The following is a 71,316-nucleotide window of genomic DNA, read 5'->3' on the forward strand; positions in this document are numbered from 1 at the left end:
TTGCACCAAAAATACTGAAGAATAAAAATCTAACAAAATATATATAGGATCTACATGTGGAAAAGTACAAAATACTGATGAACTAAGTCAAAGATGGTTTAAATAAATGGAGACCTATTTCCATCTCATGGATTAAAACAGTAACAAGCCAGGCACTGTGGCTTATGGCTGTAATCCCCGCTACTCAGGAGTCTGAAGTGGGAGGATTACTTGAGGCCAGGAGTTTGAGACCAGCCTGGGTAACATAGTGAGACCTCGTATCTAAGAAATTGAAAAATTAGCTGGGTGTGGTGGCTCATGCCTGGAGTCCCAACTACTCTAGAGGCTGAGGCAGGAGAATCTGTTGAGCCCAGGAGTTTGAGGCTGCAGTGAGCTATGATCATACCGCTGCACTCCAGCTAGGGCAACAGAACAAGACCCTGTCTCTGAAAAAAGAAAGAAGGCCTGGTGCAATGGCTTATGCCTGTAATCCCAACCCTTTGGGAGGCCAAAGTGGGAGGATTGTTTGAAGCCAGGAATTGGAGACCAGGCTGTGAAACAATGTGAGACTCCATCTCTAAAAAATTGAAAAATTAGCCAGTCGTAGTTCCAACTACTCAGGAGGCTGAGGTGGGAGGATCACTTGAAGCCGAGAATTTGAGGCTTCAGTAAACTTTGATCATATTACTGCACTCCAGCCTGGGCCTTGTATCAAAAAAAAAAAAAAAAAAAAAAAAAGGAACAAAGACAGACTCAATATTATTAAAATATTAATTATTCCCAACTTGAACTATAGATTCAATGCAATCCCAATCAGAATCCCAGAAAGCTATTTTGTAGATATCAACAAATAGATTCTATAGTTTATGTGAAAGGAAAAGACTTCAAATAACCAACACAACACTGAAGAAGAAAAAAGTTGAAGTAGTAATACCACCAATTTCTTTTTTTTTTCTTTTTTCTTTTTTTTTTTTTTTTGAGACGGAGTCTTGCTCTGTAGCCCAGGCTGGAGTGCAGTGGCATGATCTCGGCTCACTGCAAGCTCCACCTCCCGGGTTCACGCCATTCTCCTGCCTCAGCCTCGCATAATACCACCAAGTTCAAGGATTACATGAAGCTATAGTAATCAAGACAGTGTGGTATTGGTTAAATAGATATATAGGTCACAAAAATATGGTCAACTGATCTTTGACAAATGCACAAAGGCCGTTCACTGGAGAAAGGATGATCTTTTCTTTTCTTTTTTTTTTTGGAGATGGAGTCTTGCTCTGTCAGCCAGGCTGGAGTGCGGTGGCACGATCTCGGCTCACTGCAAGCTCCGCCTCCCGGGTTCAAGCCATTCTCCTGCCTCAGCCTCCTGAGTAGCTGGGACTACAGGTGCCCGCCACCACGCCCGGCTAATTTTTTGTATTTTTAGTAGAGACGGGGTTTCACCGTGTTAGCCAGGATAGGATGGTCTCGATCTCCTGACCTCGTGATCCGCCCGCCTCGGCCTCCCAAAGTGCTGGGATTACAGGAGTGAGCCACAATGCCCAGGCTGATCTTTTCAACAAATAGTGGTAAACAATTGGATGCACAGATGTAAAAAATGAACCTAAATACACACCTTGCACCTTTCACAAAAATTAACTCAAAATGAATATAGACCTAAAGGTGAAACAATGTGGCTTCTCCCTGTGGCCCTTTATTTTCGTCATAGTACTTACCACACTCTGGACTTATTTTCATATAGTACTTCAAATTTATTTGTTCTATTGCTTATTATCTCTCTTTCCAGCTACTCTGTAAGCTTCAGAGGGATGGCTGTGTCTGGTAAGTGCTCAATAAATAACCATTATTATTTTCAAGTTGCCCCTTGGTTTACTTAGACTATCTTAGCACAATTATTGAGAAATATGGCAGCCAAAGCGGGGTGATTTACACAAGATTAAGTACTAAGTAAACCCCCATAAAAAGAAACACAAAAAGGAAACATTTCTGCAGGTTATGGAAGATCTGATTGTCTAGGCTGACTCTTTGTATAAGCAGAAACATGGACCTGACCTCAGGATCCCTGCTGAAATTCCTGCTGCAATTAATAACCATCCATTTCAAATGGTAGTTACCAGGGGCTGGGATGGGAGTGGAGGTTGGGAAGATGTTGGTCAATGGATATAAAATTTCAGTTAGATTGGAGAATAAATTCAGAGATTTGTTGTACAACGTGGTGACTAAAGTTAAAAACAATGTGTTGCACACTTGAAAATGGTTAACATTTTAGTGTGCGTGCCACAAAAAATAAGTATGTTAGGTAATGCGCATGTTAAGCATGTTGTACATTATATATATATATATGTATATGTATAGTTTTTATTTGTCAATTTAAAAAACAAGCAAAAGGCCAGGTGTAGTGGCTCACACCTGTAATCCCAGCGCTTTGGGAGGCCGAGGTGGGTGGATCACCTGAGGTCAGGAGTTCGAGACCAGCCTGACTAGCAAGGTGAAACCCCTTCTCTACTAAAAATACAAAAATTTGCCGGGCGTGGTGGCGGGTGCCTGTAATCTCAGCTACTCAGGAGGCTGAGGCAGGAGAATCACTTGAATCCAGGAGGTGGAGGTTCCAGTGAGCCGAGATCACGCCATTGCACTCCAGTCTGGGCAACAGAGTGAGAATCTGCCTCAAAACAAAAAAATAAAAACAAACAAACAAACAAAAAAACCTACCTATTTCAGATGAAAATTTGTGAAGTGCTGGTGCCACCACATGGCTGTGGGAGGAAAACCAGCTGGGGCTTTTGTTAATGCAGAGAAAAAAACAGTAGAGGTGGCAGGAAATTGTCCCTTAGCAGCGACAACTACAACTTTAAAATTACACAGGTCTAGCACAGCAACAACAATCATGACAGCAGCAGCAGCCGATGCTGATGCCATCGGGAGTCCCTGTGGTCCAGGCACGCTAATTCTACGTGCTCTATGTGAATTATCTCATTTAAGTGTCACAGGGAGTAGTGGAAGTTGGGGATGGATGTTCATGGGTGGGAGAACCAGAGACTGACTTCTTGAGTTTGAGATGCATGAGGGTCTATGCCTGGAAGGAAAGTCAGAAGCATTTAGCTAATGACTGTTATATTAGTGATCATAATATACCCATGAGCAATGGTAATGGTAATTACAATAACAAACCCGAGGGCAATTTTATGACAGGAGAACAGCTTCAGTAGGTTATCCTTCCTGCATTTGAGTAGAGTAATAGTTTATTTAGAATTATATTCAGTTAGATAATCAGATAAACCGAAGAATGTGGTAGTGTCTCTCATTTCCCTCCAGGAGACTGACTTTCCCATCAAATTGTAGATAGAGAAGCTGCAAATGTGAGCCTCACAAATACCAGCAGGTTTAAGAGAGCAAGGAGAGAAAAAAAAAACACACACACAAAAGTGTTACATTTAATACATTTACTCTGCCCAGCATATGAATGCAACCCCAAGATTAGCAGTCACCTAACAATCTCAACAACCAGAGAGGTCAATTTTCCTCCTAGAGTGAGGACAGGTAGAGAAAATAACCAGAGAGTTCCCTCCATTACTCTTCCATCCTGGAGGCTGGCAAGGAAGAATCCTGTTGAAACACAAAAACTGTTAGATGGGACTCTCACACGCCATGTTAACAGTCATGATGAAAGCCAGAGTGACAAATGTACATTTCCTACTTTTGAAAATGAAGAAGTTGAGCTGCCCAGATTCATATTGGTAAGTTTTGCTTAAAAAAATTAATTTTTCCCAAATGAAAAAACATCTTTTTATTTTATATGGGATTCATGATCTTTATAAAAAATTTTATGATACAGAAAAGCATGACAAAATACAAATTCAATAGTAATCCTGTCACTCAAATGACCATGTTTCCAGATAGTTCTCTGTGGATAGACACACCAGTACACACAAACACACACCCTGATATTATAAATTTGTATCTTTCTACACTATCGCTTTTAATGGATACATAATGGCCATAGTGGAACATTTCCATGATGAATCCCAGTAATGTCTTTTGTTCTATCTACCTACCTATCCGATTTATATAAGAAATTAAGCGCAGACATACCTCATTGTATTGTGTTTTGCTTTGCTCTGTTTTGCAGACATTGCATTTTGTTTAAATATTAAAGGTCTGGCCAGGCACAGTGGCTCATGCCCGTAATCCTAGCAATTTGGGAGGCCGAGGCGGGCGGATTGTCTGAGCTCAGGAGTTCAAGACCAGCCTGGCCAACATGGTGAAACCCTGTCTCTACTAAAAATACAAAAAATTAGCCAGGCGTGATGGAGCATGCCTGTAATCCCAGCTACTCGGGAGGCTGAGGCACGAGAATTGCTTGAACCCAGAGGTGGAGGTTGCAGTGAGCCGAGATTGTGCCACTGTACTCCAGCCTGGGCGACACAGCAAGACTTTGTCCCAAAAAAAAAAAAACAAATTAGCAGGGTGTGGTAGCGCATGCCTGTAATCCCAGCTACTAGGGAGGCTGAGGCAACAGAATCGCTTGAACTTGGGAGGCAGAGGTTGCAGTAAGCTGAGATCGCACCACTACATTCCAGCCTGGGCGACAGAGTGAGACTCCACCTCAATAAAATAAATAAATAAATAAATAAATAAATAAATAAATATTAAAGTCTGTGGCAACCCTGTGTTGTGGGAATCTATGGGTGCCATTTTTTTCCAACAGCATGTGCCCACTTTGTGTCTCTGTGTCATATTTTGGTAATTCCCACAATATTTCAGAATCGTTCATTATTATTATATCTGTTATAGGAATCTACAATCGGTGATCTCTGATGTTACTTTGTAATTATCTACAATTACACCCATATAAGATGGTGAACTCAACCAATAAATACTGTGTGTGTGACGGTGAACTCAATCAGCAAATACTGTGTATGTTCTGACTGCTCCACCAACACACCATTCCTTCATCTCTCTCCCTCTCCTCATGCCTTCCTATTCCCCAAGACACAACAATATTGAAATTAGGCCAATTAATAACTGTACAATGGCCTCTAAATGTTCAAGTGAAAAGAAGAGTCACGTGTCTCTCACTTTAAGTCAAGAGCTAGTTATGGGCTGGGCATGGTGGCTCACACTTGTAATCCCAGCACTTTGGGAGGCCAAGGCAGGCAGATCACTTTAGGCCAGGAGTTCGAGACTAGCCTGACCAACATGGTGAAACCCTGTCGCTACTAAACATATAAAAATTAGCTGGACGTGGTGGTGCCTGTAGTCCCAGCTACTCAGGAGGCTGAGGCACAAGAATTGCTTGCTTGAATCTGGGAGGTGGAGGTTGCAGTGAGCTGAGATCGCCCCACTGCTCTCTAGCCTGGGCCACAGAGCCAGACCCTGTCTCAAAAAAAAAAAAAAAAAAAGTAGTAATGGTTAGGCTTAGTGAGGAAGGCATGTCGAAAGCCAAGACAGGCTGAAAGCTATGCCTCTTGTGCCAAACAGCCAAGTTGTGAATGCAAAGGAAATTTTATTGAAGGAAAGTAAAAGTGCTGCTCCAGTAAACACACAAATGATAAGAAAGCGAATATGCAGAAAGCTTTAGTGGTCTGGATGGAAGATCAAACCAACCACAATATTTCCTTAAGCCAAAGCCTAGTCCAGAGCAAGGCTCTACCTCTCTTCAATTCTGTAAAGGCTGAGAGAGATGAATAAGCTGCAGAAGAAAAGTTTGAAGCTAGCAGAGGCTGGTTTATGGAAAGAGGCCATCTCCGTAACAAAAAAGTGCAGGGTGAAGCAGCAAGTGCTGATGTAGAAGCTGCAGCAAGCTATCCAGAAAATAATTGAAAATAATTATCCTGGGATAATTGATGATGGTGGCTATACTAAACAACAGCTTTTCAATGTAGATGAAATAGCCTTCTATAAGAAGAAGATGCCATCCAAGACTTTCATGGCTTCAGAGGAGAAGTCAATGCCTGGCTTCAAAGCTTCAAAGGACAGGCTGACTCTCTTGTTAGGGTCTAATGCATCTGGTGACGTTAAGTTGAAGTCAACACTCATTTATCATTCTGAAAATCCTAGGGGCCTTAAGAATGATGCTAGATCTACTCTGCTTGTGTGTATCAGTGGAACAACAAAGCCTGGATGATAGCACATCTGTTTATAGCATGGTTTGCTGAACGTTTTAAGCCGACTCAATTAGACATACTGCTCAGATGAAAAGATTTCTTTCTTTTCTTTTTCTGAGATCGAGTTTCAATCTTGTTGCCCAGGCTGGAGTGCAATGGCACCATCTTGGCTCACTACAACCTCTGCCTCCCGGGTTCAAATGATTCTCCTGCCTCAGTCTCGTGAGGAGCTGGGATTATAGGCATGTGCCACCATGCCTAGCTAATATTTTTGTATTTTTACTAGAGACAGGGTTTCACCATGGTCTCGAACTCCTGGTCAGGCTGGTCTCGAACTCCTGACCTCAGGTGATCCACCCACTTTGGCCTCTCAAAGTGCTGGTATTACAGGTGTAAGCCACTGTGCCCGGCCAAAAAGATTTATTTCAAAATATTACTGCTCACTGACAATGCCTTTCATCACCTGAGAGCGCTGGTGAAAATGTATAAGGAGGTAAATGTTGTTTTCATGCCTGCTAACACAACATCCATTCTGTAGCCCATGGATCAAGGAGTAATTTTGACTTTCAAGTCTTATTATTTAGGAAATACATTTTGTAAGGCTATAGCTTCCATGGATAGTGATTCCTCTTATAGATCCAAGCAAAGTAAATTAAAAACCTCTGGAAAGTTTTCGCCATTCTACATGCAATCCAGAACATTTACGATTCATGAACATTGTGAGCACTGTTGAAATGACAACAAAGATTTACACTATTCCACAAACTTAGTTGATAAAGCAGTGGCAGTGTTTGAAAGGATTGACTCCAATTTTGAAAGAAGTTCTACTGTGGATGAAATGTGGCAAACTTCACTGTTGTCTTATTTTAAGAAATTGCCATAGCCACCCCAGCCTTCAGCAACTACCACCCTGATCAGTCAGCAACCATCAATGTTAAGGCAAGACCCACCACCAGCAAAAAGATTTACAATTCAGAGAAGGTTCACATGATTGTTAGCATTTTTTATCAAAAAAAGTATTTTAAAATTACATATGCATTTTTTTGAAGACATAATGCTATTGCATGCTTAATAGACTACAATATAGCATAAACATAATTTTTACATGCGCTGGGAAACCAAAAACTGTGCGTGACTGGCTTTATTGCCATATTTGCTTCATTGCAGTGAACTTGCAGTATCTCCGAGGTGTGACTGTACCAAATCAAAGTACTTTTTTTGTAATCAGCCCTCAAAATTGTCAGTCCATGTTTGTGTGATTTTGCTTTTGTTCTGGGAGGTTGTTTTAGGAAATGTTCAGATCTTTGTTTTAAGAAAAGGTCAGATGCTAAGCAGATTGGAAGCTGGGGTAGAAAACCACAAGATTCTGAAGTTCATTCTGCCAGTAATATAAAAGGAAACCCTTAGAGGCAATGTCAGCAGGCAAGGCTTAGTAAAGTTCACCGAACTTGGAGCTCCTCCCCTGCATATCTGTCCCTCATCTCTCTGATACTGCTCCCTGGTGGTGAGGGCGGATGGTTGAGGTTGGTCCCAGCAACCTCCTGGTATGTCAATGTTTTCCTTCTCCCTTAGGTACTTAAAGGACACTATTTAGGCAGGAGAAAAAGATATCTTTAAAAAGAGAAGCTTGCTTTCTAGTCATGTAGGTGCTGAGTCTAATAAAAGTTTCAATGTTTTACTTTTTATTTATTTATTTTTATTTTTTTTGAGACAGAGTCTCGCTCTGTCACTTAGGCTGGGCTGCAGTGCAGTGGCATGATCTTGGCTCACCGCAACCCCCACCTCCGGGATTCAAGCAATTCTCCTGCTTCAGCCTCCTGAGTAGCTGGAACTACAGGCGTGCGCCACCATGCCGAGCTATTTTTTGTATTTTTTGTAGAGACGGGGCTTCACCGTGTTGGCCAGGCTGGTTTCAAACTCCCGCCTCGGCCTCCCAAAGTGTTGGGATTACAGGCGTGAGCCACTGCACCTGGCCCATCAGTTTTTTATTCTTGTTTCATCTCCATTCTTCATTGAGCGAAGGGGCTATGCCCTCTCATTTATCCTTTAGATAGCTTTGTTGCCATCTGCTTTTTTGTCTGGAGTTTCTAAAGTTTGATGCATATTTAGACCTGATATTTTGTTATAGTTTTGAATGACAATATGTTGAAAAGTAGCTCCTTAGATAGTTTTGCCATCATTCTTCATGTCTAAAGAATATTATTAGTTGGATGTGGTGGTGTGCACCTGCAGTCCTCAGCTACTTGGAGGGTCTGAGGTGGGAAGATCACTTGAGCCCAGGAGGTTGAGGCTGCAGTAAGCCTTGATCACCTACTGCACTCCAGCCTGTCTCTAAAAAAATTAAGAATATCACTTCCCTATAGTGGAAAAATTATAGTTAAATATAGAATAACCACTTTCAGGAAGGAATTTGGTTTAATCCAGGCAGAGCAACTCAATTTTTACTAAAAGCCTCTAGGGAACTTGTCTCTTGTGATGAAACTTGTGAAGTGTGGCTAGATAATTTTATTCCTTCTCTGTGGTACCTGTTCACTCACTGGCTTCAACTCCAGAGAGGTCATTTCTGCTAGAGAGAAAACACAGCACACTTCTTCCTCATGGGCTGCAGGCGTATGGCTTTACGAACTCAGTGTCCACTCAGCCTTGCTCCAAAATGCTCCTGATTCCAAAGACATTTTGTCTTGGCTGTCTTTCTCTAAAGATTTTCTTCCTTTGGATAGCATCTGCCAGGGAACTTCACTGAGTTGCATCCTCTCCATAGATTTTCTGACAGCATTTGCTGGGGAGACTTGCCCTGGCTCAAAGTATTCATTACTTATTCCTCTCCTAAATAATTGCTTGGAAGATTTTTATCCTGATGAATCTTATACTTGAAACTTTTAATCTCCAGATGGCATTATTTGACTAGATATACATACTATTATTTTTGGTGACATGTGCTGGGAATTTTGTTCTTTATTTAGGAGCTTTACTCGTGGCAATGGGGATTCTTTTGACATTTTATTTTGAAGGGATCTGGCAATGGACACAACATGACTGAAGACATGTTCTTTGGAATATTATCCTATGGAATCACTCTGGTAGGCTTGGCTATTCCCGAAGAGTAATCCTAAGAAACTGCGCCCTGGGGCTTGCCCTTATACATTGGTTTAATTCCTCCTGATTTCAAGATTTGCTTAGTTTTGTCGTTTCTCATTGAGTCAACAGCCTTCAGAATTCGCTTCATTTGAGGTTTTGTTCTGAACATCTTGATCTATGGGTATTATTTTTCTGTATAAACATCTGCTCTGGCCAATCCATTTGGTGGAAGTTTCTCTTTCTAAGGCCATTTTCTCAGTAATTACGTTCTAAATGTGGTACTGGACATATCTCTTCCGGAACAGAGTTTTTGCGAATTTTCTCTCTGGATTTCTCTGTGAATTTGACTCAAATGCTCCTGAAGAGCCTAGTAGGGAACCATGTTTGTTCAACCCCTCCATTCTTCACAGTAACCCCCTGAAAGGGCTGCTTGGGAAATTGGGTCCCAGTCACATTTGCCTATTGATAGAAAATGCATTGATGTCACCTAGGGAAATGTGCCCCAATCATTTTTTTTTTTTTGAGACAGTCTCACTCTGTCGCCCAGGCTGGAGTGCAGTGGTGCAATCTCGGCTCACTGCAAGCTCCGCCTCCTGGGTTCACGCCATTCTCCTGCCTCAGCCTCCCGAGTAGCTGGGACTACAGGCGCCTGCCACCACACTCGGCTAATTTTTTGTATTTTTAGTAGAGATGGGGTTTCACATGTTAACCAGGATGGTCTCGATCTCCTGATCTCGTGATCTGCCCACTTCGGCCTCCCAAAGTACTGGGATTACAGGTGTGAGCCACTGCACCTGGCCGCCCAATCATCCTTTTAAAAATGAGCTTTAAGGCCTGGCACGGGGGCTCACGCCTGTAATCCCAGCACTTTAAGAAGCCTAGGTGGGCAGATCATTGGAGGTCAGGAGTTCGAGACCAGACTGACTAACATGGTGAAACCCTGTCTCTACTAAAAATACAAAAAAAAAATTAGCTGGGCATGGTTGTGGATGCCTGTAGTCCAAGCTTCTCAGGAGGCTGAGGCAGGAGAATCACTTGAACCCGGGAGGCGGAGGTTGCAGTGAGCTGAGATCACGCCACTGCACTCCAGCCTGGGTGACAGAGCGAGACTCCATCTCAAAATAAATAAATAAAATAAAATAAAATAAAAATGAGCTATATTTAAAAAAGCATTTCTTTTTGAAGAGCCTTGTCTTCAATATCTTTATCCAAGGATCTCAGACTTCCAAGAGACCCTCCTGGGCTAATTATTTTGTGGCCAATTTTATTCATGAAATCTCTTTCTTTAGCAATTTATTTGTTTATATTTGGAGACAGAGTCTGGCTCTGTTGGGTGTGATCTTGGCTCACTGCAACCTCCGCCTCCTGGATTCAAGAGATTCTTGTGCCTCAGCCTCCTGAGTAGCTGGGATTACAAGTGTGCGCTACCATGCCCAGCTAATTTTTTGTATTTTAGTAGAGACGAGGTTTCACCTTGTTGCCCAGGCTGGTTTCCTGAGCTCAGGCAATCTGCCCACCTTGGCTTCTCAAAGTGCAAGGATTACAGGCATGGGCCACCACGCCCAGCCAGCAATTTATTTTTGAGGGAATTTTATAAACACTGATTTTATGCACTGATGGTGACACTTACGAACATAGAGGAATTTTTCCCTAGCTAACATTTCTTATGAAATTGATTTCTATTCTCTAGTAAGAAGTAACTTGGCAAATTAAAAAGAAGCAAACAAAAAAACCCCTTAATTTCTTTTCTTTTTTTTTTTTTTTTTTTGAGACAGAGTCTCGCTCTGTCACCCAGGCTGGAGTGCAGTGGTGCAATCTCAGTTCACTGCAACCTCCACCTCACGGGTTCAAGCGATTCTCTGCCTCAGGCTCCCAAGTAGCTGGAACTACAGGGGCATGCTATCACGCCCAGCTAATTTTTGCATTTTTTTGTAGAGATAGGGTTTCACCACATTGGCCAGTCTGGTCTCTTGACCTCAAGTGATCCACCCGCCTCAGCCTCCCAAAGTGCTGGATTACAGGTGTGAGCCACCATGACCGGCCAAAGAACTTAATTTCTATTGGCCATTGCTATGGTCCCCTAAAAATTCATATGTTGAAACTAAATCCCCAATGCAATAGTATTAAGAGGTGGGGCCTTTGGGAGGGGATTAGGTTAGGAGGCCTCTGCCCTCATGAATGGGATTAGTGCCCCTATTAAAGAGGTTTGAGGGAGGCTGTTTGCCCCTTTCACCATGTGAGAACACACTGAAGGCACCATCTGTGAGGAAGGCCCTCATCAGACACTGAATCTGCTAGCACCTTGATCTTAGACCTCTCAGTCTCCAGAACTGTGAGACATCAATTTCTGTTTAAAGATTACCCAGTCTAAGGTATTCTGTTATAGTGCTCTGATTGGACTAAGATAGCACTCATTATAAGGTTTTTATCTTGGCCAGGCTCACCCATGGAATTTATGTCTCCTGGAGATAACTTTTGCAAAGTCTCTCTTCAGCTAGTTGCATCCATGTAGTTAGTTTCTTCAGACATATGATCTGAAAGTGTTTCATCCTGGCCCATTGAGGCCTTGGAATATGTCCCTAATGGTGACTTGTTGTTGTTGATTGCAGTCTGGCTGATAATAGCCATGGGTTGCATCACTGGTGGCAATGACTCCTCATCAATTTATCCCTTCCTGGCATTATAGGTGAACTCTTTCTTTTCTGGTGCCTCTTGTGGAACAATTTTTTTTTTTTTTTTTTTGCCTCAACAACCCTTGCCTGTGAACTATATTTCTGCTGATATTTTTGATTGTTTCATTTCACTTTGGATAAACTTATCTACAAGTGAGCCTTTTTTAGACAATGCTACCTCTGTATCCTGTCATTTTATTCCTGGAGATTCTTTTTTGACACTGGTAACTGAGAAATTTTTTCCTTTCTAATGATATTTTGGAATCAGTATCTTTTTACCGTGAGTCTAGAGGACAGCAGACCCAAGAAATCGATGCACTGCCAGCCCAACTTCTGACCACGGCTCCCAAAGTTCTGCTTTCTGGGAACCTTACTGGAACTCTCTTTCTTCTGTGACCTTTGGACTTGCCTTTTGTTGAAAGACATTGAGTTAGTTTCTTCTTGACAAACGGAACTCAAACATGAAAGCAGAAAAACCCAGAGAGCCTTCCCTTTGCCAATGTGACATGCAGTATGCCTCAGCAGTAAGCCACCCTTGAAAAACTGTCAGCTGAGCACACAGCTGTCTTCATACAAATCACAAATTTTAATCCTTCCAGGAAAATTCATCATCAGTTTTTCTTTGCTGACAAGCATCTTCTTATAGACACATTTTTAGTTGATTTAAGCTATTTCATTCTCTTATATTCTGAAAATATGTTTGTAATATCATAGCTTTTATATTTGTTCCCCTAAAGTTGTTCTTTTTAATTCCTTTACTAAAGGTAGAAAGGGGTATTTATTTTTCCCATAGGATATTATTCCATCATTTGAAAATAGATTTGTAATCTGCACAAAAATGTAAGAATGACATCACTCAGTACTAATTGGTCAAAAGGATGTTTTCACTGGGAGATAGTATTCCATCACTGGGAAGAACTTTATAAATTTTATCACTTATATTGTTATAACAGTGTGTCTAAAGTATCTAATGCGAATTTTTGAAATATCTTGTTTTGGGCCATAAATGCTTAGAGAATTGTTAATTCTGGCTGGTAATCGAGACAAATAAAATATGCATGAGTAAGCTTAAATGCTTCTGGATAACAATGGTTATTTGAAAGCTCTGTGAATATTTCATATCATCTAAGAGGCAAGAAAAAGACTGTAATCAACTTGCAGCAAAATGTCCCTGAACAGGGAAAAAAGACTTTCTTTGTTAGATTGTATTAATCAGGACAGCCCAGCAGCCAAGCGTGTGGGCCTTAACAGGCAGACATCAGTGCCACCTCCTGGTGTCTGCCTTGGCCCAGCCATTAATCTCTCTGAACCTTAAGTGTTTTCTCATCCATAACATGGGGATTGTGAAAGTGTCCAACTCATGGGGTGCTGTAAGAATTAAATGAGATAATGCAATTAAGCACTTAGCACAGTGCTTGGTACTTATTAAACAGCCAAATACGTCAGTTACCATTATTGAAAACTAACATAAACTTTTTCTTTTTTTCTTTTGAGAGACAGGGTCTTCCTCTGTTGCCCAGACTGGAGCAGTGGTGCAATCATGGCTCACTGTAGCCTCTACCTCCTGGGCTCAAGCCATCCTCCCACTTCAACCTCCTAAGTAGCTGGGACCACAGGTGGATGTCACCATGCCCAGCTAATTTTTAAATTTTTTGTAGAGACAGGGTTTCGCTATGTTGCCAAGGCTGGTCTTGAACTCCTGGCCTCAAGTGATCCTCTCGCCTTGGCCTCTTAAACTGTTGGGATTACAGGCGTGAGCCACCTCCTGGCTTAAAATAATCCTTTTTAATAATGTATTTCTTCCTTTTTTCTTTTTCTTTCTTTTTTTTGAGACAGAGTCTCACTCTGTTGCACCGTCTGGAGTGCAGTGGCTGATCTCAGCCCACTGCAACCTCCATTTCCCGGGTTCAAGCGATTCTCCTGCCTCAGCCTCCTGAGTAGCTGGGACTACAGGTGCGCGCCATCACGCCCAGCTAATTTTTGTATTTTTGGTAGAGACGGGGTTTCACCATGTTGGCCAGGCTGGTCTTGAACTCTTGACCTTAGGTGATCCGCCCACCTTGGCCTCCCAAAGTGCTGGGATTACAGGGATGAGCCACCATGCCCAGCTAATGTCTGTCTCTTTTCTAAAGCATATGTAGAGGAATCAACTTGAGTGGTAAGAAGGAGAATTTTCATAATCCCTTTAGAAATGTGTGGAACATCTGATGAACATGTGCCCTTTGGGGGAAGATGCTTTCCAACCAAGACCCTAGCTCTTTGAGGATGGCCTTGATATTAAACTCACTTCAAAAGCAGCCGTTATTTGGGGGCTAAATTTACTTGGTTCTTCAATTTGCCCCTAAACAAGTGAAAGCTGGGAGCCATTCTCCCTCCCCTCACTGTGGATTCTGCGTCTCTAGCACCTCTCAGATCCAGCCCTCCCCCTGCACCCAGCGCCTCCAGAGCAGTTTCTCCACACACATCCTGCTTACCCTGCAGTGGGACTCGCTCCTGCCTCTGTGCCTCTGCACATGCCCTCCTCTTCTGAAACGTTCTCTGTGGTGTGTCACCTGCCTTCTTTTAGGTCATCATCTCTCCCTGCACAGGGCTCATGTGTGGTCATTGAGCATCTCCCACATGCTCAGCATTGGGTCTCTTACTTCTGCCCATCATAGCTGCCCTGAAAGGTAGACAGGATTGGTGAAGAGAGTTGCCAACCACAGGAATTAGGAAGTGAGGAAAATAAGACAGTGTCCCTTCAGTTTACCTGGGAGAGCAGGGTAAGCTTGGCCAGAGCTGAGACTCATAATGGCACCTTACCAAGAGAGGGGAGAAAGGCTATACCCTGAGTGAAGGCACTCATCTCCCTTTAGAAAGAATGTGTCCTTCAGAAAGGGGCAGCACAAGCATTGCCAGTGACCTGTAAGCATTTCCCTGAGGGCATAGGGGAACTGGACCATTTTTCTTTGCAATTTTCAGTCCCCTGGGAACACTATCCCTCAGTAGAGCTCTGTTGTTACCATCTTGAAATTCTTTATAGGTTCTGTATTTCCACACTGCATTGGGCCCTACAAATTATGCAGCTGTCCTTCTCAGGACAAATGCTTAAAAAATGGTTGCTAACAAAAATGATAGCATATGTCCAATAGAACTAAAAGAAGGGCCAGGCGCAGTGGCTCATGTCTGTGATCTCAGCACTTTGGGAGGCTGAGGCAGGTGGATTATCTGAGGTCAGGAGTTCAAGACCAGCCTGGCCAACATGATGAAGCCCTGTCTCTACTAAAAATACAAAAATTAGCTGGGCGTGGTGGTGTACACCTGTAATCCCAGCTACTCAGAGGGCCGAGACAGGAGAATCACTTGAACCCAGGAGGTGAAGGTTGCAGTGAGCCAAGATTGTGCCACGGCACTCCAGCCTAGGTGACAGAGCGAGAATCCACCTCAAAAAAAAGAACTGAAGGAGATACTAACTAAGAAACTAAGGAATATAAATACTTGGCCTCTGGCCTTTAGTTGAAAGACACTGAGGCAGCCATAAGACTCAACCTTTTGATGTTTCTAAGTGGAAACATTCTAAAATCCAGTCTTTACTGAAGGTATGTCTTCCTTTTTTCTTACAGAAGTAATTCATACTCATTGGAAAGATTGAATTATCAGAAAAATATATAACTGAAAGTCATTGTCTCCCATAATTCCTGCTACTGAGACATCACTATTTTTTTTTTAACTTTTAAGCTCAGGGGTACATGTGCAGGATGTGCAGGTTTGTTACATAGGTAAACATGTGTCAGGATTTACCATATGGATTATTTCATCACTCATGTATTAAGCCTATTATCCATTATTTTCCTGATCCTCTCCCTCCTCCCACCCTCCACTCTCCAAAAGGCCCCCGTGTGTGTTGTTCCCCACTATGTGTCCATGTGTTCTCATCATTTAGCTCTCACTTATAAGTGACAACATGTGGTATTTGGTTTTCTGTTCCTGTGTTAGTCTGCTACGGATAATGGCCCGCAGTTCCATCCATGTCCCTGTAAAGGACATGATCTCATTATTTTTTTATGGCTGCATAGTACTCCATGGTGTATATGTACCACATTTTCTTTATCCAGTCTATCACTGATGGGTATTTAGGTTGATTCCATGACCTTGCTATTGTGAATAGTGCTGCATTGAACATATGCATGCATGTGTCTTTATGGTAGAAAAATTTATATTCCTTTTGATATATACCCAGTAATGGCATTGCTGGATCGAATAGTTTAATATTTCTGTCTTTAGGTCTCTGAGGAATTGCCATACTGTCTTCCACAATGGTTGAACTAATTTACACTCCCATCAACAGTGTATAAATGTTCCTTTTTCTCCATAACTTCGCCAGCATCTGTTATTTTTTGACTTTTTAATAATAGCCATTTTGACTAGTGTGAGATTGTAGCTCACTGTGGTTTATATTTGCATTTCTCTAATGGTCAGTGACAAGCTTTTTTCATATGATTGTTGGCTGCATGTATGTCTTCTTTTGAGAAGCGTCTGTTAATGTCCTTTGTCCACTTTCTAATGGGGTTGAGTTTTTTCTTGTAAATTTGTTTAAGTTCCTTATAGATACTGGAGATTAGACCTTTGTCAGATGCATAGTTTGCAAAAATGTTCTCCCATTCTGTAGGTTGTCCGTTTACTCTGTTGATAGTTACTTTTGTTGGAGACAACACTATTAACAGTCTGGTGTTTATTCCCCCAGGTACTTTCCATAGTTTATGCTAATACATTATAAATAGTATTTAGTATTAATATTTCTATTATTTTAGAAAATTGACTACTGCTATGTGTGTTCTGTAACTAGTATTGAGGACAGACTAGAGAAGGTCAAGGATGGGTCTAGTTAACAGGCTACTGCGATCACCTAGAGAAAGATGAGTGTGGTTTGGGCATTCAAGTTGTTGAATTCTGACTTTATTTAAATGGAAAGCCAACAAACCAGATGTAGGGTGACAAAAAAAAAGTGGAGTCAAAGGGGACTCCAAGAGTGTTGGCCTGAGCAAGTGGAATTATGGAGAGAAACTGCTTCAGAGAAACTATCAGGGAAAGTCCACTGAGACGAGTTAAGTTTGAGGTGTCCATTGGTCATCCAAGTAGAGACGTCAAGCAGTCAAGTTCAGGGAATTTTGATTAAAGATATAAATCTAAAGTCCTTAGCATATAGATGATATTTGAATGAATGTAGATATAAAGTAATTAAAAACATTTTTTTCAAACCTTTAAGGTTTACTGCCATTTAAGCTGTCATCATTATCAACACAGTGAAAAGGCAACATTTCATTTGTTCACAGCATGGGAGAAAATATTTGCAAATCATATATTTGATAAAGTGTTAACATCTAGAATATATGTAGAACTCCTAAAACTCGAAAAAAAGCCAAAAAAAAATGCAATTAAAAAATGGGCAAAGGACTTGAATAGATATTTTTCCATAAAAGATATACAAATGGCCAATAAGTACAGACTTAACATCACTCATTATAAGGGAAATGCAAATCAAAACTACAATGAGATACCACCTCACATCCATTAGGATGGTTACTATCAAAACAACAACAACAACAACGACAACAAAATAACAAGTATTGGTGAGGACGTGGAGAAGTTGGAACCCTGTGCACTGCTGGTGGGAATGTAAAATGGTACAGCTGCTGTGGAAAAAGAATGGCGGCTTCCCAAAAAATTAAAAACAGAATTACCATATGATCCAGCAATTCTACTTCTAGGCATATACTCAAAAGACCTGAAAGCAGGATCTTGAAGAGATATTTGTAGAGTCATGTTCACAGCAGCATTATTCACAATTGCTAAAATGTGAACGTATCCATTGATGGATGAATGCCCATTGATGGACAATGAAATAAATGGATATGCAAAACATGGTATAAACATACAACGGAATATTATTCCACCTTAAAAAGGAAGGAAATTCTGATACATGCTACAACATGAATGAACCTGGAGGACATTATGCTAAATGAAATAAACCAGTCACAAAAAAGACAAATATTGTATGAGTCTACTTATACAACATACTTACAGAGTAATCTAAATCACAGAGACAGAAAGAATGGTGGTTGCCAGGGGCTGGGGAGAGGGAGAAATTGCGAGTTATTTTTTAATGGGTGTAGAGTTTCAGTTTTGCAAGATGAAAGAGTTTTGCAGCTGGATGGTGGTGATGGTTGCACAAGAATGTGAATCTACTTAATACAACTGATCTGTACACTTAAAAATGGTTAAGATGGTACATCTTACATGTATTTCACCAGTTACAAAAATTGAAAAAAGTATTAAAACATTGATAATATATGTTGAATAAAAATATCCGCTATCAGTGACATAGGTAGACTCCAGGATATGTGTAAAAAATACTCAGAGGCCTGACTGTGAAGTGAAGCAAAAGTTAAGACATGAACACACAAGATGGATGTGTGTTGGGAGAAAAGCTGAGGCAAGGCTTGGAACATGTCCAGGGTCCAGGATAAAACCCCTTGCGGCCTTTGTTATGTGTCCAGACTTGCTGTCTCCTTGCTTCTAGCACTCCCGTTATCTCAAGTAGCCATGTGTTTCAAAGAAAATGCTAAACCCTCACAGCTGTAGTTCATTTGCTTGATACATTGCTTCCTTTCAACCCCCACATCCTCACCACCTGTTTCTTTGTTTGATCACCAATAAATAGCATGGGCTTCCAGAGCTCGGGGCCTTCACAGCCTCCATACTAGCATTGGCCCCCTGGTCCCACTTTCTCTCTTGTCTTTTCTCATTCCTTTCACTCAGCTGGACTTTGACTCGGTAGCCCCCATGGCCTGGTGTTGGGTCTGATCACCCCAACAGATGTGTTTTCACTGTGTAGTCTCCAAAACATTGATAAAACAAGAGGAAAAAGTCACAGCCATTTGGTTACTTATTTTAAATCCTTATTCTGAGTTTATTTTATCCTATAACTAGTTCAAATATTCACATGATTAAGGGTTTTTCAGAAGAGGAGTAGGCTGGAGAGTCCCTGAACTCTCCTTTTACAGCCCCTTAAATCTTGGTGCTAGCTGGCCATTTTCTTGGCTTCCAGCTTTGAGAGAAGTAAATCAGAAGCATCTACCTTCTGGTAACCTAAGAAGGAGATGTGGAGCCAGGAGGCATTTCATGAGCAACTTCATGCTGAAAAGCCTCCTTGTAATTTATTTCTTGTGGCATTTTGAAGTTCCAGTCAATCTGGCCAGCAGACTCTGAAGGAGGAACCTGTTGAGGCATTCCTGGAATCAGACTGGAAGTACCTGGCAGGAATTCCTGCTTCAAGGCCTCCTTCTCAAGGGGGTTTGTGTCCTCCTGCATGAATATGGTCTTCTTCGTGGAAACAGTTTCAGAAGTCAGTTCCTAAATAGAAAACAAAAAAGCCAAAAAGTTATTATTAGAGACTAAAGCACACAAGATGTATGGCAAAAACACAGTATTGCTATTTTCATGCCAGAGACTAAGAACCAAACTGAAATAGCCCTGCTTTAACAAAGCATAAAACCAAACCTATAGGATCAAGTTGATTCACCAATAATTTAATTGCCTGCCAGAACAAAACCCATCATCTTTTCATGGAAAACAACGCAATCTAGACTCCCTATAAAATGTCCTCTACAATGTCCAGAACACAAGTAATAATTACCAGAAGTAAAAAAGTAGGAAAATGTGAACCATAATCTAGAGGAAAAGTATCCAATAGAAAAAGGCCCCAGAATGGGCTGGGCGTGGTGGCTTACGCCTGTAATCCCAGCACTTTGGGAGGCCCAGGCGGGTGGATCACGAGGTCAGGAGTTTGAGACCAGCCTGGCCAACATGGTGAAACCCTGTCTCTACTAAAAATAAAAAAATTAGCTGGGTGTGGTGGCAGGCGCCTGTAATCCCAGTTACTTGGGAGGCTGAGGCAGGAGAATCACTTGAACCGGGCAGGCAGAGGTTGCAGTGAGCCAAGATCTTGCCACCGCACTCCAGCTTGGGTGACAAAGTGAGACTCCATCTCAAAAAAAAAAAAAAAGAAAAAAAAAGAAAGAAAAAGGTCCCAAAATGACATAGATGATGGACACAGCTATTATAAATATTTTCAAAAATCCAAGGTAGAATATGGACATAATGTAAGAGTTAAGATTTGTCAGCAGAGAAAATGGAAATTATATTTAAAAAACTAAATGGAAATTCTAGAACTGAAAAGTACAATATCTGAAGTGAAAAAATCCACAGAATCCCCAGATAGGATATAGGGCATTGCAGAAGAAATGGTCAGTAAACATAAAGGTATATCAGTAGAAATTATCCAAACTAAACCACACAGGAAAAAAACAAACAAGCTTCAGTGACCTATGAGACAATATTGAGCAGTCTAACATCCATGTCCCTGGCTGAGGTAGGAATCCTTGGAGCTTAGGCTCTACTGACCCCCTTCACTCCAATCTTTGCCTGGAAGTCGTACAGGTCCATTCTACAATGAGCCCTGTGGAGCTCATCCTTGTCCACATGGTCTCTGAGACCCTTCTACACTTCAAACTATTGAGTCTATGCAGCAAATATCTATTCATTCTATAAAAATGTATTTCTAAAACATTTGTATAGTTTAGATCTTTATAAACAATAGGAGTTTTCTTCTGACTCAGAAACAAAATTATGGTTTACTTAAAGCTGCATCTGCTTAATGAAGAGACATCAATACCAAGGATAACCTCTGCCTGACTCAAATTCTACTTCCTCTATGGATACTTTTTGATTCGGATAATTGGGTATGATCCCTACCATACATAGCATTCTGTTTCTATTTCTCTTTTGATACATCCACTAGATAAGTAGTATTCAATCTGGGGTACTCAAAGACTTGCTAACATGTATCCAAGTCATGATTTTTTTTGCATTTTTGTTTTTTTTTAAAGAGATTAAGGGAAAAACTGCAAAGCTTTGAGTATATGCATATCAGTTCATCAGGTAAACTAGCAGCCCTGCTGAAATTTTATGCAACCCATCCTGGGCCAGTTTGAAATTGGTTTTCCCAGCACTAGTCACACAAAATGCAAAGGTGACCAATAGCAAGGAACAGTTTGTAATCCACCTTGAATCAATCAGAAACCAGAACTTGGAATCTTGTCTTTTTGATACACCTCTGCCTCTTTGTCCTTTATTTAGCCTTGTCAAAGTTTGCTTGGAGAGTAACTCACATCTTAATGTTGTGGCTCTCTCTTGCCAGGTAAACTATAAATCTGCTTCATTTTAGATCACTCTTGGGTTCTCTTTATTTCCTTCTAACATAGGGAATCAATTTCCATAATCACAACCTACACATGAACTCTTTCCTAAAACTGAGAACTTGCACATAGTCTAGACATTGTGCTTGTTGTCATTTCCCATCTTCCCTTACAACTGCCTACATCACACACTTGGCAAAAGAATGACATACCATTTACTTATCTAAATCTTGTTAAAGAATATTGCTGTAGGATGCAAAACCTCAGTGAAACACAAAAAGACAATTCAAAATATTGATGTGAGCTGAGAAATTTTCCTTAATAAAGCTGCCATAAAACTAGCGTGGAGTTTTGGGAGTCTTCTTTACATATTTCTTATTGCCTTATATATTTCTATTTCTATTAACAGTAAAGCATGGTGTTAGAAATGGATTAGAGGTGGGCAGCAAGGTGATGACAAGTTTTGCTGAATGATCCTCACCTCTCCCATCTCCAAACAATTGCTTAAAGAAGGAATTCTTCCTGAGGGAGAGTTCCTTTAGACTATTGTCAAACAATAGAATGAAACTATCTTTTGATTTAATTTATTTACAAGACATTCAGGCTTAAAAAAGCAAATATATTCTTTATGAGGACGTTGAGTATATTAGTATAAATGTAAATAAGCTTAACATTTTCATGTCTTCAAATTGGCTTGGAAGCTAGCAAATGCTGGTGAATTGTAATGGACTGCATTAAAGACTTTAATGCACAGAGTATAGTGATAGTTAAAAAGATGTCTTATATCAAACCCAACATTGCAATTGAGATGACTCTCTATCCAGGTATCTACCACTTTGTAGAAAGCATAGAATGGCATAAGGTGTTTTTCAGGAGATTGTGAAAAAAACTGTGGGAGGTAAAAGATAGGCTTGTCAGACTGACAAATGCAGAGTTATTTTCAGCTATTTCAGCTTAATAACTTACATCTAATATTATAACATCACAGAGGAGGCATCTGAAATTTCACAGAAAAGTAAATAGAATGTAATAAACCAAATACTAAATACTAAGTTAAATATCTGAAGTATGCACTGATAACAACCATATTTGGTTTCTGAAAAATATTGAACACTACTTGAAAAGGGCTCAAAGGATCTTATATGAAAAAATATTTGTGAATAGATTTTTTAAAAATCAGATTTTTTGGCCGGGCGTGGTGGCTCATGCCTGTAATCCCAGCACTTTGGGAGGCCGAGGTGGGCAGATCACGAGGTCAGGAGATCAAGACCATCCTGGTTAACACGGTAAAACCCCGTCTCTACTAAAAAAAAAAAAAAAAAAAAATTAGCCGGTTGTGGTGGCATGTGCCTGTAGTCCCAGATACTCGGGAGGCTGAGGCAGGAGAATCACTTGAACCCGGGAGGCAGAGGCTGTAGTGAGCCGAGATCGCGCCACTGTGCTCCAGCCTGGGCAACAGAGTGAGACTCCATCTCAAAAAAAAAAAAAAAAAAAAATCAGATTTTTTTTTTTTTCTTTACAATAAAGTTCATTTATTCAACAATTATTATTATTTTTTTATTTTTATTTTTTGCTATCCCTCCCCCCTCCCCCCACCCCACAACAGTCCCCGAAGTGTGATGTTCCCCTTCCTGTGTCCATGTGTTCTCATTGGTCAATTCCCACCTATGAGTGAGAATATGCGGTGTTTGGTTTTTTGTTCTTGCGATAGTTTACTGAGAATGATGATTTCCAATTTCATCCGTGTCCCTACAAAGGACGTGAACTCATCATTTTTTATGGCTGCATAGTATTCCATGGTGTATATGTGCCACATTTTCTTAATCCAGTCTATCATTGTTGGACATTTGGGTTGGTTCCAAGTCTTTGCTATTGTGAATAATGCCGCAATAAACATACATGTGCATGTGTCTTTATAGCAGCATGATTTATAGTCCTTTGGGTATATACCCAGTAATGGGATGGCTGGGTCAAATGGAATTTCTAGTTCTAGATCCCTGAGGAATCGCCACACTGACTTCCACAATGGTTGAACTAGTTTACAGTCCCACCAACAGTGTAAAAGTGTTCCTATTTCTCCACATCCTCTCCAGCACCTGTTGTTTCCTGACTTTTTAATGATTGCCATTTTAACTGGTGTGAGATGGTATCTCATTGTGGTTTTGATTTGCATTTCTCTGATGGCCAGTGATGGTGAGCATTTTTTCATGTGTTTTTTGGCTGCATAAATGTCTTCTTTTGAGAAGTGTCTGTTCATGTCCTTCGCCCACTTTTTGATGGGGTTGTTTGTTTTTTTCTTGTAAATTTGTTGGAGTTCATTGTAGATTCTGGATATTAGCCCTTTGTCAGATGAGTAGGTTGCGAAAATTTTCTCCCATAAAAAAATCAGATTTTTTTTAAAACCAGTAACACCAGAGTATTTCCTAAAATCTAAGATAAATTTGTCTTTTAATATCTCCTTTTTTCATTAACAAAGATTGCCAGTAACATTGGTTTATATGCAAATATGTGAATACTTGCATATATATTGAAAATCAAGCTAAAGAGACCCTTAATGTGCCTTGGATTGGGACTGGGCTGACTTGTGGCTTTCCTGGAGTCCATCGTTGGGATGTGTGTGGCAACCCAAAGCTGAGTCCTTTTCCCTACCTTGTGACACTTTTCACAGTTCTGTTGAATCTGATACTCTTCCTGTTTCAGCATTTCTGTCATTTCCATTTCCTTGAGGCTACTGTCATATTCCTCCTGCAGCTGGATCTTCTTTTCCCTATTCTGGGGTGAGGTGACAGAGTCGAATCAGGTCAGCACCCAGGAAAGCCTTATAAACGGGGCCCCCTCACTGGAGACTGATTTGGGCTGTGGGCTCTTCGGGCCTGTTGAGTTTCCTCTTGTAACTAGCTTTAGCCTGCTAGTAGTTACAAACCCTTCAACTCCACAGCTCCTCTGAGTTGAAGCCCCACTCCTCTGAGTTAGCCCCCAGGATACCCATGCTTCAGCGATATCTGGCTCTAAGAGCAAGTCAAATAAACCAAGAAATTCCCCAGGCCAGCTCCAGAATCCTGCCTTGTATCTTGGCTTTCAAATTACTCTGGGAAAGCTGGGCCCTCCCTAAGTCCCAGTGCATATACACACCTCTTCTTTTGCTTTTGCTGTTTTCCCGTAATGATAAAGCCAGTGAGCCAGGTATTCTATTGGGTCACTGGGCCGAACCTTCGCCACCTCTGCCAGTGCCTGGGCCAGGCAATTTCCAAAGCACCTCTTCAGGTAGTTAGTTTCCATCCTGGCAGCCTGGAAAACATCAAAACAAAGTCACACTATTTTAAAAACTTAATCTGATATTAAAAATAGACACATTCTAACCAATTCACATTTATTTCAGGATAAATATGAGATGCTTCCGGATCACACCCTTCCCAAAAGAACCAACAAACACTTGCTCTTATAGTCAAATGGACTTTTTTTCTAAAGCTCTCCAGCTGCACTAGGTCAGTGTAGGTCCTAGGGTTTATCAGGCTTGGGAGGAGATTGGTACCTTGGTGATAAGAGTGGCTAAGGCCTCCCCTTACCCACAAATTTCTGCCCTTGAGTAGACAGAAAATAAAGGAGCAGGTAGGAGGTCCTGGGGAGGGGCTCTGAACACCCAGCAGGTTGTGCTATTGTGAGGTGGAGGCTACAGTCATCTATGACATAGATAAGATAGGCTCATTTATTTCACAAGGGACCATGGAAATGCACTGGGGAGAAGAGAGAGGGAAAATGTTGGTGCTGCAGCTATTGCTTGTCAGGAGCTCTGCTAGCACCTGATATAATATTCCATTCTCTATTACTTAAGGATTTACTATTCATCATATTTCAAGAGCTGGAGGCAATGTAGCCCAACTTAGGAGCGGCAGGGAATTGTGGCAGTAGGAATGCACATTCTGGAATAAGGCAGACCAAGTTCCAGTCCTGATTCTGCCACCTATTAGCTGTGTGATCTTCAGCAAGTGACTCAGTCTCTCTCAGCCTCAGTTTTCTTATCTGTAAAATAAAAGTAACAAAATTATGTAGCTTACAATAATTAGATTAGAGAAGATAATAAACACACACCAGGCACTTAGCCAGGCACAGAGTAAGTGCTTATTACACTATTCAGTGGAGGATTGTGCCATGAAATGACCTAGGACCTGGCCTCCTCCTGACGGATTCCATATTCCTGAAGTTGACACATTTTAATTCCAAAAGAGCCCAGCAAATAATAAAAGCTCAGATCTAGCCTTAACATTTTCTGGAGGCATTTTTCAATTTGTCCCCCTACTTCCCATATTTTAGCTTAAGGAAAGAAAAACAAGTAGACAGATATCCACATCTATCTTATACATATCTATCTTATGGATATAGAAAAAAATATTTCCTAGTTCTCTCTACTGCAAGGGCCTTGAAACCAAAACACTTCAGTAGCAATGAGCACACTGAGCATATAAACCTTGCTTGTAAATAGCCTTCGTCACTTAAGAGGAATCAGGGCTCCTTGGAGAAATGGCTGATTCCAAGGCTGGGGCAGGACAAGTCTAATGAGCCTGGAACATTTTGTTGTGCCAGAAAGTAAGAAAATTCTAAAAAATACAATGGTTGGGGACAGAGAAGCCAGCTTGAAGGGGCTCCTACTAGTCAAATCTGGGGCAGTTTGACCATTAAAATAGTGACTGTAATGGATTATAACTTATAGAATAAAATAAGAATCCATGAGTCCATATGAGAATACATAAGTAGATTAAGAAGGGGGAAGGCAAAGTTCTTTGTTAAAGTAGAATGCCAACTAATAAATGTGGGGAGAATATTGGAGTTTTAAAAAACTGCCATTTCCTCATCACCGTAGTATAACTGAATCAAAGCAGGATCATCAATGAGTCAATGAGTGCTAAACCTGGGTGAACATTTGACAAGGAATAAGATATATGCATAGTCTCAAAGTTTCTTCTCACAAATTAAGTATTAATTCCAAAGGAAATACACAAATTTTACAGTGGCAAAACCTAGCCAACAAAACCTTAACCAAGTAATCAAAGTAAACATCACCAATAAAGGAACAAAGTGACATCAAGTGCCTCCTGATGTGATGCACTTCTTATGGTACATAAAACATTTCCGTGGATTCCTGCCTAAAATGCAATATTTGAATGTAATTGAAGAAACATCAAATAAATCCAAAGCAACTACCTTGTACTCTTAAAAATGTTGAGGTTATGAAAAAAAAAAGAGTAACTGTTATAGATCAAAGGATATTGAACAGCTATAATAACTACATGTAACACATGATCCTAGATTGGGCCTGGACAAGAAAAAATAATTCAGCTGGGCATGGTGGTGCAGGCCTATAAACCCAGCACTTTGGGAGGTTGAGGCAGAAGGATCACTTGAGCTCAGGAGTTTGAGACCAGCCTGGGCAACAAGGCAAAACCCTGTCTCCACAAAAAATACAAAAATTAGCCAGGTGTGATGGCACATACCTGTAGTCCCAGCTACTTGGAGGGGTTGGGGGCGGGGCTGAGGTGGGAGGATCACTTGAGCCCAGGAGGTTGTGGCTGCAATGCGTTGAGATCTCACCACTGCACTCCAACCTGGGTGACAGAGTGAGACCCTGTCTAAAAAAAAAAAAAAAAAGAAAGAAAGAAAAGAAGAAGAAAGAATTCTATAAAGGGCATTGTTGGGAAAATTGGTTGAATTGAATGTGAAATGTAGATTATGTGATATAATTTATCCAAGTTAAATTTCTTAATTTTGAATAATGGAAATATGAGTAAGAGAATGTCCTTTTTCTAGGGCTGAATAATGGCTCCCAAATGTGTCTATGTCTGAATACCTGGAACCTATGAATATGTCACCTTAAATGGCAAAAGGGACTTTGTAACTGTGATTAAATTAAGGATCTTGAGATAGAGGGATTATCCTGGATTATCTGAGTAGGAACAATGTAATCACAGGTGTCACTATAAGAGGGACACAGTACGGTCAGACAGGGAAAGTGATGACAGAGCCGAGGGAGAAAAAGCGATGTGATTCAGGGACTTAAGCCAAGGGTATCCTCTAGAAGCTGGAAAAGACAAGAAAATGGATTCTCCCCAGAGCCTCCTGAGGAACCTGCCCTGCTGACACTTTGGTTTTAGCTCTATAAGATTCATTTTGAACTTCTGACCCCAAGACCTGTAAAGGAATTTAAAAAAGAATTGAGTGGGGTAGTGATGGAGGGTGGGGACAGAGGTGGGTGGTGTCTCCTGCCAATCTGTGTGGCCCACTTGAACCAATGCATTTGGATAAACAAACTTCTACACCCCTCTTACTCAAAGCTGGTCTGATGACAGATGACCAGCAGCATTCCATCACCTGGGTGAGAGGTGACAGCGTGCTGGCAGCCCTCTCAGCCCTCACTTGCTCCTGGCGCCTCGGCCTTGGCACCCACTCTGGCCACGCTTGAGGAGCCCTTCAGCCTGCCGCTGCACTGTGGGAGCCCCTCTCTGGGCAGGCTGAGGCCGGAGCCGGCTCCTTCTGCTTGCAGGGAGATGTGGAGGGAGAGGCGCGGGCGAGAACCGGGGCCGCATGTGGGGCTCGCAGGCCAGCGCAAGTTCCGGGTGGGCGTGGTCTCGGTAGGCCCCGCACTCAGATCAGCCGGCCAGCGCTGCAGACCCCAGGCAGTGAGGAGCTTAGCACCTGGGCCAGCAGCTGCAGAGGGTGCGCTGGGTCCCCCAGCAGTGCCGACCTGCCAGCACTTTGCTCGAATTCTTGCCGGGCCTCAACTGAATCCCCACGGGGCAGGGCTCGGGACATGCAGCCCGCCATGCCCGAGCCTCCCCCCACCTTGGGCTCCTGTGCTGCCCGAGCCTCCCTGATGAGTGCCACCCACTGCTCCACGGTGCCTGGTCCCATCGACCGCCCAAGGGCTGAGGAGTGCAGGCGCACTACATGGGACTGGCAGGCAGCTCTGCCTGCAGCCCTGGTGCAGGATCCACTAGGTGAAGCCATTTGGGCTCCTGAGTCTACTGGAGACTTGGAGAATCTTTATGTCTAGCTAAGGGATTGTAAATACACCAATCAGCACTCTGTGTCTAGCTGAAGGTTTGTAAATGTACCAATCAGCACCCTGTGTCTAGCTCAAGGTTTGTAAATGCACCAATCAGTGCTCTGTGTCTAGCTAATCTAGTGGGGACTTGGAGAACTTTTGTGTCTAGCTCAAGGATTGTAAACACACCAATCAGCACCCTGTCAAAATGGACCAATCAGCTCTCTGTAAAACAGACCAATCAGCTCTCCGTAAAATGAATCAATCAGCAGGATGTGGGTAGGACCAGATAAGGGAATAAGAGCAGGCTGCCTGAGCCAACAGTGGCAGCCCGCTCCGGGTCCCCTTCCACACTGTGGAAGCTTTGTTCTTTCGCTCTTTGCAGTAAATCTTGCTGCTGCTCATTCTTTGGGTCTGTACCGCCTTTATGAGCTGTAACACTCACCACAAAGGTCTGCAGCTTCACTTCTGAGGCCAGCAAAACCAGGAACCCACCAGAAGGAAGAAACTCAGAACACATCCGAACATCAGAAGGAACAAACTCCAGACACGCCGCCTTTAAGAACTGTAACACTCACCGCAAGGGTCCGCAGCTTCATTCTTGAAGTCAGTGAGACCAAGAACCCACCAATTCTGGACACACTGGGACTTGTCGAGATGCAGAATCTCAGGTCCCACCCCACCCCACAGATTCAGAACCTACATGTTAATAAAATCTCCAAGCGACCTGAAGTTACCAATCTACTTTGCCTGGATCACTGTAGAACTGTCCTTCCCGGAAGACAGAATCACCAACTCTGCATTCTCTGGTCATTGGGTGGCTGCCACACTGGTTACATGTGGAAAGCCATATTGGCATACCTCCACCTACTCTAAATTGCCCATTTTCAACAATGATCTGAATGAAATGTGTTTGCCCAACAGTCACTAAGATATGGTACAAAGACAGTAGAGCCAGCATAGAGCCACAATGTGAGGGCTGGAGGGGAAGGAGTCAAGGGGATGCCTTTTATTTTTTATTTTTAAGAGAGAGCCTCGTTCTGTCGCCCAAGCTGGAGTGCAGTGGCACAATCTCGTCTTACTACAATCTCTGCCTCCTTGGTTCAAGCGATTCCTCTGTCTCAGCCTCCTGAGGAGCTGGGATTACAGGTGTGCGCCACCACACCCGGCTAATTTTTGTATTTTTAGTAGAGATGTGGTTTCTCCATGTTGGCCATGCTGGTCTCGAATTCCTCACCTCAGGCGATCCGCCCACCTCCGCCTCCCAAAGTGCTAGGATTACAGGCGTGAGCCACCGTGCCTGGCCAAGGGGATGCCTTTTAAAGCCCACTCAGACCAACTTAGGGTACACTCACCAATGGGGAGGAGAGGCTGTTTTTCAGTGTTTCCCAGAGCTCCTCTGAGAGTCTGCTTACACAGTTCCTGGCCTTGCACTCAGTAGGCATGGTAATAAGAATAGGGGTTCTCTTTGTTTACTGTATACCGCCCATGCTTGGCACACTGGAAGCTCAGTAAATATTTCTTGACTTATTCATTGAGAGAATTGACACCCGCGCTCATGCTTCCCTTTGAATTTTCCCTGCCGAATCTGGCATTTACTATCTCAACTAACATTTACTAAGGCCTCTCTTGCCTGGCACTGCCCCGCCCATAAGCTGAAAGCACGGGAAAGGCTAGCACACGCACAGACGACTAGGCCAGGGAAGACTGCAAAGGCTTGGGCCTGGTGGAGACTGGACGGCTTCCTGGTGGTGGGGCACCTGAATTGGTTCTGAAAGGAACCAAGCAGAGGTCACCAGCAAAAGCTAAGGTGCAGAGTTGTGAAACTGCCAAGCTATTAGCAGCTTGCAGTGACGCTCTTCCAGGGACTCTGGAAGGTCTTCCGCCCTTTTCCGATTGGCTGCCCTTCCTGGTTCCTCCTCCAAGCCCGCCAACTCTTTGTCTCTCCCAGAGCATGCCCGCCTGCCAGTCAGGGTCCCTTGCTCGTTTGTGTGCCCCTACTCGTCCAGGTTTCTGTGTAACAAGTCTCCTCGGCTCACCCACCCCGCGCGCCTCCACATACGCCTTTCCTCGACCCCTCGGGCGCACACCCCCGTCCCGCGTGCCCGCCCTTCTCTGCCTGGCGCCCCGCTCCTACGCGCCCTCTCCTCCCTGGACCCCGCCCCCTGAAGCGCGCCCGCTTCTCTCTGCCGCGCTCCCCTTCTTCCATTCCCTCTCCTCTCTGCCCGTTGCCCCCTCGTGCGCACTCTCCCTCCTGCACACCGCCTCCTCTCTGCCGCACGCCCGCCTCCTGAACGCCCCCTCCTCTCTGGCCCCCTCCCCCTCGCGCGCCCCCTTCTGCACGACCCCTTCTCTCTGCTGGGCGCCCCGCTCCTGCACGCCCCCTCCTCTCTGCCGCCCCCCCTCTACTCTGCGGCGGGCTCCTACTCCTGCACGCCCCCTCTACTCTGCCGCGCCCCCTCTACTGTGCCGCCTGCTCCTACTCCTGCACGCCCCCTCCTCTCTGCAGCACGACCCCCACGCCCCCTCCTCTGTGCTGCGCGTTCCGCCTCCGCCGCCCACTGCGTGCCCTCTGCTCACCTATCCGCGCGCCCCTCTCGCTTTGCGGCGCCTACACGGGCTCCTGAGGCGCGGGCTCTCGTTGCCTGGCAACGGGACGCGGCTCCCGGGTGGCGAGCAGGCGCGTGTGTAGGGGTGAGCGCACCGGAAAGGCCCGAACTGTTTTTGAGATTTGTTCCCCTAGCTTCGCTGGGTCCGGCGGGCAGAGCCGTTTCTGACCGTTGGGCCTTGGGCGTCGAGCAGGACTCACCTGAGGCGGAGAGAGGCCGCTTCGCGCCTGGGGTTCCCGAAAGCGGCCGGCTGTCCTCCTCCTGCCCCCACTGAGCGGGGAGCGCTGCGTCTCCTGCGGGCTGCGGGAGACCCTTCCAGACTCCCGGGTGGGAAAACCACACTGAGCGCCCTGGGAGGTTGCCAGATACAATACTGTACTGCATGCTCAGGTAACTGAATTTCAGATAAACGAGTTACTTTTTGGTACAAGTATAGTATCATGCAAAGTTATTCGTTGTTTATCTGAAATTCAGAGTCACCTGGGCGAGCTGGGTTTTTAGTTGAGAAGTCTGGCACCCCTGCCCAGGTGCCCCCGCCCAGTCGGCTGGCTGGCTAGCTGTCTCCCAGGTGTGAGTAAGGAATCTCCTTCCATCTCTGTGGCACCTTCTTCAGGCTGGAGGCAGCTGTTTCTGTGGGAAAGGGCATTCTTATGTTGAGCCAAGATGCCTGCTGGTGTATGTGAAAAGTAACATTGCTTACCACAGGAGAGATGGGTATTATCCTCGTTTCACAGACAGGAACATGCTAAGGGAGTTGGCAGGCCTTGCCTGGGTCCCACTGATATGCCCAGAAATCCGAGACAGAGCCTCCCCTGACTTGGCCCCACTGGTAGGCCAGAAGTTTTCTCTTTAGGGGTAATGGTCCCCTTCCTACCTTCCCACATTTTATCTTTCTGGAGCAGCAACAGGAGTCTGTTCACTTTTTTTTTTTTTTTAACTTCACTTCAAATGACTTTGAGATGTCTGTGTAGCGTTTTGGTCTTTCAGGTATATCCTACTGAAGAAATACAGTGAAGATACTGTGTTCCAAAGTCAGTTGTAGTAATTCTTTTCTCTGTGTAGTTAAGACACCAACATCAACCTGATTTGGAATTAAGTTCATTTGTGCCAGTTTGTTTTCCGTTTTTAGAGTTTTTATGACTATGTTTATATATACACTCATACACATTCCTTTCCCCACTGCTGTTGCTAATACAAAAGATGACAGACCATATACAATTTCAGCACCTCGTTTTCTTTATTCTGTGTCTTAGAGATCACTCTCTCGTTTCCTCATTCTCTTGTACATCTGCATAATAATCCATTGTGTTGCTCTTATTAATCCCCAATTTGATGAACATTTAGATGGTGCTTCAGTGTGACTATTGTAAATAATGCTGGAAATAACTGTGTGCATATGCCATTTCATATTTTTGCAACTATGTCTTTGAGATAGGATCCAAGAAGCAAGATTGATGAGTCAAAGGGTGAATGCATATGTGATTTTCTAGATGTTGTCAAATTCTCCTCCATAGGAGTTATACCATTTTGCCCTCCCCCCACTGTCATATGGCATATGCACATGGTTATGGCATAAAATTTCAGAGACACTGACATCCTGGGTTTCATCCATAGAATAAAAATTGGGGGTTATGGACGGACCCCAGGATGTCACTGTCTCTGAAATTTTATGCAAAATGCTAGATGCATTTGTCCAGGGACAAGTTTAGACACAGTGGCATTCTATCCCCTGTAATTGCCATGCTCATTCCTATATCAGGGCCTTTCCTCATACCTAGAAGACTCTTCCTTCTCTTCTTTGTCATGTTAATTTTACTGTTTTTTTCAGTAAATGTAAGCTTAGCTCAAATGTCACCCCCAGAGAAGCTTTTTTTTTACTTTTCTGACTTGATCAGCTACTCCTCTTGTCTGGTCGCATAGTACTTATTTTAATTGCAATTTCATATGTATTGATTTAAATATTTATCTTCCCATCTCATCTATAAGCTCCATGAAGGCAGAGACTGTTTTTGTTTTAGTTTGGGCTGCTGTAGCAAATTACCAACACTGGGTGGCTTAAAAACAATACACATTTATTTCTCACCATTCTGGAGGCTGGAAAGTCCAAAATCAAGGCATTGGCATTTCTGGGGTCTGGTGAGGACCCTCTGCCTGGTGTGCAGGTGGCTGTCTTCTAGTTTTATTCTCAGATGGCAGAGAGTGAGAGCAAGCTCTCTCCTGTGTCTTTTTATAAGGGCATTAATCCCATGCATGAGGGCTCCACACTAATGATCTAATCACTTCCCAAAGGCTCCTAATACCATCACATTGGGAGTTAGGATTTCAACATACGGATTTTTTGGGGACACAGACATTCAATTCACAATAGTTTTGTATTCCCAGTACCTATCATGGTGCCTGACCTATAATAGGTATTCTTTTTTTTTTTTTTTTTTTTGAGACGAAGTTTCACTCTTGTTGCCCAGGCTGGAGTGCAATGGCACAATCTCAGCTCACTGCAACCTCTGCCTCCCGGGTTCAAGTGATTCTCCTGCCTCAGCCTTCCAAGTGGCTGGGATTACAGGTATGTGCTACCACGCCCGGCTAATTTTGTATTTTTAGTAGAGACAGCATTTCACCATTATGGCCAGGCTGGTCTCGAACTCCTGACCTCAGGTGATCCACCCACCTCAGCCTCCCAAAGTGCTAGGATTACAGGTGTGAGCCACCGTGCCTGGCAAATATTCATTATACATTTGTTTAACAATTGACTACATTTCATCAGATTCTCAGAAGAGTCTGGATTTCTTAAAAACAAACAAACAAAAATATATGTGTATATATATATATATATATATTTTTTTTTTTTTTTTGAGACGGAGTCTCACTCTGTCGCCCAGGCTGGAGTGCAGTGGCGCGATCTCGGCTCACTGCAAGCTCTGCCTCCCAGGTTCACGCCATTCTCCTGCCTCAGTCTCCCAAGTAGCTGGAACTACAGGCACCCGCCACCGCCCCCAGCTAATTTGTTTGTATTTTTAGTAGAGACGGGGTTTCACTGCGTTAGCCAGGATGGTCTCGATCTCCTGACCTTGTGATCCGCCCGCCTCGGCCTCCCAAAGTGCTGGTATTACAGGCGTGAGCCACTGTGCCCAGCCGATTTCTTAAAATATTAAGGGTAATCTGAGGGTGATCAATTTTTTCAAAGCACCTGAAAGAGATTGGGTGCTGCATTTTTCCTTTTCTGTTTTAAAAACAATCTGGTCGGCCAGGCGCGGTGGCTCACGCCTGTAATCCCAGCACTTTCGGAGGCCGAAGCGGACGGATCACGAGGTCAGGAGATCAAGACCATCCTGGCTAACACAGTGAAACCCTGTGTCTACTAAAAATACAAAAAAAATTAGCCAGGCGTGTCCATGGAGTTAGAGCCCAGGGTGTGCTGGGGCCAGGAGAGATGATGTCTGGAGGTGAACTTGAAAAGAAAGTTGGGGCCAGATTGTGAGGAGCTTCATATGTTATTATTTGGAGGCTGAGTTTTTATTCTTTGGCCTTGGAAATTTATGGATTTTCTTTTTTTTCAAAAGGTGGACTATTGTGATGCTTTGTAAAAACGGCTCTCATGGCTTAGGAGGAACATTTTAGTGTAGTCTTTAGGGTTAGGGTTTTGGAATCAAGAGGTGGGTACAAACCCTGTCTCCTTCATCTGCCAGCTGTGTAATCCTGAACTGTGCACTTACGCTCTCTGTGCCTGGGCTTGCTCCTCTTCCCACTGGGATGATGATACCCATTTTTCAGGTATGTTGTGAGGATTAAATGAGACCCACATTACTTGGCATCAAGTAAACTTGAAATCAATAATGATAATATCTCTTTTCTGACTCTTGGACTTGAGAGTCCTTCAGGATTTTGAAACCATGTTAGTTGTAGTGACTTCCGTGGAGCCCTTTTGGAAACTATTAGAAGTTTCCTGGGGCCAGCTTTCTTGTGACACCCCCAACGGGAGGTGTCCATGACTGAGGGCAGGGTGTATGTAAGGCTTTGTTCACCTCACTGGACTTTAGTTTTATAGTGACTTTATTGAAAATATCCTGCAGTAATGCAAAAACACTTACTTTTTAGGAGTTTTTATTTAGGAGTTAGAAATGGAGTCAATATATCTTCAAAAGCACCTTGGGGCATGTTTAACTCAAGGTCTTGCAGAAGTGGCAAGAGTTCGCCCAGTGGATCCAATAGAATATTTAGCATTGTGGATTTACAAGTACAAGGAAAATGTGACCATGGAACAACTGGTAAGTAGGAATCTGCTTCTAGGAAATTAGAAGAAAAAAAACTGGTCCAACTTGTCTGCTTTTAAAAAAGTTTAACATTATTATTTTTCTGTTATAAAAATAATGTTTATTATACAAAAACTTGAACAACATGAAAAGCAGGAAGGAGAAAACATTACCCAAAGAAGACTTCTATTTAGATTTTTAGGTAATTCCTTCCATGGGAAGTCTTTTTTCTATAGATTTATAGATTTATGTTTATGTACTTGTGATCATACACAATGTATAACTTTAATATTGTGCTCATTATTCAGATAAAATATCTTCCCAAATTATTATATCATTTCCAAAGGGTTGGGCTATAATTTGCTTAACACTTTCCCTAATTGTCCCTATTAAGTGCTTTCAAGATTGCTTTTACAAATTGCTTTCTCACTAAGAAGTCGTGTGCTGTTGTTTTTAAACAATGCTAGAGACAAAAGGAAATGGCCGAGCTAGAGAGTGAAAGAGAATTAGCTCTGATGGAGCAGGAAATGATGGAGAGGCTCAAAGCAGAGGAACTCTTACTTCAGCAGGTGAGGCAAGTAGGAGAGTTCAGAGGGGACTGGAATTAACGATGCCAACCTCAGCATGGCACAGCCTAAATGTTGATAAACTTCCCAGCTCCAGTTATTTAGATATGGCTTCCTAATATCTTCATCTTTATGGATGTGTGTGTGTCTTCTTTGCTGGAGAAGCAGCAGCCATGAGTTTTCCTGAGTGCATTCTTGTATACACACATACACATTCCTTTCCACACTGTTGTTGCTGATACAAAAGATGCCATACCTCCAGGTAAGAGGAAAATACAGAGTGTGCTGTCACAGAAGGCAAAGGGAAAGAGTGTTTTGGTGAGATCTGAGTGGTCAACCATATCTATTGCTGAATGGAAAAGTGTTCATCAGAGGCCACCGTGACAGTGTGGATGGAGTGGTGGGGGTGGGTGGACTTAGGCAGGGGAGATGGAAAATGTAGGCAATGCTTTCAAGGAGATTTTGAGAGCAAGGAGAGATGTTTTTGTGTTTGTTTTGATTTAAGAGCACAGTAGTGGAGGAGTGAGCAGGTGACATTAGGAAATAGAGTGGCTGATTCGTAGGGTCAGCTCACCATGGAGATGAGAGGAAATGGACCTGGATCATAGGTTAGGCAGGGAGAAGGCGCTTCTTTGATTATAATCAAGGGAAAGAGGAGAGAATGGTGTTGGTGGAAGCACCTTCTGTGTACAACTGTTTCTGTCTTCTTTATGAAGTAGGCACCATGTTCACCTGCTAAGAACAAGGTTGTAAGGTAGGAGGTGTCGGCAGAGTGGTGAAGTTAGAAATGGCAGCTTTGGAGAATGGAAGAGAGAGTTGAGGGATATAATTTAGCATTACCTGGTAGCAGTTGAAGATCAAGCACTGGTAATCGTGCCATTTGGTTTGGTTATGTGATGATGTGATTCTCTTCACTTGGGCCCAGATGTCTGAGTGAAGAAGTGGAGCAGGCAGACCTTTTAATTGAAGCAGGATTGGGGTAGCATGATTAGGGAGCTGAAGATATTGGTAAGGGAATTGTTGAAGGGATAGGTCATGGAGTACAAGCTGGAGAGAGGAAAGTTCCAGAGTGGCTTCTGGACTGATTTAATTTATAGAGAGCTTCTAAGCTAAATTTAAGCCACTTCTATAGTTCTACCAGATAATACTTAACCCCAGAGTCTTGACTCAAATTTACATATTTAAAAAGGGGAAAGAAGCCTATTATTTGAGTATGTGGATAGAAAGAAAAATATAGACCTGGCAAATAGCTTCTCTGACTAACCTCCTATCCCTGATATTGAGGTAGAAAACTGCAGGCCCCTTAGAAGGATAGGGCTGTTGAAAACTCTACTGCCTCTGAGTCTTCATTTTCAGTCATTGGCTTATTCTTGAGGGGAGGTTAAAAAGTGTTGAGTTGGGTGTCAACTGTCATCCAAACAGGCCAGGTGCCTCCTGCAGCAGCCACAACTGTGGATGAGGAGCCATCCTTCCTCTTACAGCTCCTATAGCTGGTATCTGTCCCTGTCTGTCAAAAGTAAGAGAATTCCCAGTGGTTCTCCTTCCCCTAGGCAATTACATCGTAAGTGGTAGATACATAACTCTCTTTGGCTCGCCTACTTTATCCTACTTATGCATAATTTGGCAATACTAGCAATAACAAGTTTCTCTAGCCATATTATGTTGACCAGTATGAACTAATCCACTGTGCATTGAATCCTAAGTATTGTATTAGGGTGGAAGAGAAAATAATATTATGCAGGAGATGTTATGGCCAGTTAACGGAGTAGATTGGTGTGCAGAAATAGATAGGAGAGACCAATCAACAGAGAAAGGCTTGAGAGAGTGTGGCTGAGATGAAGAAAAACAGAGAGGCCTCTGGGTGCCTTCTGAGTCATGTGAGCTGGAGGTTGGGAACTCTGGTTATTTCCTTGCTGGTTGCAAAAGCAGTTGTCCTCATAGTCAGTACCACTGACTTGAAATTCCTTGACATTTTAGGCACTCTCTGCAAGCCTAGTTTTTTGTGAACGGGGAAGTATTTTTATTGCCATTTTCTATGTAAGAGCTTAGTTTTGAAGTAAGAGCTTTTTTAAAATTTGTTTTGAATGGCTTTGAGTGGTTTTGCTCATGTGTGAAGAAAGGGATTAGGTTTTGGAAGTTTCTTGAAAATGTCAAGAAGCTGGTTGTTTTGATCAATCAGATTGTTATTTTACAAGTACACTTTGCATTATTATTGAGAGATTGGAGTTATTTAACTTCCTCTACCAATGTCTGAAAGTTGATTGAAACTGTTTCTGCATTTCAGCTACCTACCCCATCACTTTTATCTTAGTGGTGATAATAGGAATACCAATAAATTACCTTTAAAAGCCTTTTGCAAATAAAATATCAATCACTTTATTATATCTTTACTTGTAAAAATTTATTATTTTAGAATGCATTGTCAGATAGTAGACATTTTATGCTTTGCAGGCCAAGAGGCAAATTTGAGGATATTATGAAGGCATTATGGCATATTATGTAGGAATAACGAGAGAAAATGAATTTTTGCAAATGTTTTGTTGATGAAATTCAAATAATAATCATTGAATATAAATTTTTTGTTAGACAGGTTTACTATTGAGAATTTAAAAAAAAATTTAAAAGATAACATTTCACTTGGTTGAAGTTCAGCGTTAGTGTGGTCTATCATCAAAATCTATTTAAAAATGTTTATCTGCAGGCCGGGCGCGGTGGCTCACGCCTGTAATGCCAGCACTTTGGGAGGCCGAGGCAGGTGGATCACAGGGTCAGGAGATCGAGACCATCCTGGCTAACGCGGTGAAACCCCGTCTCTACTAAAAATACAAAAAATTAGCCGGGCGTGGTGGTGGGCGTCTGTAGTCCCAGCTACTCAGGAGACTGAGGCGGAAGAATGCCGCGAACCCAGGAGGAGGAGCTTGCAGTGAGCCGAGATCGCGCCACTGCACTCCAGCCTGGGCGACAGAGCGAGACTCCGCATCAAAAAAAAAAAAAAAAAAAAAAATGTTTATCTGCTAATGCTGATCTGTAATGAGGTTTTATGTATTTCATCCTTGAAAATGTCTTTTTACATAGTTACTGCCAAAAATTGTTATCAGTCTATGTGTGTATAATTTAAATTGAGCATATTCATTCCTTAGAAGGTATTTCTAGAATTCTGTTTTTCTCTTGCTGTTTGCCTTTTAGCATGCATTACTTTGTAGAATAGCCACTTCCAACTGAAGGTTGATGGAAGCTTCTTAATTGCATAGTTAAATGGATTTTGAAATATGGAAATTTCCTTTGCACTTACGTTGAGGCCTTACAAACACTCTGGAATTGTAGTTTGAGGTTGGAAAATACATCCACTGCCAATTTGTTTGGGAACGGAGATCTAATATCTTGTTCTAGTTTTGACAGCACTGGAAGTGTATAAAGCAGCTTTACGTTACTTGTGATTCAAACAACATGAGTTGTTGTTGAACTGAGTTTACTGCAGTGTAAGTTTTACATGAGTGATGTTTTGCTGTGTAATTTTAGAATGAATTAAGAAACATTATCAAGTCTGCAGCCGGAGCTAATTTCCAAAGCCATTTAATGTTTGATAACAGTGGTTGGGAGTATTTCTTCTCATTAAGAAAAATTTAAATCCTGTTTACCAATAACTTACTCGAAAAAGAAACCAAGAAAACAATCTTATTTATAATAGCTTCAGAAAGAATAATATACTTAGGAATAAATATAACCAAAGAGGTGAAACATCTATACCTTGAAAACTGTAAAACACTAATGCAAAAAATTGAGGAAGACACAAATAAACGGAAAGATATCTTGTGTTCATATATCATGAGTTAGTATTGTTAAAATGTCTATACTACCTAAAGTAATCTGCAGATTCATCTCAATCCCTGTCAAAATTCCAATGGCATTCTTCACAGAAACAGAAAAACCCAATTCTAAAATTTATATGGAAGTACAAAAGACCCTGAATAGCCAAAGCAATCCTAAGAAAGAAAAACGAAGTTGAAAGTATCAAATTACTTGATCCAGAATTATATTACAAAGCCATAGTAATTACAACAGTATGGTATTGGCATAAAAACAGATACATAGACCGGTGGAACAGAATAGAGAACCCAGGAATAAGCCCAAGTATATACGGTCAACTAATTTTTGACAAGCCCTGCAAGAAAACACAAACGGAAAAGGATAGTTTCTTCAATGAATGGTGTTGGGACAACCGGATATCCACATGCAAAAGAATGAAACTGGATCCTTGTCTTCCACCATACACAAAAATCAGTTCAAAATAGATTAAAGACCTAAATGGAAGACCTGAAACTGTAAAACTCCTGGAAGAAAACATAGTGTAGAAAAAGCTCCTTGACATTGGTCTTGGCAATGATTTTTTGGGTATGACACCAAAAGCACAGGCAATAAAAGCAAACCTAAACAAATGGAACTAGGTCAAACTAAAATGCTCTTGCACAGCAAACAATCAGCAAAACAAAAAGGCAGCCTATGGATTGGGAGAAGATATTTGTGAACCATATATCTGATAAGGTCTGATAAGGTGTTAATCTCCAAAATATATAAGGAATGCAAACTCAATAGCAAAAAAAAAAAAAAAAAAAAAAAGGAACCCAATTAAAAAATGGGCAAAGGACCTAAGTAGACATTTCTCTAAGGAAGATATAAAAGTGGCCAACAGGTATATTATCAAAAGTGACAAGTAATGTTCAACACCACTAGTCATCAGGGAAGTGCAAATCAAAACCACTATGAGATACCACTTCACCCCTATTAAGATGGCTGCTTTTTTTTTTTTTTTTTTTCAGACACAGAGTCTTGCTCTTTCACCCAGGCTGGAGTGAAGTGACATGATCTTAGCTCACTGCAACCTCTGCTTCCTGGGTTCAAGCGATTCTCCTGCCTCAGCCTCCTGAGTAGCTGGGATTACAGGCACCCGCCACCACGCCTGGCTATTTTTTTTTTGTATTTTTAGTAGAGACGGGGTTTCGCCGTGTTGGCCAGGCTGGTCTTGAACTCCTGACCTCAGGTGATCCACCCACCTCGGCCTCCCAAAGTGTTAGGATTACAGGCGTGAGCCACTGTGCCCGGCCTAGGATGGCTGTTATCAGAAAGGGAAGAGACATGGCCGGGCACAGTGGCTCATGCCTGTAATCCCAGCACTTTGGGAGGCTGAGGTGGGCGGATCACAAGGTCAGGAGGTTGAGACCATCCTAGCTAACATGGTGAAACCCCGTCTCTACTAAAAATACAAAAAATTAGCCGGGCGTGATGGCGGGCACCTGTAGTCCCAGCTACTCAGGAGGCTGAGACAGGGGAATGGTGTGAACCCGGGAGGTAGAGCTTGCAGTGAGCTGAGATTGCGCCACTGCACTCCAGCCTGGGTGACAGAGCAAGACTCCGTCTCAAAAAAAAAAAAGAAAGGGAAGAGACACATATTGGTGAGGGTGTGGAGAAAAGTGAACTGTTCTACACTGTTGATGGGAGTACAAATTGGTGCAGCCATTATGCAAAACGGTATGGGTGTATTTCAAAAAATTAAAAGCTACCATATGGCCCAGTAATTCCTCTTCTCAGTATGTATTCAAAGGAAATGAAACCAGCACCTCATAGAGATTACCTGCACTCCCATGTCCATTGCGGCATTATTTACAATAGCCAAGATTTGGAAACAACGTAAATGTCTGTCAGTGGATGACTGGATAAATAAATTGTAAGCTGATCACAGTGACTCACACCTGTAATCCCAGTACTTTGGGAGGCCAAGGCCTGAGGATCACTTGAGGTCCGGAGTTCAAGACCAGCCTGGGCAACATAGGGAGACCTCATCTCTAGAAAAAATGTATAAATTATCCAGGCATGATGATGATGGCATGCACCTGTGGTCCTACCTACTCAGGAAGCTGAGTTGGGAGGATTGCTGAGCCCCGGAGGTTGAGGCAGCACCACTGCACTCCCACCTCGGTGACAGAGCAAGACCCTGTCAAAAAAACGTAAGACGTATTTCTCATGTGTATCTTGTATATATATCTCACATATATGTATATATAAAGGAATATTATTCAGCTTTAAGAAAGAAGTAGATCCTGGCATTTGTGATGACATGGATGAAACTGAAGGACATGATGTTAAGTGAAATAAACCAGACATCAGAAGAAAAATACCACATGCTGTCTATGTGGAAATCTTAAAAAAAAAATGTTGAATACATAAAAAGAGAGAATAGAACAGTGGTTACCAAGAGGTGGAGTGGGAGTAGGCCTGGAAGAAGAATGAGGAGATGTAGGTCAAAATGTACAAAATTGCAATTGTGTAGTATGAATAAATATAGAGATCTAAAGTACAGCATGAGGATGATAGCCAATAAGATTGTATTGTGTACTGGAAATTTTTTAAGAGAGTAGATTTTAGGTGCTCTTACCATACAAAAGTAACTGTCTAAAATGATGGATATTGAAATTGCTTACCTGTGGTAAGCATTCACTGTGTATATCTATATCAAAACATTATGTGCACCTTCAATTTACACAATAAAAAGTTAAATCTTGGCCCTAAGCTCAAAAATTCATAATATAACTGTTAAGCCATGGAATTGCTGTGTGGTGGGACATCAGGATATATTCCGCTTCTGTTTCTGACAAAAATTCGCAGAATTGATGGTCCAGTTTACAAGAGTGAATGAAGGTCACTGTTGACACTGCTGGATCAATGACACATCATAGATTCAAATACTTTCACAGAGTAGCTGCTGTTGAATAATATGATGAACACTTACTGGCTTTAAACACCCTATTTTCTCATGACTTTGTAAATTTGTTCAGATCAGCTTTTTTCTATTCCACACGTATTTTTATCACTGTCAGCTATGACACATCTTAGCAGATTTCACTGCAGGTTGTATTGATCAGTGTTTCTACACAACTTTGAAAATATTCTTGCCTGTAATTGTTCCATGAAGACTGTATTAGTCCATTTTCAAGCAGTTGACAAAGACATACCCAACACTGGGAAGAAAAAGAGGTTTAATTGGACTTACAGTTCCATGTTGCTGAGGAGATCTCAGAATCATGGTGGGAGGCGAAAGGCACTTCTTACATGGTGGCAGCAAGAGAAAATGAGGAAGAAGCAAAAGTGGAAAACCCTGATAAACCCATGAGATCTCGTGACACTTACTCACTATCGCAAGAATAGCACAGGGAAGACCAGCTCCCATGATTCAGTTACCTCCTTCTGGGTCCCTCCCACAACACTTGGGAATTCTGGGAGATACAATTCAAGTTGAGATTTGAATGGGGACACAGCCAAACCATATCAAAGGCTATTCATAGAGGTTTGGTTTTTCAGTCACTTCAAACTCAGCGTTGACCCTTTCCATAAACAGCAACTGAGCAGTGTCGGGAACATCTGTCTGCTTATCAGGAGCCAAGGAAAGCCACCAGAATCATGTGCCTTGTTATTAGTTGACTATGGATGTTGCTCCCAGTGTCAACTCTGAGCAGCTGTTCTCACCAAAAGGCTAAAATCTTAGACAAGTTTGTTTTTTCCTGGACACATTTTTTTGGCCACTGAAATAAAACATGTTTTAATTCACTCACCATTGGTAAATATCTTTCCTTGCTTTCATAACAAATGAGCCTCTTGGAACCCTACTTTTGTTGCAGACTTATTTTCATTTTTAATTTTTGTAAATAAATTCTGCTGTGATAATTCTGTTTTTGTTATTTTTATTTTTTTAAGACAGAGTCTCGCTCTGTCACCCAGGCTGGAGTGCAGTGGCGCGATCTCAGCTCACTGCAACCTCTACCTCCCCGATTCAAGCAATTCTCTTGCCTCAGCCTCCCAAGTGGCTGAGACTACAGGCACCTGCTACCATGCCTGACTAATTTTTTTTGGTATTTTTAGTAGAGACAGGGTTTCACCATGTTGGCCAGGCTGGTCTTGAACTCCTGACCTCAGGCCTTCCAAGTGCTGGGATTACAGGTGTGAGCCACCATGCCCAGCCAATTCTGTTTTAAATTTTCTAATTTTTTTTGACCTTTGTGCTCTGTGAACTGGGACTATTGTGATGAGTGCTTAGTCTGGTAATGTTGATATTTATTATATTCTTTTAGTACAGTGGCACTGTATAGCAGGAAACATATTTTGCCATTTAATTTGATAACAGAATAATACACACTCTAGTGTGCCTTAAAAATGCGACATTCAAAATTCACTATTTTTCTTTTTTTTTCTCAAAATTTTGTTTAGAGATGGGGGTCTTGCTATGCTGCCCAGGCTGGTCTTGAACTCCTGGCTTCAAGTAATCCTCCTACCTCACTCCTGAGTAGCTGGGATTACAGGAATAACCCACCCATCCCTGGCTTTCTTGTTTTGACATAATGGATATAATTTTTTAAAATGTCACAATATAGTGATACCATGGCACTCCAAACACTGCTGTTACAATCATGTTACTGCGGTTTGTAGTGTGCTGGGCAGCCAGGCAAAGTGGTGAGTGCACCACATGTGGTCTCTGTTACAACTACTACACTCTGCTATGGCAGCACAAAAGCGCTCATAGACAATATGTAAACAAATTAGCATGGCTGTGTTTCAATAAAGCTTTAAGGATGCTGAAATTTACATTTCATACCATTTTCTTATGTCGTGAAATATTATTTCTTTTAAATTTTTTCTATTTAAAAATGTAAAAGCCATTCTTTCTTTGTAAGCTATAAAAAACAGGAGGTGGGTTGGCTTTGGCCCACAGGCTTTATTGCTGAACCCTATTCTAGTGTGACAGATATGCTGAGTTGGGAGCAAATATATTGTTGGTTAGTCATGATTTCAGATGATATTCTTTTTTCTTCTTTTCTTTTTTTTTTTTTTTTTTTGAGAGGGAGTCTTACTCTGTTGCCTAGGCTGGAATGCAATGGCACAATCTCGGCTCACTGCAACCTCCACCTCCCAGGTTCAAGCGATTCTCCTGCCTCAGCCTCCCGAGTAGCTGAGATTACAGGCGTGTGCCACCCTGCCCAGCTAATTTTTGTATTTTTAGTAGACACAGGGTTTCACCATGTTGGCCAGGCTGGTCTCAAACTCCTGACCTCAGATGATCTGCCTACCTTGGCTTCCCAAAGTGCTGGGATTACAGGCATGAGCCGTCAGATGATATTCTGAAGAGTTTCTCACCCACTCTTCCACAACCAATGTCTGGCTATTTGAAGACCCATCTATGCTTAAAGAAATTTATCTGGAAAATTATTGCAATCTCATTTGTTACTTTAAGAAGAAAAGAGAAAATAAATTTTGTACAAATTGTGCTTTCTATAATTTGCAATTAAGGAAGATTAAAATCTTTTTAAAAAATGTTATGCTTCAGGAAACATTTGTAGAAACTAAAGTATTAGTTGGATGTGACCATTTATTGTAAGTTTCTGAAATGAAGGTGGGTATAAACTTAATTATCTTGCAATTAATCTAACTGTAATATGACATATTTCTGAATATTCAGCAACAGCTGGCATTGCAGCTGGAGTTGGAAATGCAAGAAAAGGAGAGGCAGAGAATACAAGAACTACAGAGAGCTCAAGAACAATTAGACAAGGTAACTTGAAGTTTTATAAATGTCAATTTTATTTAAAACTCTCTAGAATCTTCAAACTGTTTATTTCAGCTGTTAGCAGAAGGACCATGGGATTTGTAGTCTGAAGATATGCCACATATTAGCTGTGTTAGCTAAACAAGTCTCATAACCTTTTTCAGTCTCAGTTTACCTGTTTCAAAACTAGAGCTAGCAGTATAATACTATTAGCAATGTCTCACTGGTTCCTTTTTTTTTTTTTTTTTTTTTTTTTGCGACGGAGTCTCACTCTTGTTGCTCAGGCTGAAGTGCAATGGCGCAATCTTGGCTCATTGCAACCTCGGCCTCCCAGGTTCAAGTGATTCTCCTGCCTCAGCCTCCCGAGTAGCTGGGATTACAGGCATGCACCACCATGCCCAGCTAATTTTGTATTTTTAGTAGAGACAGGGTTTCTCCATGTTGGTCGGGTTGGTCTCGAACTCCTGACCTCAGGTGATCCGCCCTCCTCGGCCTCCCAAAGTGCTGGGATTACAGGCATGAGCCACCGCGCCCGGCCGTCTCACTGGATTCTTATACAATCAAATACAATCGTGTTTGTGAAACTTCTCTGTGAGCCCTCTAATAGTGATACCCTCAACATTTTAGTCAAGAGTTAGCTGTTCCTAGTTATAGTAGCTGATGTTGAATATTGAGGGTATTCCAATCTCGGAGGCAGTAGTATATGTCTTTATGTTAATGTAGTAACAATAAGAATTTACATTTTAAAATATGTTCATCCATGAACTTTCATGCCTTTCATTAAAATAAACTATGCAGTAACTTTTTTCTTTCTTTCTTTTTTTTTTTTTTGAGACAGAGTCTCGCTCTGTCACCCAGGCTGGAGTGCAGTGGCGTGATCTTGGCTCACTGCAACCTCCACCTCCCGGGTTCAAGCAATTCTCGTGCCTCAGCCTCCCGAGTAGCTGGGATTACAGGCACGCACAACCATGCTTGGCTAATTTTTTGTATTTTTAGTAGAGATGAGATTTCGCCATGTTGTCCAAGCTGACATGATACAATCATGTCAGGTCTCTAGTTTGACCCATATTTCCTGCATCCAAAAGCTGTGAGTCATATAGACCAATATTCTAGATGACTGAGTTTATAGCTGCTATCTCTTAATCAAATGTTGTTCCCCCTTTTTATTCCATAATTAAAGCTGAAAAAAGAAGCAGGTTTTATAGACAATGTTCATTATGTTTATTGATGCTTAGATGAGAGAATCATTTATTAAAGCAATATTTAAAAAGTATGAATGGTGAATTAAATCAAAAAGTGAGATTTTTTTTAAAAGTATAAAAGCCCTATACATAGTTTTAAAAAATACAGATGCTGATGCGGTCTTAGTCTGAGTGTAGTGCGAGCACAGGGATATGCCTATATGCACACATACACAAGCTTCCCCTTTCTCTTTAAGATTCACAAAGAAATAATGTTGAAGGTGATGAATCTCTCAAATATCCTGATTTGATCATTACATATTGTATGCTTGTATCAAAATATCACATGTACGTCGTAAATATGTACATGTACAGCTATTGTACATGTATTGTACAACTAATGTACAGCTATTATATATCAGTAAAAATTAAAAATTAAAGAAATTTTGAAAAAGATTCACAGATCTAAACTGAAAGAGAAAATACAGGAACATATCAAGAAGGCAGTGATCAAAATAAAGGAATTTAAAGTATTTTTTAATCAAAGTGACCTGATAGCTACATTAAAGTGCTTCAAAGTCCATAGGAAGGATTGGTCTCTATTTTGTGGCTCCAGAGAGCCACACTCATGTTATTTTACTATCTCCAGGCATCATCAACTTGTGTGACCACTGCCAGAATAACTTTAGTAATTCCTATTTCTATAGGCTTATCATCCCTCACCATAGCATAGGTAGTCCCCTGCAAAGTTCCACTACCTTGCCCATTGCTCAGAGATGAGTCCACTCAAGTGCTTTTCCCTGGCCTTCTTATGGCTGCAGACTCGCAATGTAAACTACGTGCAAAGGGAAGTTTGCTGGAAGGGTTCTGGGTTGAAGGAAGGGTTTAACACATAAACTGTGAAGGACTCTGGTATCACTGGGCCTTTCAGACTTTGGGAGCAAGAGAATCAGATGCTACCAGGGCTCTCCCCTCTGCTGCTCCCTGGTTGTTAGTTTCACTCTTTCACTATGGGCTGCTTTGCTGCACATGGGTAGGGAACATGGGCCTTAACGGCTTCTGAGGCTTAGAATGTTGTGGCTTCTGCTATCTAAGAGGAATGGATGCCTTGTTTTAGTTTCAGTTAAGAAAAGAATCTTGGAGAAGGATTCTGACTGGCTTAGTTTGTGTCAAATATCCATCTCTGTGGCAGGGGAGCATAGTCCTATAAGAATATGGATGTTCCCCATATAGCCTTGTGGATGCTGGGTAAGAAGTTACCAGGAAAATGGAGTGGTCTTGGGAAAACAGTGCTGTTTATGTCGCTATCATTAGGGTAACCATATGTATGATCAAGAAATCACTGGTCTTCTAGCAGCCAAAATGAATCAGCTCAGGGTCAGTTAGGCCACCCTGCTGCTTTACAATGAAAAGGTAGATGGCATAGCAAGGTTTGGCTGACTAGAAGAATGTTTCACATTCAGAAAGAAGCCTCCCTTATTGGGCAGTATATTCCTACTGCAGTGCTCAGAGTATTAAAGAGGGCATTGCTCAGGTCCTGTGGGAGGACTTGTGCATTGGGCCAGATTAGTTCCTGTAGAAGTGTTTACTTCTTTCTCGGTATGTGCAAAACTCTACTTAAGTGTAGTTTCTCCTTAAAATCTCTTGTTCTAAGGTTCTATTAGAATTTTTATTTTGTCACTTTTTATATTGGCAGATAATTTGGCTTCAGTTTGAATGTTTCAGTCCATTTCATTTTTTAAAAAGTTTTATTTAGTTATATATAAAACATGGTTGCCTTCTATTAGTATAGAGTATTAAGACTGTGATCTGCAGTTTTGTAATGTGTAATCAGATCATTCTCTTTCAGAGTGACAGCATTTTTGCTTTAAATTGATCATAGCATTGTGTAAAAGTAAAAATGCCAAAAATTAAACATGAAATCAAAATGAAGTATATTCAAAGTATTTTCTTAATTTTTATATATTATAGGAGATGAGAATGAATATGGAAAACCTAGTTAGGAATGAAGATACTCTACATTCAGAGGTGAGAAGAAAAAGTCATTCTATGTTATGTGAAATGAATTGAGTATCCTAGAATGTAAAGCTTAATTTTGATGCATAAGTAGCTATATTTTTAGCAAGTATATTATCAAAACTGATAGTCCATATATATTTTCCGGTAATAACAAGTCACAAATAATGTGCTTTGAAGCAAAATCTCACAATAGGTAAAAATTGGACATTCAGTTTGTGTTTGGATTTTAAAAAACTAGGCTCTCTTGAGATATTGAAGCTATTTACCACATAATTACTTACAATTATTTTAAATTTCTGCAGGTATTTTTTTAAAAAGTTTTAGTATTTATTACCAGAATTCTAGCTTTACATTCTAGGATACTCAATTCATTACCAGAATTCTCTTGTCATTAACAGAAATTGGTTAATTCCACTAATAATGTTGAATTTTGATGTTATAAATCAGAAAATTTTTAATCAAAATTGAAAGAAAAGTAATGTATTAATTTTGAAATCATTTAAAAGTAAAAATCAATTTTTTGATTGTAGGAGGCAACACTAGACTCAGGCAAAACACTAGCTGAAATCAGCGATCGTTATGGAGCACCTAACTTGAGCAGAGTGGAAGAACTTGATGAACCAATGTTTTCTGATGTCAGTATCAGCGTGTTTTGTAAAAAAACTCTTTTTTGTTTTTGGTTTTGATTTTTTTTTACTTAGGTAAAGCCTAGGGAAAAATGAGGCTAGGCCAGGATTGGTTGGCAAATGAGCCTTTTGCTTCAGAGAAAGAAAATCAGTTCCCTGGTTGCGGATTATATTCCTAATTGGCGTTCTGCCCTTTTGTGAAGTGTGTCACTGGCTTATCTATATCTCTGTATCTGTGACCTCAAAACCTCTTCAAAATATGTTTTAAAATCATTTTGTGAAATATATAATCTTTAAATTTGGTGTGGGGGGCACGATTTTTGTTCTCAGTAGCAAATCCTGGAACCAGATGAATGCCTTAATGAGAGTGCATGCTTCTCCAGTATGTAAGTACATTTGTTTATTTAACAAACATACCACATCTTCCACATGCCAGGCACTGTGCCCGATGCTGTGATGAATAAGGCAGATGGCTTTGACCTTATGGAGTTTATTGTCAGGGGAGAAACAGACAATTAGATGAGCATTTAATAGTCATGGTTAGCGGGACCACGTAATTTATTGTCCAAACCAGTATGCTTTTGAGAATGAGAGCCGGATCAGCAGATGTAAGCCAGGACTGTCCTGGAAGAAGGGTACATTTTGGTCACTTTAATTGGTGTACACTGACAAGGGGGGACAGCTAGCACAGTTGAGGAACCTCAGTCAGGGAAGGAAGCTAATGATTTGCTACTCACTGGTGGCATGGGAGGCTGAGGATAGTGCTCCAGGCGGAGAGCACGGAAGGTGTGAAGACCCAGATAGGAGAGCGTGTAGAGGGAGTGAGGCGGGGAGGGGTGAGAGCTGAGGCCAGGGAGAAAGCAGGGGCCAGACCATGAAAGCACTTGTCATTTCTGTTCAGAGGCTTAGATTTTATCCTGAAGGCAGTGGGGACTCATATGACGAGAACTACATTTTGCAAAGACCATCTGGTAACAGTGTGGGGAAGAAAATGGAGAAGTAGGTGTCAGGAGACAGCTTAGGAGGTAGTAATCTAGTGGACAAGATGTCGATGGCCTGAAGTAAATGTTATTTTCAAGAGCTGTTCGGAAAGTGGAGCTTCACAGACTCAGTGCTAATTGTTTAAAGTTTTATTAAATGTCAGCTATGATTTGGCACTATGCAGGGAGCTAGAAAATGCCAATGAACAAAATGGATTGGGCTTCTGTCCCTGGGGGCCGTGGGCCAATGGGGAAGGTTCTTTGAGGGACAGAGTAGGGAGAGAGACCTGACCTGGGCTGGACAAGTCTTCCTCAGGAGGTGAAGTTCAAGGAATTAGCCTGAGATGAGCCCAGAGGATAGAGACAGCAAAATGCTTTCAAGGGACTGAAGTCGTCCAGTATTAATGGCTAGGGTCCGTGGAGCTAGGAAAATGGTGTGATTTTAAGCTGGAGAGGTGGATAAAGGCAGAGCACACTGGGTCTTGTATGTTGCCTTGGGGATTTTGGACTTAAGTGCAGTAGGAGTTATTGAAAGGACTTAAAGATTCAATCTGTGTTTTTATAAGGTGGAGAGAGGATTGGTGTGGAGCAGGAGTGGAAAAAGGGAGACCACTTAGGAAGTTATTGCACTGATCCAGATGTAAGATGACTATGGTTAGACAGCAGAGACGGAGGGAACTGAGTGGATTTAAGATTGGCTCACAGGATCAGTGCGGGGCAGGGTCAGGATGAAGCCTAAATGTCTTCCTTGGGCTACTGAGTTAAGAGTGTTAACATTTGATGAGTTGATGAACATAAGAGGAAGCAGGTTTTTAAAAAATGATGGCTTCAGTTGCAGAGATGTTGACTCTCAGGTGGCTCTGAGATATGCAGGTGAAAACAGCCAAGAACAGTTGATGTTAGGAAGGGGCCCAGGCCGGAGATATAAGTTCAGCAGTCATGGGCATATGTGCTGAATGAAGCAAGGGGAGTGAGTAAAGTACCTAGGAGAGTGTGCAGTGTGTGAAGGCCTGGGGGCTCAGGGAGGAACCATTAGCAATTCCAACACTGAAGGGATGGCCACAGGAAGAGGAGCCTACAAGAAGGATGAGAATGCATAGTAAGAGAAGTAGAAGAAAGGATGGAACAATAACTACTTTGAGAACATAATTTATGGTTATATTCAATTTGAGTATCATTTGAAATCATCTGAAACTCCCAGAAAGTTTCATTCATGTAGTCACGTAGAAGTTACCTAACCTTTATTTCTTTGGCTTGTGCCTTTTCACAGTTCTAATTGTATTAAGGCATATTTACTTTTTGTTTTCCTTTTAGGTTGCATTAAACATTGATCAAGATTTGTAGGACCAACCAATCTAAGAGCAATAAATGTTTTTGTTTCAAATTTCAAACCATGAGGTTCCCAATTTGTATTTTTTTCCTTCAAACTTGAACTCTACTTTTTTTTTTTATCATCTAAGAACTGCTTATGAATGGGCTTCAAGAGTAGCCGCAAAGTATTATTTTGGATCCTTCAGTTCAACTGGTTATTTATACATTTCCATTGGGAAAATAGGAGAGTTTGCTGAAGCAACCAAAATAGGCAAACGGGAGGTGAGCTGAACTAATATGTGCGTCCACGCAAGAGCAAGACTGCCTGAGAGGAAAGTTGCTGGCCGGGCGCAGTGGCTCACACCTGTAATCCCTGCCAGCACTTTGGGAGGCCGAGGCAGGTGGATCACTTGAGGTCAGGAGTGTGAGACCAGTGTGGCCAACATGGTGAAACCCCATCTCTACTAAAAATACAAAAGAAAATTAGCCGGGCATGGTGGTGGGCATCTGTAATCCCAGCTACTTAGGAGGCTGAGGCAGGAGAATCACTGGAACCCAGGAGGCAGAGGTTGCAGTGAGCTGAGATCATACCACTGCACTGCAGCCTGGGTGACAGAGTGAGACTCTGTTTCAAAAAAAAAAAAAAAAAAAAAGAAGAAAAGAAAAGAAAGTTGCTGATCTGTGAGAAGTGAGTGAGGTGGCCATTGTGCAAGGCTCAGGAGGGTGTGCAACATGCTCTAGATGTGGTGTCTCTTCCTGGGTGTGAACTGCAGAGCTCTCCCCAGTTTGCTGGGAGCTGATGCTTCATAGAACCACTTAAGCCACACTTATATGATGGTGTTGGGAAGGGGGAAGGAGTGTTTCATCACTGTCCTGGTGGGGGAGTTTCCTCCAGCTTAGCTTGTTCCTCCACAGCCAGGAACAGATATGAGGACTTTCCCTTCCTCACCTTTCTGCCCAGCTGGGTGTCCAGATTCCTTTTTGGGGTTTATAAAGTCTAGGGATATTGCAGGATGTGTTCACATAGAGTGAATTGAATGGGATGAAACAAAGTTCTGGGGTGCAAAGAAGTATCATGTCTTCTGGCTCAATCAGTAGGCTCAAATATTGGGGCAACTGTTGGTGAGAAGATCTGACTGAATACAGGCCACACACTCCTGGCCCCTTTGAAGTTTCAGGTCTATCCTTACACTCTGCGAAGAACCTTACTTCCTTTACAAAATTCTTCCAAATCTATGATGTGAGTCCTTTCTATTCTTAAGGACATAGGTGCGAAAACACAAATACCAAGAGAGGCTCCTTTAAAAAAAAATTCTATTTTGGCTTATAATGTACTTTTCCTGAGGCAATGAGTACAGAATGGTCCGTTTGCCTAAATGGTGCTATGGTTTGAATGTGTCCCCTTCCCTTCCCAAATACAACTGTGTTGAGAGGTAAGACCTTTAAGAGGTGATTAGGTCGTGAGGGCTCTGCCCTCATACATGGATGAATGCCATTGTCACAGAAGTGGGTTAGTTATGGTAAGAGTGGGCTTGTTATAAAAGTGAGTTCGGCCCCCTCTTGCTCTCTTGCACTTTCTTGTCCTTCCACCTTCAGCCATGGGATGACACAGCAAGAAGGCCCTCACCAGCTGCAGGCCCCTTGACCTGGACTTCCCAACCTCCAAAACTGTAAGAAATAAATGTATTTTCTTTATTACCATTCTGTAATATTCTGTTATAGAAATACAAAATGGACTAAGACAAATAGGAAGAGATAAAAAGATAAATTATAGTTTCATTAAAAATGTTTAATTAAGAATGTTATCGTGTCATTCCAGTTCTGTACATTTTTGAGGAAAAAACTTCCAAGTACCCTGGAGCGATATATGATTTCTGTGTGAATTCAATTTCCAGGCACTGTGCCCCCAGCATGGATGACCTGCATTCACATCTACCTAGGCAAGAGTGTCTAAGGGAGACAAGGAGCAGAGTGTCCTTCCAGACCCTGACTCAGCCCAAAGGGCACCATCATAGAGGCCTGTGGGTAAAAGACAGGCTCAGAGAACTTTGGGCTCAGCACAGCCTGTGACAGTTTCCAGAGGGTGTGGCTTGGAGGCAGATTTGGCAGCAAAAGTCTCTCTGTGTCGGCTAGTCACAGCATGAAACACTGTGGTTCTGGAAGGGTACAGTCTTATTAAGCACCCTTAGCCAGAGCTAGGCACAAGAGAGAGGAGGAAGTAAGAGAGGCTCCTGTCCTTGCAGGGAGATGACTCTCAAATAAAGCTGCTACCCTGAGCTGTATCTCAGAGTCTTAGAGGGTCTTGCTGATAGCAGCAGTACTCGTTTTAGACGCACCCAGTGGTAGGGATGGAAATGGTTCCTATTTTGACAAGCTTTCTGTTGCTGGATGACATCCTAGGCTCAATTGACATATTCTAGATTTTACTGATGAACTGTTCTTGAGGAAGGCAAAGATTCCAGAAGAAGGAATGGATAAAAGCATGGGAGATATCAAGCTTGTCAACATAGGTAATTAAGTTTTCTCCTCGTGAAAAATGAGACCACTTAAATACATGTGCACCAAACACACATTTTCCTTGAATATTTTTTAAAATTTTTAATTTTTTTGGGTACAAAGTAGGTGTATGTATTTGTGGGTTACATGAGATGTTTTGATACAGGTATGCAATGCATAATAATCACATCAAGGTAAATGGGATATTCATCACCTCAAGCATTTGTCCTTTGTGTTACAAACAATCCAGTTATACTCTTTTAGTTCTTTTAAAATGTATAATTAAATTATTTTTTACTCTACTCACCCTATTGTGCTATCAAATACTAGGTCTTATTCATTCTTTCTATTTTTTTGTACCCATTAACCATCCCTAGTTTCCCACCCCCCACTATCCCTCCCAGCCTCCAGTAACCATCCATCCTCCTACTCTGTAGTTCCATACTTTTGTTTTCATTTTTAATTCCCACAAATAAGTAAGAACATGTGAAGTTTTGTCTTTCTGTGTCTGGCTTTAACATATTGACCTCCAATTCCATCCATGTTGTTGTAAATGACAGAATCTTATTCTTTTTATGGCTGAATAGTACTCCATTGTGTATATGTACCACATTTTCTTCATCCATTCATCTGTTGACGGACATTTAGGTTGCTTCCAAATCTTGGCTATTGTGAATAGTGCTCCAATAAATATGGGAGTGCAGATATCTCTTCAACATACTGATTTCTTTCGTTTTAGGTATATACATAAGGAGTGGGATTGCTGGATTGTATGGTAGCTCTCTTCTTAGTTTTTTTACGAACATCCAAACTGTTCTCCATAATGGTTGTACTAATTTACATTCCCACCAAAGGGAATGTAATATGGGGGGTTCCCTTTTCTCCACATTCTTGGTAGCATTTGTTATTGCCTGTCTTTTGGACAAAAGCCATTTTAACTAGGGTGAGATATCTCATTATAGTTTTGATTTGCATTTCTCTGATGATCAATAATGTTGAATACCTTTTTATATACTTGTTTGCTGTTTGTATATCTTCTCTTGAGAAATGACTATTCAGATCTTTGTCCATTTTTTAATTGAATAATTAGTTCTCCTGTAAAGTTGTTTGGGGTCTTTATATATTGTGCTTATTAATCCTTTGTCAAATGGGCAGTTTGAAATATTTTCTCCTATTCTGTGTGTTGTCTCTTCACCTTGTTAATTGTTTCCTTTGCTGTGCAGAAGCTTTTTAACTTGATTTGATCCCATTTGTCCATTTTTGTTTTGGTGCCTGTGCTTGTGGGGTATTACTCAAGAAATCTTTGCCCACTCCAATGTCCTAGAGAGTTTCCCCAATGTTTTCTTTTAGTTGTTTTGTAGTTTGAGGTTTTAGATTTAAGCCTTTAATCCATTTTGATTTGGTTTTTGTATATGGCAAGAAATAGGGGTCTAGTTTCATTCTTCTGCATATGGATATCCAGTTTCTCCAGCACCATTTATTGAAGAGAATGTATGTATGATCTTGGCACCTTTGTCAAAAGTGAATTCACTGTAGATATATGGATTTATTTATGGGTTCTCTATTTTGTTTCACTGGTCTATGTGTCTGCTTTTATGCCAGTACCATGCCATTTTGGTTACTATAGCTCTGTAGTATAATTTGAAACCAGGTAATGTAATTCCTCCACATTTTATTTTTGCTGGGTCTTTTGTGATTCCATATAAATTTTAAGATTGTTTTTCTATTTCTGTGAAGAATGTCCTTGGTATTTTGATAGGTGTTGCATTGAATCTATAGATTGCTTTGGGTGGTATGGAGATTTTAACAATATTGATTTTTTTCAATCCATGAAATTGGAATAGTTTTCCATTTTTTCATGTCCTCTTCAATTTCTTGCATCAATGTTTTACAGTTTTCATTGTAGAGATCTTCTACTTCTTTGGTTAATTCCAGGTATTATATTTGTAGCTATTGTAAATGACATTACTTTCTTGATTACTTTTTCAGTTTGTTCACTGTTGGCATATAGAGATGCTACTGATTTTTGTATGCTGATTTTGTATTCTGCAAGTTTAGTGAATTTATGAGTTCTAATAGTTTTTTGTGTCATCTTTAAGTTTTTCCAAATATAAGATTACATTTTCCCATTCCATTTTGAAGAATAGTTTTACTGGGTATAGCATTATTGATTGTCACTTTTTTCACCACCTTGAATATGTCATCCCACTGCCTTCTGTCCTCCAAAGTTTTTGATAAGGAATTAGCTATTAATTTTATTGAAGATCCTTTGTACGTGATGAGCCACTTTTCTCTTGCTGCTCTGAAAATTCACTCTTTTTGTTCTTATCTTTTGACAGACTGATTATGATTTGTCTCATTGTACATCTCTTTGGGTTTATCCTGCTTGGAGTTAATTAAACTTCTTAGATGTGTAGATTAATATTTTTCATCAAATTTAGGATATTTAGTTTTCTCAATATTCTTTTTGCTCCTTTCTCCTACAACTTTGTTATGCATATGTTGGTACACTTGGTGTCCCACTGGTCTCTGATACATTCTTCTGCCAGCTCAGATCTGCTGTTGAGTCTCTCTTGTAAAATTTTCATTCCAGCTGTTGTAATTTTCAGTTCTAGATTGTCTACTTGTTTCCTTTTTATGATTTATATCTATTAACTTTTTAAAGGAAAACATCATTCATATACTTTTGTTTACTTCTTTAGACGTGGTTTCACATTTTTTGCATGTGAGATCTATGGAGATGTGAAGGATTCTGGCAAAACAGAGGAGTAGAGAGGCTGTTAGGAGCCAGATCATGAAGGATCTGGACACCAGCTTCAAAGGTCTGGGCTTGAGTTAAGGCATGTTGGGTGGCACTGAAGGCTTTTGATCACGGGATCAAATTGATTTTGTAGGAAGACCCAATCTCAGGAAGTGAATAGATGGGTCAAAGACTTAGAAATAGGTTAAAGAGTCTTTTTTTTTTTTTTTTTTTTTTTTTGCCTGAAAAAGGGCTTTTGAAGTGGCAGTGCAAATGGAAAGGAACGGTCAGATGCCATGGTCTTATAAAGGATGGATAGTCAGGATTTGGTGACTCAATGAGGAGGCCAAGGAAAGCAATCACTGCTGATGTTTAGGCTTGGAAACATGGTGACTTCAAGAAGAGCAATTTGAGAAGAGCTAGAAGAACAAAGACATATTGAGTAAACAAAAAATGTATGGAGTGGTCGCTCCATAGCAGACCCTGTGCTTGTCATGGTGAACAAGACAGACATAGTTCCTAAACATATGGCACATATAGTCCAAAGGAGGCAAGTGAACAAAGTAAATTGCAATGGGGCAGTGAGGGAAATTAAGCAGTGTGCTGAGACAGAGAGCAGTCAGAAGGACTCATTTTAGATTAAGGATGTCAGTAAAAAAATGGGAAGTGGCCATGTTTGGGACTAAAACTTCAGTTGTGGACTTACTATTTGATAAAGCAGGCTGATAGATGTGTAAAATTATTTCATAGACTGTTGGAAAGGCAGAATGAAACCCAGGAGAAAAGTTGAGAATGGATGCAAAGGTTTGGGAGTTACTGGCAGGGATCTCTGAGGGAGGTTATGTTCATTTGAATTGGGGGTGGGGTGAGGCAGCAACAGGATAAAGAGTAGTTACTGGGACCAGAGAAGGCTCAAGTGGATGGACAGGGGCAGAAGCTCATCCTCACCATCCAGGGTGAGTTTCCAGGAGAATGGCAAATATTGTGGAGGAAAGGAGATGGGAGTGATGTGTAGAAGGACCTGTAATGGTCTTTGAGGATTTTCCCCTGTTTTTATTAAGGATATGGTGGTGAAATTCAGCTCCTGTGGTTAAGGGTGTGAATTTTGGTAGACAGGAAAGGGGCTGGTGAAGCCACTCTTTGGAGAAGTTTGGTGATGAAGAGAGAGTGACTTGAAGATGTAACAGGGCTGGGGAAGGATTCTTCTTGTAGGGAGAAATGAAGTTTCATTTGTGTTTTGGCAATAGGAAAGTGGCAAGTTGACTGAAGGTGTAGCTCAAAGCATTAGAGCAGGGTTCTAGAAGAATTGGGGGTGGGACAAATCAGAGGAAGACAAGTACTTCATAAATCACCTTTTCCTCCACTCCAGGAGGGGAAAATATAGAGGCAGACGTTTTGAGGTATGGAGGATGAATACTTGGAAGGAATGAGGGGTACACTGCAGAATTTGCTTTATATACCTCTGAGCCACTTGGTAAAGAAGGAAAGAAAGGCAGAGGTTGGTCAAGTACTTGAGTGAGGATGAATTTTACAATGTCTTCTGGGGCAATGGACGAATAAAGTGATTGATGGCCAACTCTGTGGACCCACTTGAAGTTTATCCATTAAAAAGATGTATGAATGCCTGCTCTGCCTCAACTTCCTCATTTGTATACTAAGTAAAGTAATAGTGCTGAGCTGCGACCCTGGGCTCCTGGGGACGTGAGCGTCATGTCTTTCCGCGACCTCCGCAGGCTGATTTCACAGAGATGATGAGAGCCCTGGGATACCCTCGACATATTTCTATGGAAAATTTCCGTACACCCAATTTTGGACTTGTATCTGAAGTGCTTCTCTGGCTTGTGAAAAGATATGAGCCCCAGACTGACATCCCGCCTGACATGGACACTGAACAGGACCGAGTTTTCTTCATTAAGGCAATTGCCCAGTTCATGGCCACCAAGGCACATATAAAACTCAACACTAAGAAGCTTTATCAAGCAGATGGATATGCAGTAAAAGAGCTGCTGAAGATCACATCTGTCCTTTATAATGCTATGAAGACCAAGGGGATGGAGGGCTCTGAAATAGTAGAGGAAGATGTCAACAAATTCAAGAGTGATCTTGGCTCAAAGATTGCAGATTTGAAGGCAGCCAGGCAGCTTGCGTCTGAAATCACCTCCAAAGGAGCATCTCTGTATGACTTGCTCGGCATGGAAGTAGAGTTGAGGGAAATGAGAACAGAAGCCATTGCCAGACCTCTGGAAATAAACGAGACTGAAAAAGTGATGAGAATTGCAATAAAAGAGATTTTGACACAGGTTCAGAAGACTAAAGACCTGCTCAATAATGTGGCCTCTGATGAAGCAATTTAGAAGCCAAAATTGAAAAGAGAAAATTAGAACTGGAAAGAAATCGGAAGCGACTAGAGACTCTGCAGAGTGTCAGGCCATGTTTTATGGATGAGTATGAGAAGACTGAGGAAGAATTACAAAAGCAGTATGACATTTATCTGGAGAAATTTCAAAATCTGACTTATCTGGAACAACAGCTTGAAGATCATCATAGGATGGAGCAAGAAAGGTTTGAGGAAGCTAAAAACACTTTCTGCCTGATACAGAACAACCTCAAGGAGGAAGAGAAGCGCCTGCTCAAGAGTGGAAGTAACGATGACTCGGACATAGACATCCAGGAGGATGATGAATCCGACAGTGAGTTGGAAGAAAGGCGGCTGCCCAAGTCGCGGACAGCCATGGAGATGCTCATGCAAGGAAGACCTGGCAAACGCATTGTGGGCACGATGCAAGGTGGAGACTCCGATGACAATGAGGACTCGGAGGAGAGTGAAATTGACATGGAAGATGATGATGACAAGGATGACGATTTGGAAGACGAGAGTGTTTCTCTTTCACCAACCAAGCCCAATCGAAGGGTCCGGAAACCTGAACCCCTGGATGAGAGTGACAATGACTTCTGACCCTTTTGCCAAGGGACCCTGGCAGATTAAAACCCTCAGACTTGTAGGTAAATGGGAACTTAGAAGGTTAGGAAGGCAACGCCTGTTTTGTTCACTAAGCTGGCTGGACTCATGATCACTGAAGCAATATTTATTTCTGCTTTAGCCTCCTATGTTTGCATTCCATGAAGCTTAAATAAGAATTGAAGCAAATCCCTAAGATTTATTTTTTTCCACCTTATTTATCTCCTAAAACTTGAGGAATGCATGTGTTCTTAGTGATTCACATCCACCGGACAATACTCAAGGAGAAATAAGCGCTGACGCCACACAGGTCTTGGCTGCTTTTGTTACTCTACATTTTCTCTGAGACACCAGCAGAGTTGGGGCTGGAACTGCGCACTGGGGACTCACGTTTGGAATCGTAGGGGAACATCTGGCTGTTAATCACTTGCACAGTTGAGAACATTTCCTGTATGTCGGCTTTTAATTCTAGCTCTTATTTCATTTTGTAATCTTATTTTCTTTCTTCTGCATGTTCACAATACCAAGCATTAAATGTATTTAAAAAAAAAAAAAAGTAATAGTGCTGACCTCTTTAGGGTTGTGAGAAGGATTAAATGAGTTAATTCATGGAAAGCTTTTACAACAGTGCCTGGCACTTAGTAAGCACTCAACAAGTAGTTACTACTGCTATTACATGCTAGGTGCTGTGTGAGGTAAATAGAGATCTCATCAGAGTTATTATATTCTCCAGTAGCTCATAACAAACACAGAGGTAGAACAGAGTCAGCGGGTAATGGAGGTGCCCTGGAACTGAGGATTGGGAGACTGTTGCGGGACCATAGGGGTTTAGAGTCAGGTAGGAGCAGCCCTGGAGTGTGTGGCTCCTGTGCTTACTCTCAGGTAGGTGTCAGTACTGTGGCTGAAGGGAAGGAGGTGGTGACCTTGTTCAAAGCAGGTTCCTGGCCAGGAACTGAGCAGTGGTGGGAGAAGGGGGAGGTCAAGGTAGCAGAGGAGACAGTGAGGGCTACAGCTCATGGGAAAGGATTTTGTAAGGATTTGGTCCAGCCAAGTGGTTGAGGAAGGACTGTGGCCCCACCAGGAAGCTTGCCTATAAATTAGAACCAGGGTTGATGCTCATTATCTAGCTTAGACACATACTGTGAGGACTGGGGCAAGACAGGTGGGGACTGTGTCTCGGTGGGAAGGGGTCAGGCATGAAGTTGGTGAAGAAGAGAGAATAGAGACTAGCATGGAGCACTTACTAATGCCAACAGCTCCCCTGGGAGTTTATAGAGTTGGTATGAGCTTGTGTTTGAAAGTATAGGGAAATGAAGTCTCAAAGAGTAGCATTCAGCATTGTACCACTAAGTGTTGAAACTTGTCCTGTCACCCAGTTATGTTAGAAATATAACTACTGAAAACATTTGCAGATTCCAACAGCATTAAAAAGTGCCCATCTCTAAAACAGAGTTTATTTCACTTTTCCTAGAAGTTTTTTATCCTCTTCACTTTTTTTTTTTTTTTTTTTAAAGAGATGGGGTCTTACCATGTTGCCCAGGCTGGTCTTGAACTCCTGGGCTCCAGCCATCCTCCTGAAGTGCTGGGATTACAAATATGATTCACGATGCCTGGCCTCCTCTTCTCTTCTTTAGTATAATAAAGCGGCTTCATTGTTGTCCAAATGCTCCAATTTATAGTGTGGGAGTCATCCTTAACTCTTCTGTGGTTGCCACGCTTCTAGACCAAGACAGTGAGCCTAATACCCACTCCTCTTTCTCTCATGTTCTGAAGCCACAAGTGATTGGTTTCTTAACTAGTCATTTTCCTGCTGTCACTGTCTTCAGTTCCTTGTCAAAATATAAAAGATCAGCTTAATACATTATTTAGAATCATGTGGGGCCTTCACAGTTACCTTCCACATGAAAGGCTTTAAAAGGGGTTATACCCAATGCAATCGATGGCCATCCACTCTTTACCTAGTTTTTCTCATTTCGACACATCTCTTTTAGTTGTCTCCCTTCTGAGCACTTAGCTAGATTCTGAGTGCACAAACTGGTGTGAGAGGTGGTCCCCTACCACTGAGGTGCACGCATTCTGATGGTGAGCAAGGGCATAGGAAAGAAGATGAATAATGATGCAAGGTTCAACAGACCCCTTTGGTAGCTACTGTGATTAACTCTACATAGAGAGAAGTCACATCGGGCTTCATGGAAGTAAGAGGCTAAACCCAACAAAACCCAGCAAAACACAAAGGCACATAATCGATCGTGGGTGGGCAGGAGGAAAAATGTGAGCAGAGAAATAAATAATGCTGGGAATGCCTGTAGGATGCTTGAAGGTTAGCTGATTTGTACAGGGATGTCGTGAGGGAGAAGTTAATTAAGTTGATCTGGACTAGTTTTTGAAGGCTATTAAATTCCAGGCTAAGATATTTAGATGGCATTTGCTGACAATGGGAATAGAGATGGGAATTATACAGTGAAAACCCCTTTGGGGAGTGGCGGATGAGAAAGTGGTGTAATGTTACAGAGATGTTTTAAGATGCTTCATTGGTCGTACTTAGGATTTTTTAGGATTAGGATGCTGTTAAGATAGTCTAGGCTTAAGGTAATGAAGGTCGTACCTAGGAGCAGTGGAAATTACTTTAGTGAACACTTACTGTGTGCCTACTATGTATCAAGCATTGTACTGGGTTCTCATGGGAAGCATATACGCAAAACATGGTCTCTGCTGGCACATCATTCACAATTTGTAGGACCTCTACAGGAAACAAGTGATGGGTGTGACACTTTTCATAGGTGGGCTTGGGAGTTGATCGAATGGGGGTGGAGGACAAGGAAGGACAAGGAAGAACCTGAATCTTGAACAATGGTGGGTCCTTGAGTGCTCAGGTCAGGCAGAGGTGCCGGTCTGGCTGTGAGGGACACTTGCCTGGCTGGTGTCTAACATGGTGTAAAGGAGACACTAGGAGCTTCTTTCATGGCTCTCACTGAGCCAGGGAGGGGGATGGCAGGGGTGCCACCTGTTTTGCGGACACTAGAATTAACATAATTGATACATATTTCAGGAGGCCATCAGCTGAGCCACAGAAATAATGTATACAAGATGATAATAACCTTACTCCAAAGTTTCATTCCTATTAAAAATATTCAGGAATAGGGCCGGGCGCGGTGGCTCACGCCTGTAATCCCAGCACTTTGGGAGGCCGAGGCGGGCAGATCACGAGGTCAGGAGATCAAGACTATCCTGGCTAACATGGTGAAACCCCGTCTCTACTAAAAATACAAAAAATTAGCCGGGCATGGGGGCGGGCACCTGTAGTCCCAGCTACTCGGGAGGCTGAGGCAGGAGAACGGTGTGAACCCGGGAGGCGGAGCTTGCAGTGAGCCGAGATTGCACCACTGCACTCCAGCCTGGGTGACAGAGCAAGACTCCGTCTCAAAAAAAAAAAAAATATATATATATATATATATATTCAGGAATAGAACACTGAAAACAGCAAATAAATGCACAAGCTTTTGAAAATTGAATTAATTTTTGTGAAAGTCAAATTAAACCAACTGTTCTGAGATCAATACTACATTGAATCAAGCTTATTTGTAATTGTATATTAAATTGTAACTATTTATGTTACCACTAGATGTCACAAAGATTCAATTTTAAAAGCCTTTTGAGGTAGTCATTTTGAAATATATTTTTCTTAAACAGAAATAAGCCTTTCTAGTATTTGCAAATATAAGGAATAACTTTTAAATTTTTAAATTGTAAAATAGTCCAAATATGCAGAAGAGTACACAGAATAATATAAGCAATGTCTTTTATCCCAATCCAGATTTAACAAATATTACCATTTTACCATATATTGGCAGCTTTTTTAAAAAACAAAATCTTACAGTTGATGTTTTTGTACCCCTCCTTCATGCCATTCCTCTTATTTCTTGCCCACATATAACCATTATCTTAAAATCAGTGGATGTAATTCCCAGTTATACATATTTGATGTCTTAATACAAATGTGTATTTATCCATAAATAAGACAGTTTTTCGGGTGAGATTTTAACTTAATGCTTTTTTCATTCAGCATTATATTTTCAAGATTTATTCCTGCTGATACCTGTATATCTACTTCATTTATTTTAACTGCTGTGTAACATAACCATTGTACCAGTTCTTCTATTGGTGGGTGTTTGGAGTGTTTTAAATGCTTTACTTTTATGCATATACCTATGTATGTATCTCTGTGTATTTGAGGGAATCCCATTGTTTGCACATTTTCTCTTGACTCGCAAGTGACACTGTACTAGTAAAGAAGGTCTGTCAGACTCTCCTCCTTAAAAAATGTATCAAGGACCACATTCCTAGTACCCTTCTGACACAATCTCCTGTTGGAAGACGGGAGAACTAATGTGTGAAGTTTCTCTCTTGGTTCTGAAACTTAAACATGTACCTAAATCTGCTGGAGGGCTTCTTAAAAGGCACTCCCAGGTAAGTCTTTTAGTCTGGGATAGGCTGGAGAATTTGCATTTCTAACAAGCACCCAGATGCTGCTGCTACTGCTGGTCAGCAATCTCACTTAAGAAAATGCTACTCTTGGGTGGGTATACAAGGCACACTTGTGCGATTCCCGGGGCTCAGGTTGTGGCCATTCTCAAGCTATTAGATATTGCTAGATTGTGTTCCAAAGTGGTCATGTTCGTTTACACTTCTACCCGCAGGATAGAGTTCCTGTTATGTCGAATCCTTTCAGATACTTGGTAATCTTACATGTCAACATTTTTTACCCATGGCAGGAGTGCAATGTGGTAGCTTTTTTGTTGTTTAATTAGCATTTCTATGATTATTAGTGAGGTTACATATCTTTTTATGTTTATTGGACAATGGATTTGCTCTTCTGGGAATTGCATGTTCATATTATTTGCTAATACTTGCTATTGATTTGTTTATCTTACTGAATTTCTTTGCTGGTTATATGTGTTGGGAAATCTCTCAGGTGGTTGGTTGCCTTTTAACTTGGTTTATGGTCTTTATTGTTTGGCAAAAGTAAGTTTTATTTACATGTCTCTTTTTTAATGTTTTGTGCTTTTTGATCTTTTGTTTAATAAATTAATGAACCATTATTAGTTCTGAAAAACTTATGTAGTTTAAGGATTATCTTTAAAAATTATTTCATGTACTTTCGTTTAGATTTTTCAATTACATTGTCTTCAAGTACAGTCAATAATCAAATTAACAATTTCAAAATCAGGGAAAGCACTCTTTTACCAGTTTTAATGAATAATAAGCATTCTAGCTCATTGCATGTACATTGGTGATATTGCTGAAATGAAATTTTAAGTGCTAAAAACGAGCCTGTCACAGTTTAAACATCTCAACTTACCTACACCCTTGCCATTATTTTTGTTTCTTCAATTTGCTGATTAAACTCTTCAAGGAGAAAGGGAAGCAGCTTTTGAATCAGAGGACTCTAAAGTATAAGTTAGTAGAAGAGAATTTTCCAGGTGGGGGGTGTGCAGTGAGTGACTTCCAGTGTAGCTAAGGCTGATGGTGGTTGGCAGATGTGATTTTATGACTCACAGGAAATGCTTACATGCCCCAGAGTGCTCCCATGTGGCCGCACTGGCTGGAGGGACACCAACTAGATATTTATTTATGTCAGTACTATTTTGAAATTCAGTTACCTCTGATGTTATGGTTCATTCATTAAAAGAAAGAGAACACCTACTATGTGCCAGTCCTGGTACACAAGATACTTTATTTCAACTTCTTATATAGGATAGATAACAGCTTAAATTTTTACAGGTAAAAATGGAAGTTCAGAGAGTTATTTAAGCTTCTGAGATTCTCACAGCTGATCGTTGAGCGAATACAAACCCAAATTTTTTTGACTTTAAAACTTTCTCGTCATTTCTCAGTAACATTCCATCAGAACCCACTATGTTCGTAGGCACTTAGCTATTCATACTTTAGTGTAAAGTAGCCAAGCTATTTTACTAAACCATAAAACTGAGCTGGATTGGATATACTAGGGGAATGGATGAGCAGGTGGGCTGGTGCCGAAGGTTTGAATGTGGCCATAATACCTTCTGAGAGCCTAAAGAACCAGTAGCCAAGGATGGATGGTGTGACAGAGAGGATGGATGGTGAGACAGAGAGGATGGATTTCAGTTGCTCTGTCCTTTTTTATAGGGTATTGCTTCTCATATTGTAATTTCTTATAAATTCCTGGAGCATTTTCTTAAAATGTAGATTCTAATTTCCGAGCCTAAGGTGGGGCCCCAGAGCCTGCATTCCTAACAAGCTCCCAGGTGATGCTGAGGCTGCTAGTCAAGGAACCACACTGAATAACAAGGGCCTGGGGTATACTCAGAAGAGGAGAGGAGAGGAAACGTGTTTGATCGGCCCTGGGGTTGCTGGAGGAGGTTAGGGCAGAGCAGCAGTTCTAAGGAAGGTAGTAGAGGGCTGCTTTGCATGGGGAGGTGGGTGGTGGCACAATGCCTCTGGCCCATGCTGCAGGTTCTGAGCCTTTATGATGTCTGACGATTCACTGGACTCAGTACTTCAGTACAAGTGATTCTTGTGAGAGCAGATAATACTGAGCAGTGGAATTAGAGGTGTGTGTTTGCTTCATTGTCCAAGGATTCTTTGGGTATAGCTTTGGAATAGTCAGTGTTAAGCTTTCTGCAAATGAGGGTGTAAAAGGCTTTTTTCTAAGCTATGGCAGCAGAAGGCATTAGAGTAGCTGGCAGCAGATAAATAAGCAGCCACAATTTGTAGGTAATTACTTATCTTGAATTGGTAAAAATTACATATGTAACTAACCTGCACATTGTGCACATGTACCCTAAAACTCAAAGTATAATAATAATAAAAGAAAAGAAAAGAAAAATAAATAAATAAAATAGCTTTAGTAGGCAGTTCAGCGTAGGAAAAGGGGACTACTTGGAGTCAGAACGGCTGAGTTTAGATGTTGTGCCACTTACTAGTTGTACAAGCCAAAATAAATCACCTAATCTCCTTTGGGCCTCAGCTTCCTCTTCTGTTAAATGGGGTCAACACTGCCCACATCAGAGTCATTGTGACACTCGAATGAGCTGACACCTGTAAGAATGCTTTGTAAACTGCAAGACTCTCCCAGAAAACTGGTCTCAGGGAAAGAGTAGGGATGGAGAGGCTGCCTTCCACATAAAGGTTTTTAAAATTTGCTCTCAAATCCCCAGATGAAATAATTAGGTAGACATTTGCGAACATGAAACACTTGTGACCAAATTGTGTGTTTTTTCAGAATGAAAGCTTGTGTGAGAGGATCAGTTTGGCCTAAGTTATCTAAGTAATAGTTTCTCCTTTCACTTAAAATACTCAGACTCAAACTGTACTAATCATTTATATCAAAATATTTTTTAGAGCAAATAAGGGAAAGACAAAATATCAAGAGAAAACTAAAGCCAGAGTACTTCATGGCTGAATTTTCTTTCTCTACAATTTTCCCCTCAAATGCTCTAACTCCCTGTTTCATTGTTTGGGATAGGGATTTGTATAGTGAAGACATTGTATTCTGGGAAAAAGGTGACTTGCTTGTGTCTCTCCCATAGCCTTTGGCTATATTGTGCAAACTTCAGTCAATTATTTAACCCCACGGAGGAAAGTGTGGACTGAGAGCCTGTAAATATCCCAGATTTACCACCCAAGGTGTTGAGTTTAGGGTGAGTTGACTTAGAGGGAAGGAGGTGATATTTTAAATTTCTACACATTTAAACATTTCAGATGACACAATCTTCAGTTTTTAAAAGTAAAAGGGATTTACACTGACTGGCTATGGCCATTTTGTTTTTATTTCAAAATGGAAGCTTTGTGTGTACACGTAGGTGTTTCGGGATGCTGACAGATGTCAAATAGAAATTTAAGTACATTATAGCAGTGTTCTATGTAAAGACCTTTTAGTATTGAGACAAGGTGATAGCTAATTCTCTGAAATGTAGAAACCATGTATATCATATTTAATACATTAATACATTGATGGTTATGAATTGATTCATGGATTTGGCTCAATATATTTTTTCTTTTTTTTTCTTTTTTTTGAGATGGAGTATTACTGTGTTGCCCGTGCTGGAGTGCAGTAGCATGATCTCGGCTCACTGCAACCTCTGCCTCCCGGGTTCAAGCAGCCCGGAGTAGCTGGGACTACAGGAGCACACCACCATGCCCAGCTAAGTTTTGTATTTTTAGTAGAGATGGGGTTTCACCATGTTGGTCATGCTGGTCTCAAACTCCTGACCTCAGGTGATCCACCCACCTCGACCTCCCGAAGTGTTGGGATTACAGGTGTGAGCCACGGCGCCCAGCCTGTTTTCTACTTGAAAAATATTAAAAGTTATTCTCCAGCAGAGCTATGATTAGCTGGGCAGAGAATTCTGGAGAGGCACGCATAATTCATAGACTCTATCTATCAACAATTATGCTTGTATAATCCTCTTTCTTCCCCTCTCCAAGGTTACCTTTGATTGGGAGATGAACTGGCCAATAACACTCTGCTCTTCTATTCCACCCATTCCTGCTTTTTCCTCTGAAATTACTGGCTAATTCTAAACCCACCCATGCTGGTTCCATTTTTACTTCAGCTGGATATTTATCTTGGTGAGTGTGTTTGCTTATGTAAAATGAGGACTGTTTACTTAATGATACCAACAACCTTTGGAATATTGCTTTTTAATATAGAATCATATGTTCTTAAAATTCCTTGTAGCTGGGCGCGGTGGCTCACGCCTGTAATCCCAGCACCTTGGGAGGCTGAGGTGGGAGGATCATGAGGTCAGAAGATCGAGACCATCCTGGCTAACACAGTGAAACCCCGTCTCTACTAAAAATACAAAAAAATTAGCCAGGCGTGGTGGCGGGCGCCTGTAGTCCCAGCTACTCGGGAGGCTGAGACAGGAGAATGGCCTGAACCTGGGAGACGGAGCTTGCAGTGAGCTGACATCGCACCACTGCACTCCAGCCTGGGCAACAAAGCAAGACTCCATCTCAAAAAAAAAAAAAAAAAATTCCCTGTAGAGGTTGCTCTATTTATCAGAGTTTGGGATTATTTTTATATTTTATATCTATAAAAGAATGTTTACTTGAAATTTTTTGTAGATTATTACCTGTTGAGCAAGTTGTTGGCTTGGAAGAAGGCTGGGGAAATGCACATAGAAGGGAATACCAGTATTTGCATGTTAGGGACCTAGACTAGGTCACTGAGAGCACCCAAGTCCCTCTGGAGCATCAACATTTGCCTCTGGTAATGCCCGATGCATGCTGGGAACACACAATGTTTGTGTTTATTGTCTTTGTTACTCTACTACTCATCCTGCATATTTACCCAGGTCAGAAGTCATTCCTGAATCCTCCCACTCCTTTGCTTCCTGCATCCAGTGATGTATCCAATTCCACTCCTCCTACTTTCTGACTCTGCCATGTAATCAATCTCCCTGCCTCTGGGACAGCCCTGTCTAGTCCGGTCTCCACACAATAGCAGCTAGCAGAGTGGTTTCTGTACAAGTCCCTATCTGACTATATGCCCCATCCAGGCACATCTTTTGCTTGAAACTCTTTATTGGCTTTTCTTTGTCCTCAGGATAAAGTGTAAACTTGGAGGACCCACAGAACTGTTCATGATCTGCCCTCTGCCACCATCTCAGTATCCTCCCCTTCTGTTTGTCAGCCCACACTCTGTGCCCCAGCCTCACTGAACCACTTGAAATGTCATGAAGGTTTTATGCACTCTCTACCTCCTGAATCTTAGTCCATGTTGTTCCTGTTGCCTGCAATATTGTTTCCCAGTCCACCTGGCACACATGTGGTTGGCCTACCCTAGTGTGGCACATAGTACGTGTTTAATTTGTATTCCGAGAATGAATGAGTGGAATGTAGAAATGGGAGGATGGGTAGGTGCATGGACCCCTGTGCAGCTGGAGTGGAGCCTGTCCTGGTACTGCTGCCCATCTACCTGTCCTGCCTGCACAACCACTATTCATGCAGCACTCCAGCAGGGCATGATGCTTCCTCTCCACATTTTGTCCCCCAGCACAGACCTGGCATGCAGAGAGTCAACAGCCAATCTGGCCCTCTGATATTGACTCTAGACTCAGTAATTGTCCCTGTTAGGGTTGGGAGGCTGGGCTGCCTCCTAGAGATTTCATTATTTGGTTCAAGAACTGCCTTTTGCTCCTCTTTGAAAATCCTGCTCCTTGATTTTCAGTGGTCAGATTGCATGATATTCAACCCAGACCTTTAATGTCTTGAGTCTTTTATAATGAAGATTCAAGAAAATAATTTTTAATTTTGAAAATAGTGACTTATTCCTCCTATGACTTAATAATCACTTAGTGTTCTTTGTTTCTTTTCCACTGGACTTAAGCGCCTTGATAGCAGGAAACATGTTTGGTTTTATTTGCTGTTTGTATCTCTAGAGACTAGAGCAGTATCTGGGACATAGCAGCTGTTTAAGTAAATAATTAAAATCAATGAGTAAATGAATGCAAGGGTGAATGAGCCAAGATAAATATTTGATTTTAAAAATTCAGGACAATTTTAGATTTATAGAATTATTGCAAAGATAGTATAGAGAGTTGCTGTATAACCTAAACCCAATTTATCCTATTAACATTTTATATTAGTATGATACATTTGTCACAATTAATGAAGCACAATATTCATATATTATTATTGTCTAAAGTTAATACTTTATTCAGATTTCATCAGTTTTCCCCTAATGTCTTTTTTTCTGTTCCAGGATCCTACATTGAGAAGTTACGCCCCTTCAGGCTCCTCTTGATTGTGACAATGTTTCAGATTTTTCTTGTTTTGATGAGTTTGATAGTTCTGGAGAGTATTAGTCAGGTATTTTAAAGAATGTTTTTCAGTTGGGATTTGCCTGATTATTTCATCATGATTAAAGTGAGGTGATGTGCTTTTGGAAGGAAGGACACAAAAGTAAACTGCTGTTTTCATCACATAATATCAACAGTACAAACTATCATCAGGATGACTTATCACTGTTGATGTTGGTCACCTTGGTCACTTGGCTGAGGTAGTGTTTGTCAGTTTTCTGCCGTGTTAAGTTACTTTTTTTCCTCCTTTCCCATGCTGTGCTTTTTGGAAGAAAGTTACTATGTGCAGCATAGACTTAAGGAGTGGGAGTTATATTCTACTTTTTTTTTTTTTTTTGAGACTGAGTTTTGCTTTTGTCACCCAGGCTGGAGTGCAATGGTGCAATCTGGGCTCAATGCAACCTCCGCCTCCCAGGTTCAAGTGATTCTCCTGCCTCAGTCTCCCAAGGAGCTGGAATGAAGCACAATATTCATATATTATTATTGTCTAAAGTTAATACTTTATTTAGATTTCATCAGTTTTCCCCTAATGTCTTTTTTTCTGTTCCACCACAAAGCCTGGCTAATTTTTGTGTTTTTAGTAGAGACAGGGTTTTACCATATTGGACAGGCTGGTCTCGAACTCCTGACCTTAGGTGATCCACCCACCTTGGCCTCCCAAAGTATTGGGATTACAGGCATGAGCCACCGCACCCACCTATACTCTACTTTATTAAGAGTGAAATATCAAAATAAATAACCTGAAATTCTTCTGCATGGGAGATTGGTCTATTCGTCAAGATTTATTTATGTATTAAATAACTTCTGTATATCAGGATGGATATATGGATTTTTATTTTATATTTCAGGTTATAAATTCTACTTTATTACTCATTATTTCAGCTTTGGTCACTGGGAGCTCTTTCAGCTGGTTCCTATATCCCTTTGATATACCCACATCTTTTTTTTTTTTTTTTCTAGTTTTTCCTTGCTTTCTTATACTATGAAGATTCTACAGGTTCATCTTGTATATTTTCTACCCCAGTGCTAAGATCAGCTATTTTT

General features: G+C 41.4%; 3 protein-coding genes across 24 annotated transcripts; 2 read left to right on the forward strand and 1 right to left on the reverse strand.

Annotated features, from left to right (window-relative positions):
- Positions 1–3,455: 3,455 nt before the first annotated feature.
- On the reverse strand, positions 3,456–42,640 carry DYDC2 (DPY30 domain containing 2). Of its 8 annotated transcripts, XR_008504919.2 has the most exons (6): positions 28,678–29,771; positions 24,196–24,351; positions 23,713–23,835; positions 19,120–19,219; positions 14,302–14,489; positions 3,456–3,576 (listed from the first exon to the last, which is right to left on the reverse strand). XR_008504919.2 is itself a non-coding variant. In XM_063669895.1 (5 exons), the coding sequence occupies exons 3-5, from the start codon at positions 24,340–24,342 to the stop codon at positions 18,956–18,958; spliced, it is 534 nt and encodes a 177-aa protein (XP_063525965.1). In that variant the 5' UTR covers positions 24,343–24,351; positions 25,025–25,083; positions 30,680–30,751; the 3' UTR covers positions 18,785–18,955. The 8 variants fall into 8 exon arrangements, 7 of the variants coding, with proteins under 7 accessions (XP_054359671.1, XP_063525965.1, XP_063525963.1 ...); XM_063669895.1 differs by lacking the exons at positions 3,456–3,576; positions 14,302–14,489; positions 28,678–29,771 and adding exons at positions 25,025–25,083; positions 30,680–30,751 and having other exon boundaries at positions 18,785–19,219; XM_063669893.1 differs by lacking the exons at positions 3,456–3,576; positions 14,302–14,489; positions 28,678–29,771 and adding exons at positions 25,000–25,083; positions 30,680–30,704 and having other exon boundaries at positions 18,785–19,219.
- DYDC1 (DPY30 domain containing 1) lies at positions 29,783–51,313 on the forward strand. Of its 15 annotated transcripts, none has more exons than XM_054503710.1 (8): positions 30,768–30,793; positions 34,269–34,479; positions 34,804–34,973; positions 35,426–35,527; positions 45,027–45,119; positions 48,266–48,322; positions 48,844–48,948; positions 51,234–51,310. In XM_054503710.1, the coding sequence occupies exons 3-8, from the start codon at positions 34,827–34,829 to the stop codon at positions 51,261–51,263; spliced, it is 534 nt and encodes a 177-aa protein (XP_054359685.1). In that variant the 5' UTR covers positions 30,768–30,793; positions 34,269–34,479; positions 34,804–34,826; the 3' UTR covers positions 51,264–51,310. The 15 variants fall into 15 exon arrangements, with proteins under 15 accessions (XP_054359686.1, XP_054359675.1, XP_054359681.1 ...); XM_054503707.1 differs by having other exon boundaries at positions 30,774–31,098; positions 34,395–34,479; XM_054503708.1 differs by having other exon boundaries at positions 30,778–31,282; positions 34,395–34,479.
- A 6,836-nt stretch (positions 51,314–58,149) lies between these two features.
- Positions 58,150–59,695, forward strand: LOC129045243 (clusterin-associated protein 1-like). Its single transcript, XM_054503716.2, is given in 3 exon segments — positions 58,150–58,197; positions 58,200–58,809; positions 58,812–59,695. Coding segments are annotated over 3 exon segments (1,242 nt in total). The 5' UTR covers positions 58,150–58,176; the 3' UTR covers positions 59,423–59,695.
- Positions 59,696–71,316: the final 11,621 nt, after the last annotated feature.

Source organism: Pongo pygmaeus, chromosome 8 (genome assembly GCF_028885625.2).
Source record: "Pongo pygmaeus isolate AG05252 chromosome 8, NHGRI_mPonPyg2-v2.0_pri, whole genome shotgun sequence".
Classification (NCBI taxonomy): domain Eukaryota; kingdom Metazoa; phylum Chordata; class Mammalia; order Primates; family Hominidae; genus Pongo; species Pongo pygmaeus.

Coding starts and splice junctions, on each gene's coding strand:
- DYDC1 (XM_054503700.2), top strand. CDS start 34,827: ATGGAGTCAATATATCTTCAAAAGCACCTTGGGGCATGTTTAACTCAA. Junction 35,528..45,026: donor AGGAACTCTTACTTCAGCAG/GTGAGGCAAGTA, acceptor CTGAATATTCAG/CAACAGCTGGCATTGCAGCT. Junction 48,323..48,843: donor AAGATACTCTACATTCAGAG/GTGAGAAGAAAA, acceptor TTTTGATTGTAG/GAGGCAACACTAGACTCAGG.
- DYDC2 (XM_054503696.1), bottom strand. CDS start 42,602: ATGATTCTGAGATCTCCTCAGCAACATGGAACT. Junction 23,836..24,195: donor CAGCAAAAGCAAAAGAAGAG/GTGTGTATATGC, acceptor ACCTCACCCCAG/AATAGGGAAAAGAAGATCCA. Junction 19,220..23,712: donor ACTGTGAAAAGTGTCACAAG/GTAGGGAAAAGG, acceptor TTTTCTATTTAG/GAACTGACTTCTGAAACTGT.